Below are 72,089 nucleotides of genomic sequence, written 5' to 3' on the forward strand. Positions count from 1 at the left end.
GGAGAGCTTTCCAAAGAAGCCATAGGCCCTGGCAAAGTAGACTCCTAAGCTAAAGGAGATGCTGTTTACCCTCCCCGCTTCATCTCCTTTAAATACAAGTTTTTTTTCTCATCCCTCGTGATCTTTACTTTCCTCTGATACCACGGCGTGGGGGGGGGGGGCGGTCAAGAAGCACAGTAAATGAAGCCTGGACGCCTTTTGTCTTGGTACCTAGAAGTCACTCAGGAAAACTGGGTGGGGTTAGGGAATGGAAGGGAGAGGTACGTTTGTCAGTTCTTCGGTGATGTCCAGAAGGGTTCAGATGGCCGGGACAAATGGAGGTCATTCTGTGGATGTACTCAGCTCCAGGCCAGAGCTCATTACCGGGAGTACCAGAAGTGCGGGGGCCGCGTGTGGACCTTCGCCCCAACAGGGCCAAACGCAGAGGCCAAATGCGCTGGGACAGCAGTCAGAGCAGGCGGCCAAGACGTCCTGAGCCTCCTGGTCGTTCCCGAGGGAGAGGGTTTTGCGTCTGCTGCCTGGACCTAAGCCGGGCAAAGAAGGTCCCTTCGCCTTCAATGAAGATGTATCTGACAGTAGGGGAGTTGAGGGAGGGGTTTGCGGCTTGTCTGAGAAGGGGCCGTCCTTTCCCATTTGAGCTGGAATGTACTGGGAAACCAACAAGAGCCACCAGGAAGAGCGCGTCTGGCCATTCTCTAGATAACCTGCGGGCCCTGCACATTCTTCTGGGGGGAGGTTTGTACCTCCGCAGGGGCGGGCGTTCCTGGGGTAAGGTGTTGGGGGCAGGCCCCGGCTGCCACGGACGCGGATTTTGTCTGTGGGTGGAATATAGAGGCCTCTCTCCGTCCTGGCAAACAAAAGATTCCACTGCAAGCATTTTGGGAGTCAGCCTCTCAGTGGCAACGGCCTTTATCTCACCCCTCCTACTTAAAGATCAAGTTGGTCATCCTTCCTTTTCATCTTTGTTGAGCTGACTTCATTAGACCAAAATATGGAATTTCGAGAAGTTGGGAGGGGGGCACTTGCGCACCCTGAAAAGGGGAGCAAGTGCTGGCAGCTGATCCCTGCGCAGGACTGAAGCACCGCGGATCTCCATCTCAGACAGTGCATTTCAATTCTTGTCGTGTGGCTTTGTCCATTTATATAAAGCAAAGAGTGCTGAGTGACAGCCCCAGTTAGCCTGCATGAGCAGATCCTAATAAACCCTCCCAAACCCCGACCTAAAAAAAAAGGAAAAGAAAAAAAAAAGCCACATGCCTGCCTGTTTGCCTGCGGCTTGTTATTAAGACACCTTCTCAGCTTAAACACTCAAAAGCCAACCAAATGCAATGGCAATTAAGACGAAATTACCCCTTCTATCTCTGAGATGAGTCTGGGGCCAGCCGGTTCTTAGGAGGCAGGCAGGGCTGGTGAGCGGACTCAGCAGAGCCTCAGTATTGCGGGCCTGTAGCCACTGCTACCCGCTCTAGGCGCTAGACCACTTGATGCGGGAAGATGAATTTTGAATGAAGTGAAACTCAAATACTGTTTGGAAGTCGAGAAATCCACCGAGGAGACAGAGATAAGTGTGCACTGCCTCCTTCATGCCCTTTCTTTGTAAAATATTACTTTCAAACATTTAAGGGTCTGGGGGGGGTAATGGTATTCAAATACCTGGTGCCCCTGCTAAATGGTCCATACAACATTCAGCAGTCTTTTCGAAAAAGAAGTAGTAAAACACAAAAAGAGGGGGAAAATAGGTTGGGTTGAGGAGTGGAAGACAACGTTTCACCTAAATGTAGAATCTTGTCACAAGTCTTTATTCTCTTATATTTTTCTTAAATATATGGCCAGTTACACTCTTTCTTTATGATGGAAACTTGGGACTGTCCATCATGGTTATTTGTTTTAAAGCTGCTGAAAGTGTAAGCTACTGCCAGGTGTTGCCTTTCAAAAAAGGGAAAAGAACCCAAATTCATGTAAATATGGAAAGAGGAGTATTGTTCCCACTTGGTCAAAGGCAGATACCCCCAAGTCTGGGTGAAATTGATTTGGGTACTCGTTGGAAAAAGCAGCTTTCAGCATCCAGGGAGTGGAACCAATAGGCATGAACACTTACTTGTGTAAAAGGAAGCTTTAATTAATATATATTTCTATCTCTAATATACACACATCGGGGCTAGATCTTTATCTTCACAATAAAATGTGTGCAAATGCTCTCTGCAGAGATGAGTCCCCACCTCAGTCGGTATAGAAAAGCATGATAAAGGTTGGAAAAAATGGATAAAAATGTTGAAAGAACCTCCAGTTCCTTATTAGGCGAAGATACAATATTTATTCCTTGTCTCCTGGGATAAATCTCTTCTGCCTATTGTCCGCCCAGTTCTCAGTGCTGATGCTTAATTTTCAAAACTTCTATATTACCAAGGGACCTACGACATCAGCCAAAGAAATACTCAGCAAGTACAAAATCTGTTCCAGGGAGCTGCTTTTGTGCAGAGGGAAAATTTTGTTCCTACAGGTTTTTAAGTGGGTACGAGGCAAGGAGCTATCTGATCTGGGCAAAGCCATTACAATTTAGATCTCTATCTATAGAACATTTTTTTTCCTTAAAAAAAATTGGAAAATACAAGAAGTTTGGATTTTTTTCCCGATTCTTTTTTTGGAGGGGGAAATTGCATCGTAAGCTTTCGGAGAAACCCAACATGTCAACTACCTTTCCGGGACTAGTCCACGATGCCGAGGTATTATTACTTTTTTTTTTTTTTGAGCGCGCGTGTGTGTGGCGGCGGCGGCGTGGCGGCGGCGGTGGCAGCTTCCCCTGTCTCTAATTTATATCGGACCGTTACGTTTAATTATAATCTGGCTTTCGGGGGAAGTTAAGGAAGGAAAAGGGAGAAAGTTCGTTATGACATCTGTCGCCAGGAAGGGCAACTCTCTGCCACGTTAAGAAACATTTGGCATAATGAGGGGAAAAACATAATCCTAATAATAAAGAAAGGGAGGAGGGGGTGAGAAGGGAGATAGAGATGGGAAAAAGATACTCAGAAAGGCAAAGAGATTGATGGGGTGGGGGGCGGTAGGTGGACAAGGGGGTGGGGAACACGCACCCCTTTTGGAATGGGCTTATTCTAGGAGACTAAAGCAGAAAGGGGGGAGTCGGATTCCCTGCCCCAAATGGTTAAGAAAATGAGCAAGTTGGGCGATTTGCACAGACTGGATTTTTTTTTAATATATAGATAAAAGATTTTGAGCAGCTCTGGCAGAACATCCCAGCGTGCACAGCCGCGGCATCTCGTCGTTGGCAGCGGGTTGGAGTGGCGAGGCGCTGCGCCTGTGGACGCTCTTGTTCTGCTGCCCGCAGCCCCGGAGTCAGTGGCAAATCTAGCTCCCGGGTCCGGCTCCCTGTGCAAGTTGGGCAGGGGCTGTGCGTGTGTGTGTGTGTGTGTGTGTGTGTGTGCGCGCGCGCGTGTGTGTGTCACCCGCACCTATATAGGGTGGGGGATATTTTTCCGAGCTCTCGACTGTGAGGACGAGGCCGCCCACCCCCAGTCCGCCTGCTCGCACAGGCTCCCCGGCGAAGGCGCGCAGCCCGGCTGCGGCTCGGCACGAGCCCTGCGCGCTCGCGCCCCTCGGAGAGCCGGAGAAAAGCTCCCGGCTCCGGGACAGCCGCGCCTCGGTTGCAAAATGACAAACCTCAAGTTTTTCTGCTCTCCCTTTTCCCCCTCTTCCTTCCAGATACGTCACGACGGATCAAACAGCTACCGTTTGATGCAGCTTGGCTGTCTGGAGTCCGTAGCCAATTCCACTGTCGCCTATTCCTCCTCTTCCCCTCTAACTTACTCCACCACCGGCACCGAGTTTGCGTCCCCCTACTTCTCCACTAACCACCAGTACACCCCGCTCCACCACCAGTCCTTCCATTACGAGTTTCAGCACAGCCACCCGGCCGTCACTCCCGACGCCTACTCTCTGAACTCGCTCCACCACTCGCAACAGTACTACCAGCAGATCCACCACGGGGAGCCCACCGACTTTATTAACCTGCACAATGCGCGGGCGCTCAAGTCGTCCTGCCTGGACGAGCAGAGGCGGGAGCTGGGCTGCCTCGATGCCTACCGCCGCCACGACCTGTCCCTCATGAGCCATGGCTCTCAGTATGGAATGCACCCAGATCAAAGACTCCTGCCAGGGCCCAGCCTGGGGCTGGCCGCCGCGGGAGCCGACGACTTGCAGGTAAATAAGCATGCGGCGAATTTGCGCCCTCCCCTCCTCTCCCTCCCCCTCCCGCGCCGTTAATAATCCGACTGTAAGCCGTCTCCCCGCGCCACCTCTCTCTCTCTCTCTCTCACACACACACACACACACACACACACACTCACTCACACACACGCACACATACACACCACTTAGGGAAAGTTATCAAAACAATTAAAGGAGGCGTGTGCCACTCTGTCCCTCTCATTGGAGCAGGCATTTCACCTGGACGCTCGGGAGTCCAGCTAGCTGCGGGCCCCCCCCACTTTCCGGCGTTCTGCACTGAGGTCTTTTGTGAATCCACATTTCTGTCCCTGAGGCATGGGGTGGGGGAGATCACGTAGGCTGGGGTTGAGCCAACTGGACTCAGCGTAAGACCCGATGAGTTGATGACCAATCGTACCCTCAGTCTCGGAGCTTTGCTGCGTCTACCCGCGTGTTCCAGGCATTTGTCCCAGACTGAGATTGTGGGGCGCGTACTATGAATTGGGGGGGCTGGTTTGTTCTCAGAACATTTGGGGGACCCTGAGCGCCAGCTAAAATTTCACCAAATATCCTAGATCGTTGTGGACAGTAAAGAATCGCAAATGTAAGCCTTAAAAATGTACCCCAATGAAAGGCTCTGCACAATGCAATTGGCCGGGGTATGGGCTTGAGCCTGATTCTCGCTGCCCGAGGAGCACCCAATCCCGTCACCTGGCTGAACGAGTCACAACTTTGTTTTCACTCTCCAAGCCATTAATTTTTACAAAAGATGCAACTCCTTAGAAAGAAGGAAAGGAAACAAGGGAAGAGAGAGGGGGAGAGAAAATGAATAGGAAGGGAGGAAGAAAGGAGAAAAGGTAGGGAGGGAGCGAGGGAGAAAGTAATAAAGGGAGAAAGAGAGGAAGGAAGGAAGGAAGGAAGGAAGGAATTCAGATATGGTGAAGGCCATGACTCAATCAAATGATCTCTCCTACTTTCTCTCTTAATGTATTTTTGCACATTGTTTGCCAACAATAGAGTATATGATTATGCAGACATACTGTCACAGCCACATTTCAAACAAATAAGTCCACACATGTCCCAAACAGAACCCAGAAGACACGAGTTTGTGCATTCTTTTGGCTGAAAGTACAGCTCTGCCTGCGAGTCCACACGAAGGTGGACACTTTCTCCAAGGTCCCCACAATGAAAGGAGAGATACTGGAAGAGCACGAGTCGGAGACATAAGAGATCCCTCGTTGCGCACAGAAAATCTTTCCCCCTCACTTACCTCTGAGCAAGGGATTATTTAAAAATTAAAGCGAAAGCCCTTACAGTCCCAACAAAGAGCCCAAGCCACAAAATCCGCGCACGAGAAAAAAGGTTTGGCTCCATAAACCTTGCTTTCTACATTTACATTCACGAAATAATTTTATACGCTCAGGGCATTTTTACATTTTTCACAAGGATCTCCTTATGTCTCAAGAGGAAAAAAATCTGCCATTCAATGCTTAGCTCAACTAAAACCTATTTACTCCTTTTAATAGCCACGTCTGCCGCTGATTTTTTTGTATCTGTACAAATTTTTTTCCTGTGCTAGGCACAAAGCCGGGCATTTTTCAAAAGAGGGGATTAGAACATTTGCAAGCACGAGACAAAGAGCGAATCCCGTGCAAAAGAACACCGTAGTTTATCCAATTTTCGACTTAGTGCCATTCAACTGGTCATTTATGCAATGTCATCCGACCAAACAACATGTTTTACTTATGAGGGGGAAAAGTTTGTTAAGTGAAGAGACAAAGATTCATTTCCTCTAAGAAAATAAACATCTTAACGGTGCGCCAGAGGCAGGGAGGGAAAGTGATTCACTTCCTTGGAGAACTTCTGGCCTCTACCTTTTCCATTTCAGACATTTTGAAAACTTTACTTTCATCCTATGTCTTTTAACATTCTTAACCTCCTTTTTGCCATTTTTTGCTCATAGTGAGGGAAAATTCATCATGAGAGAAACACTCCAAGACACTAGAAGAATAGAGGAGAATGGTATATATTTATGCATCTATGTCTACAGAAGGGTGTATATATATTTTTGATACAGATATAGAAGCAAGTTGTAAGTTTGGCAAGTTATTTTCTTCCACTCCTCCTGGACTTAGTTGTCAGAATGAAAAAGAAAAAGAAAAAAAGTCATAGCTACTTTTAAAAAGAGAAATGGGGAGGGGATGTGTGGGAGAAACCCGTCTCTCTCCTTTTATTTCTTCCTTTTTAAAACATTCATCAGCATATGCCTCATTTCAAATGCAACAAATGTAAATATACTTTTCCCTGCACAGAATTTTAAGTGAAAGTCCAATGGTTTGGAGGGCGGTCTAAGTCTGCCTAACAGATGCAAACAGTCTTGTGGCTTCAGTTCCATCTTTGAGTCCCCTAAAAAGATTTGCTATGGCCAACAAAGGAAACTGTCACACCTTTTCCCATCACCGCTTTAATTTATGCTCAGTCTCCAACTTTTTTTTTTTCATATTGATTTGATAATCACTTTAAGGCAGAACAGTTAAAATAAGAAAGAACTCGTGAGTAGGTTGAAAAGGGGGGTCTTACAGGCCTGCCTCAATATGGTGAAAATGGGGAAGCGAAAGGGAGCCAGGGCTGTAAAGGTTGTTTTGTAAAGTGGGTTTTTATTATGCACCGACTCTCTCCGCATTTACTTAACTCTTCACGGGCTGTTGGGTAGGTTAACACCCTTCAAGGCCTCTTTCAAGTCCAATACCTCGTTTGTTTGTAAAGGAAAATGAGCCTTTAACACATTTCGACTCAGAAAAAAGAAAGAAGACAGAGAGAGAGAAATTTTTATTTTTCTTAATCAAAAATCAGCAGACCTTTTCCTCCTTCCCAGCTCAAATGATCCCTCAATCCATTAGGAGGCTGAAGATCTACAGTGAGTGACACTGAAGGTGTTTCCTCCATAAGACACACTTTGGGTAGCATGATAGGATGCTCCTACATCTGGGGTAAAACAGAACCCTCCTAAGAGATCTTGAATCCTGCACTTGAAATAGCTCCTATGAGCTCCCAAGAAACCCACAGTGCCAGACTTGACGCTTCTGGTGTAATTTGCTCCACGCAGAAAGTGCCGTGGAACCTGTCTATATATGTGCTGTGTGCCTTGATGGAGACTCAAAGGGTTTCTCATTCTCTTATGCCAAGATAAAAGGCGCTCCTGTGCTTTGAAGTGTAATACTGTATGGTGCTGTAAAATGCATACCTTAACATTTATACAACTTTTAGATTGTGGTTTTTCTGGCACTTTTTCCCCTTAAAATTGTGTGTGCTTCCAAACTTGCTTCAGCTCAGTGGTTGCATTTAAATGTCTACTTTGGGGTTATGGGGAGATGGGGTTCGGGGTGGGACAGGTTGAAAGACTTAACTAATGTATCTATTAGTATCTATATGAGTGATTTTCTTTCTTTTTCTTTTATTAAGGGCTCTGTGGAAGCCCAGTGTGGGCTCGTTCTCAATGGCCAAGGTGGAGTGATAAGAAGAGGTAAGTAACAACATATTAAAACTAAACATTCTTCTCTCATCTGTTACTTTGCCTTGAAAGTCCAGTGATGCTTTTAAACATCAGATCCCCATCTGATGATAGAGGAAACAATGACTCTTGGTCAATTACTCTTGTCCCACACAGGCATACCCACATGAAAAAGTTTCCCTTCCTCTACTGAGGCTTGAACCAGCCTGTGTCCAAAAGGCTGTGATAGAAGAGATTTGCTCTTCCTCAATGGAGCAGTGACAGAACCAAAGTTAGAGGCAAAAAAAAAAAAAGGGGGGGGGGAAATCCTTCTCACACTCCCTTTTCCCATCACCACATCCTCGAGCAGAATTTCTGGTCTCTTTTAGCCCTAAATGTGCCAGCCACAGCCTGGGTGTTTGAGGTAAGGATGTTAGCTTGAGGCTTTGAGAGGTTAAATTCATTGGGCTTCAGGGAAGGCTAATGAAACACCAATATTGTAGCTGCCCTCATTTTTCTAAGTGTCCAGAACATTTCTTTCTTTAAGGGAGGGTGAGAGGAGGAGGTGGTGTTAACTGTACCAGATAAAGCTTTCTTGTTCCCATCTGTTGAGGGAAACATCTGAATCCAGAGTTACCCATGGAATTGGAAGGTGGGGGGTAGGCAAGAGTGGAGAGCTGTTGATTTTGGCTCAGACGCTGATGGGAGCTGCATCTCAAATATTCCATTTTGACAAAAGGTTTTGAACTATGACATTTTAAGGGCCTCAAGGCAGTGCCAATTTTGCTGGCTTCCCCACTTCACTGTACCCAGAGCCTCTGAAGCTTATTTTCCTAGCAAGCTGAGTAACCCGAGGAGCACACGGGGCAAGGCGGACCAGCTGTTACCCCAACTTCATACGAATTAATAAGATGTGGCCTATTCACTAGGACTAATTCCAGCTCCAGGGCCGCAGTTGTCTCTAGTAACCAAACCACTAAAAACTGAGTCATTTCTGATGGCACCAAATAAATGTCCTTCAGTCCCTCTCCACCCCTTTCAAAGCTTGTTAAAAGACTCCAGTGTTTTTCCAAAGAAAAAAATGCATCTATAGGAAGCAACGGATTATTCCATGTTTAAACTGCAGGTTTTACAACCCAATGTCCAATGTGAAACTCCGTTTAAATTGAGGTGGGAAGAAAACAGAGTTTTCCTTTGGGAAACTGACTATTGTCAGAGTGGATATTTGGAACTTCCATTAAATGGCTATTTAAATCTTTTGTTTCACCCCATAGCGATTTGAAAATTATTATTTTTTAAACTACTACTGTTGCTCCACAGAGATTTTTAAAAATGAGCCGTATTAAGCTTGTCAGACAGGCCAATACTCAGCCATTTTGAAATGACATGAAATAGGCCCAGACTAGTGAAAATTGAAATAAAATATACATATTATTGGAGAGAGGGATTAAAATACACAGTGAAAGAGGGACCAGGTGACGTGCTGATCCGGGTCCGTTGGGGTGCTCACACTAAAGGTGAGGCCAAGTACTCAGGGCTCCCGGAGATGTCGGTGGTGCTGAAGGACAGCGCCACTAATTAGAGCCCGGAGCTGTCTCCTCCCAGAGCCCGGCTCGCGCTACTGCGTTTTTGCGTTCAGTTCCGCAGTGGCTCCAACATCACCTTCTCAAATGCTTGGCAATTACATCCGATCGTACAATAGCTGGCAGGGGATGAGAATTATGAGGCCGAGGCGGAGAGCTGGAAGGGAGGCGGCTGTGCAATCCGTTGAATTTTCGTTAAGAGATTTAGGGGATAGCCCTCACCACCCGCCCAGGAAAGGCCAAAGCTCTCCAGTCACTACAAGATGGAAACTGCGTGCCTGTCCTCTCAGGGCCATGGAAATGGGCTTCCTTAGGTAACGTTTGATTGCTCTTGTAGAATTCGGTGTCATTCACCTAAAAATAGGAGCCGAATTTATTTTAAACCAAACATTGATCTTTTAGAAGAACGGCGTGGCTCCAAGGAGAGAGGGGAGGTAACTTGGGGTTTACGACTGTATTGTTTGACTAAAGCCTAATCCTTCCCCCCTCCATGCAAAGGCATTCAGAATTTAGCTGCTGAGTTTATTCCATTTCCACGTGTCTTAGAGAAAGGCCAATTAATTTAGTTGAGCCTCGGAGACCAGAGTGTGTGTCTCTGTGTGTCTGTTTACTCTGAAAGGATCAATGTTCAGGACAATTTGCAAATGGATAGCAAGGAAGTCTTGCATTAAAAGGTGATGTTTGTCCTGCCGCCTGCCCAGCTCTTTCATCTCAGGACTCCCCGTTTTTGAAGAAACGCTAAGGAAGTCCCTTCTCTCTATTGTCACTGGTAGCACACAGGATTCTAACATCAATAGCTCGAGTCACCTTTGTTCATCAAAAATCGGGAGGGCTTTAACTCAAGCGCTCTGCTATGTCGCCATATTGTGCAATAGCTCAGATGGAAAAGTCTGTTTCTCTTCTAATCCATGCTTTACAGGTGACTCACCATATGAAACATGATTTCTTGAAAAGCAAAACTTTTTGCCATTTTTCCTCTCCTGCTGAGCTCTCGGATGAACTTACATTTCTAATGATTTCCAGAATTTACTGTGGGAGGAAAAAAATAGATTTCACTTCTCAAGACCCCTGGATGCTCTTTTAGAAAAAAGGACAGTGCCCTAAATGCCCTACACGAATTCATCAGGGAGAGGCTGTCCTGTTTGCAGTGTGGTACGTGTGCTTGTCGGGGGGAGGTGTGTGTCTCAGTTCTTTAAATTTGGCCACTTCTGTTTGCAAAGAACAAAATACCATTTCCCTGACTCACTCTGGTAAGTGGCAGTTACACTGTCTTTGCCTATAATGAAGCCCTATAGCCAAAGAACGCGGAAGAGGGTCAGCGGCGAGGTAATTACCACCTAGATAAAATATTTGCCACCGCGTCGGAGGTGCAGCTCCCCGAGCGCTCACTCTCGGTTAATGGTGTGCGCGATTTTGCCCGCAGCTCCGCCACTCCAACCATCAGAACCAATAATCTTTACTTTACCCTGTGCTCGCGTATCGATAGCTTCTCTCGCCTCCGGCACTGGCTTTGATATGTTAATATTTCTGAGTAGCAAATTCTGCAGAGATCATATTAATGTTGTACGTACAGAGTGGAGCTTTGCCTTCGTTGAATATTCAGATACTGGGTTTCAAAAGGCATCTCTTGAAGAAATGAGGCTTCTATTTACAGGAGTCGTCTGTGTTTTTAATCATTAAAAAAAAAAAAAGGAGAAGAAAAAGAAAGGAAAACCCACTCTTCTTTTCCCCTTGAATCTTCCGAGGCTCCCTTATGGCCCCTTCCCCTTTGTCAGATGCTCATCCCTTTCATTTCTCGCTCTGAGAATTTAATAGTAGGACAACAATGTTGATGACGACGATGATGATGATGATGAAACTAATAGTGAGAGGATCCAGATTGGAAATGCAGGAGTAGGGGTTCAGTTGGCCCATGGCTTTCAGAAGAGGATGGAGATGAGATGAGAAGACCCAGCTTTTTCATATTTGGGTGGAAAGGAACATTTTGGCCCTGGTCTTTTTTTTGTGAAATCGGGATGGCAAACTCAAAAAAAAAAAAAGGAAGAAAAAAAAAAGAAAAAAGTGAAGAGGGGAAGCGCCCTTGTTTCGCTTTGTGATCACTCTGCCTTGCAGCCCCAGGCTAATTTCAGAAGCTTAAATACCGCCATAGCCTCTGGGCCACGCGGAGAGGGAGCGGACCCGTCCACGGGAAGGAAGGAGCGCTTACTGGATTGCCCGTGGCTACACAAAATACAAACTACTTTGAATCAAAACATTTTGGGGGAATTAATATGATCTGAACTCTGCACGTTTTAAGAGAGCTGGAGTGCGTCAGATCGCTTAGAGGTGACTGGCACACCAGCGGAGGCATTTACGCTGCGGTGCAAACACTGTCAGATCTGATTTAATTTAAAAAAAAAAATGCTTCCGTGAAAGGGGGGCTTACCATCAGTCGCCCAGTCTGCCATTAACCGGGTGGATGGACCCGACCACTCTTCCCGTCTGCAGCCTTCACGGCTGCCCACAGGCGGCTTGAGCAGAAGGATGAGATTTCCTTTGTTTTTTCGGGTTTCGCGAGGGCCCTGGGCTTTGGAACTGGAGTTAGAGAGAGACTTTGACTCTTTCAGCAGCTCCTGAAAGGAGTAAGATTAAAGGGGGGGGGGAGTGAGAAGCCCTATTCCTTTTCTTTTGTCAGAGCCCCTGGAATCTGTTTACTTAAATCACCAAAACTCATCACTGTGGCTCATTCACTGTGAAAATACTGTCAGAAATACACCTGGGGCTTCGCCTGCCGTCTTAGTGCCCAAACACAGATGCTGCAGATGCAGAATTCAGTCTCCTTTATATGAAGTATAAAATTCACGTACCAAAGGATCTAGAGGCATGGTTTGTTGGAAACCTATTTTAGGGGCAGGGGAGCTACTTTTCCATAGCCTACTGATGTCTCTCTAATTTCTTTATTGCTTTGGACATCACCAAAAGCCAAAGCACTCTCTGCACACACGTTACACACCGACCACTACCTTAAACCAGAAGGTCTCTCCGTGCAGACCTCCCTTTCTTTTGTTCTGCGTGGAATCTCGACCTGGATAAGCGCATTCAGACTTGGTAACCCAGTAATACCTGTAACGACCTATCCTTCCCCCAAACAGTGCAACTAGCTGCGGATGCGGCATCCGAGGCCTATTTGATTGCAGTTAGGCCCCTTATCCCTTTACTGTTTGATTACAATTAACATCTGCTTTGCGTGGAGGGAGGGGATTACGTGGGGCGAGGGGTGGGTAATTGGGACTGAGAAGGGCGAGAGGCTAGAGAGAAAGCAGCCGAGAATGCTCCTACCCTACCCCGTTTACACGCGCACCTCACAGAAATGCAGCCGCAGAACAAACAGGGACAGGAAACTCCTGTAATCACTTACACATTTTTTAATGTGTCAGAAAAAAACGAGCGATCACTGGAGATGAAGAAGGGGAGAAAAAAAATCCCTGCCATTTGTATTTCTTTCATTTGAATTGTAAACATCTGTTTGGCTGTAAGGCGAACAGAGCATTTATTTTGCTCTCCAGATTTGGTCTAATGATGTCAACACCGAGGCGGCGGCGAGTGGGGCGGCGCTGCGGCTTTGGAGAGGCTGCGCGCACGGGCCCGCGCCCGGAAGCCCGCGGGAAGTATTGATCGCACCTGCGTAGCGTGCGGGGCCTCGTGCGGGGCCTCTAGCCGTCCTCAGCTCTGCTCCGAGGCGGGAAGGCACCCGGAGGGGAAGAGTAGCTTAGAGGCAGCTTTAGGGGTTCCAGGGGAGCCGCAGTTCCTGGGAGAGGGCCCGGATTCTTACCTCTGCCCTAATTGCCTGGAAGGAGAAGAGGAAAAGTGGACCCAGGCAGAGGCGCCTGGCTTTCCGATTCCGTAGCTGCGTAAAAAGTGGGCGGGTCTTGTCGCGCTCTGCAGCTTGCGCCCAGCGCCGCGGCGGTTGTTCAACACAATGGTAAGGTTGAGTGGCCTTAACTCGGGTTAACGAGCACGCGTGCGTCCGTTTTCCGTTGTACCTCCTCACAATAAATAAGGGAAATAAATGGAGCAGGTGTGAGCATCCCCATTTTTGAGATGGGCAGACGGAGGCCCAGAATTACCCGCCTAAGGTCGCATGGGTCACTAGTTGGCCAACCTTTTACCTCTTTCCCTCCCCCACACCGTCCCCAGCACGCCAAGGCGGGTGCAGCCCCATCCCCGTGCTTTTTTGGCCTCACGGGATCTGACAAAGTCTGGCCGCTGGAGGATCTGCATCTCTGTATTTTGTGCTGGTTTTGTTCCCCACACAGGCTTTGGTTGACTTTTCACTGTAGTTGTGGCAAAGTTATCCCTTTTATGATAGCCACGTCCTAACAAGTGACCTTGAGTAGATGATTTCTTATGCTGTTACTATAGCTACCCATCTGAGTTTGCAGCATCACTGGAAGTAGGAAGCTCTATCTCCAAATGTCGATTTTTAAAATAGTAAATCCCATGGAAGTATTGCGTCTGTGCACTATGAATGGAAAAGGGGTGTACTCTAGAGAAGTTTGGCATGAGGACCCTAGCTATGGCACCAGAGACACCCCTAACTGGAGTGCTGGGTCTAGAATGAATATTGCATAATTTCAATAAGAGCTGACATGCAACACAGGCACCAAGAGGAACTTCAGCTAGTGACACTGGGGAGGAACACTCTAAATGGCTTGACGTAGTTGACCCTTTCATGACTTTCCTTTTCTGAAATCTCATCATTGCCATCTGTAGTCTGGAGCCCCTTAGAGACGTCCCACCTTCATTCCAAATGCAAAACGCTGGTTATGTTGACCTATTACTCTTTTCTTTCTCCTTAAAAAATAAACCACTGGGAAGAAAGACATCAGGTTCCCCACATGCTGCTGTAAATTCTACAAGTTGCCAAATCTTTAACCAGGACAAGAGAGTTCCCCAAGGCTGCAGCAATGCCAAGTATCAAAGTAACAGAAATTCCCTTTAAAGATGCTGTGACATAAAAAATAAAAGACTCTAGAGTTGATGGCTAATCCTGAATACAAAATAAATCCTCCAGGCGATTTGTGTGTGCATAAAGCATATTCTTAATATGCAGCCTGTGTGACTTACCTAATAAATGCTTATTTGAGCATAAGCCAGAAGGCTAACCTGGATGCAGGAGAGAAGACCCAGGGCCCAGAGAGTTCTCTCTTGGCTAGCTGGCAGACTCAGTGACTTCCCTGAGAACAGCTGACTTTCAGCACAGGGGGTTCACTTTGCCCAAAGGGGGCAGTTTTCCAGTTGGAGAAAGCCCAATATAACTCCTTCTTTTACAAAAATTATAATCTTCTGCAACTCCCTAAATTTGATTTTTAACCTACCGCAGATTAACAAAGATAGGAAAGTTCTAAAATTGTGCCCTTTCCTTTCCTGGAAAACAACACGTACATGGATAATGAACTTGAGACCGGTTGGGTGAGATTCTTGTGTTCTCCACTGTGTGTGTACTGGCTAGCATGCAAGAGAGGAAGATTTATGTAAGAATATAAATTTGCTGATGATTTATAGTGACCATAGTTGAAAGCCCATTTTCAGGAGAAAATGTGTGAATTTTGAGTAAAAACATTATTATTTATTTCCTTTCTTTTTCTTTTCTTTCTTTCTTTTTTTTTTTTTTCGGCTGTGCGTGCGGCTTGTAGGAACTTAGTTCCCTGACCAGGAGTTGAAGCCAGGCCCCCAGCAGTGGAAACTCAGAGTCCTAACCACTGGACCACCAGGGAACTCCCTTATTTTCTTAATATTTTTGCTTCAGATGACCTCACTATTGCCTAAGTCCTAAAGCTAACAGGGTCATGATTCTTACAACACAACAATAAAACCCAGATTCACTGATATCTAGCTTACTTTCCTGTTCATCTCAACTTTTGACAGGTCACTTGAGTTTACTTTTAAAATACATTTTGCATCTAGAGGTAAAAAGTGAGAGTATCAGTGAAAGTATAGTGGTAGTTTCTAGACCAGAAATCTGCAGAAATTATTATTATTATTATTTGTTTAAAAATTCTCTCTGAGATTGTGAGATGGGGAAGCACAGTTGAATTTGTTTTTCCAGCTCCTGAGGCAGGCATTTGTATACTTTTTCACTATGTTGGCCACAAGTTTAACTGCCAAGAAGAATTTCAATTCGATCATTGAGACTATGACCTTTCAGGCTTCAAACTGAGGGCAGGTTTCCAGACACCAGCATTGGGAATTTAGCCAAGTGTACAGGACTCGTCTTCCAGCCTGTAGAGAGCTGGCTGCTTGGATGTTCTCAATATCCGGTCCTGTGTTTTGGAGTAGGGGGCATTCAGGGTGATCTCCAGCCTCGGAATGCTTAGGGAGAAAGACCCGGGTCCTAGCACTTTCAGGGGAATCTTGGATAACTGTAGGACAGCAGGAGGAATTCCAGAAAGCACAGGGGTAGAAACACTTTAAGAGTGGGGCAAAGTTAGCCTGTTCTCTGCACCCAGGTCCAGGGCCCCTTTGTCCTTTTAAACATCCTCCCAGATTCCTTAGCCCTGGTGCCTAGAAAACACACCTGAATCTGAATGCCACAGACCTGATGGACATAACATTCCATCTGAGCTGCTCACTCAAGGAAGGGAAGGCAGGTGGTGACTCCTACACCAGTGCTTCTCAAAGTGTAATGAGCAAAACTACAAATAGAACTACCATACGACCCAGCAATCCCACTACTGGGCATATACCCTGAGAAAACCATAATTCAAAAAGAGCCATGTACCAAAATGTTCATTGCTGCTCTATTTACAGTAGCCCGGAGATGGAAACAACCTAAGTGTCCATCCTCGGATGAATGGATAAAGAAGATGTGGCACATATATACAATGGAATATTACTCAGCCATAAAAAGAAACGAAATTGAGCTATTTGTAATGAGGTGGATAGACCTAGAGTCTGTCATACAGAGTGAAGTAAGTCAGAAAGAGAGAGACAAATACTGTATGCTAACACATATATATGGAATTTAAGAAAAAAAATGTCATGAAGAACCTAGGGGTAAGACAGGAATAAAGACACAGACCTGCTAGAGAATGAACTTGAGGATATGGGGAGGGGGAAGGGTAAGCTGTGACAAAGCGAGAGAGAGGCATGGACATATATACACTACCAAACGTAAGGCAGATAGCTAGTGGGAAGCAGCCGCATAGCACAGGGAGATCAGCTCGGTGCTTTGTGACCACCTGGAGGGGTGGGATAGGGAGGGTGGGAGGGAGGGAGACGCAAGAGGGAAGAGATATGGGAACATATATATATATATAACTGATTCATTTTGTTGTAAAGCAGAAACTAACACACCATTGTAAAGCAATTATACTCCAATAAAGATGTTAAAAAAAAGTAATGAGCATATGAATCACCTGAGGGACTCGTTCAAATGCAGACTCTGACTCAGAAGGTCTGTGGTTGGGCCTGAGATTCTGCATTTCTAACACGCTGCCAAGGAGATGCCAGTGCTGCCAGTTGAGAACTACCCTTTGAGTAAAAATATTGGACAACACTCTCTTGCCCATTTTTCTTCCTCCACCTACTTTTTTCTCATTTCCCTCATAGAACTTGACCGTTTTCTGGAGATGGGTCTTAAGATTACCCATAACTGAAGAAATACAATGTATGCTCAGAAAAGCAACCTTTGAATTTGAACTTGCCACTGAACCTCCAAAGCTCTGCCCTCAGATTATTCAGGGCACAGGGAGGAGCCTTGGATCCTGAGGCTGTACAGACACTGCATTAGCAGCGTGGACACTGGCTCAGGATTTTTGCGTTAAGGGAGGATCCGGCAGTAGGAAACCCTCCCCACTGATGATCACTTTGGGTCCTCAAGTCTACTTCAGCTGCCTGAGGTTAGGGGATGTTCTCTGTTATTCCTGGAGGAGAGAAAAGCTCCAGGGGGCTTTCTGGACCTTGGAGACAGAAGGCTTCTGCTCCAGGAGCCCCAGCAGGGCGAAATTGCTTTAGTGATTTTGCTAACAGCAGTTAACTTTGCTTTGTTCTCTACTAGTAATAACGATAATAACAAATACAGTAACATTATTGGCCATTAACATTTAATGTGTTACTGTTACTATGTTCTAAGTCTGGTGCTGTGTTTGATTGTGTGTGCTGATCCTGACGGCTGACATATGTAGAGAAATTTGACCAATTATCCACTCACATGGGTTGGGAGTTTCTGGCAATGGGCACATGAGTTTTAGTGGTACCTGGGGATTGAATGACTCTGGTGCCTATAGTTGTTAGATGATCGAGGGGAGAGAGATGGCGCTTCTCAAACATTTTAGAAAAGAGCTTCAAAACTTTTGTCTATACAGTAAGTCATGGATTAAAAAAAAAAAACCTATCCATTGTGTATATGCGTGCACATACGAAAACACACACACACAGAGCCATGGATATATAATATCTACCCTTTGTGGGTATTTACCTAATTGAAGTGTTTCTTGTTGTGGATGATGTCAAAATTAAATTTGGTGGGCCAGCCAACACTCCGTAGGATGCTAATTTTGGCTAAAATATTTTAATTTTTATACCCTCACAAATATTTTCTGTGTGATATTTGAAAGACAAACCTTGAGTGTTATTTGAAAGGACATCTTCAGAGCAGCTTTCTGAGATGATCCAGGTGATATATGTATAAGGAAAATTGTGCCAGGTGTTTCCAAATCCTGTGTAGTGTTGTGATAGTAAGTTTATCACATGTGTTTTATGTTGTTATCTGCTCACACAGTCACTAATATATAATATACATTTCCCTCCAAAGGTGGCACCTGCGTGGTCAACCCCACAGACTTGTTTTGCTCTGTCCCTGGTCGTTTGTCCCTTCTCAGTTCTACTTCCAAATACAAGGTGACCATTGCTGAGGTGAAGAGACGCCTCTCACCACCTGAATGCCTCAATGCTTCACTCTTGGGAGGCATTTTGAGAAGGTAAGAAAAAGGTGTTTTCTGGCACTGCGGTCTTCTAACTGTACTGGTGCCACGCTCCCCAACCCTCAGCCCTTACATTTTCTGTCCCATGTTGAATACCCCATGTGGTCAAGTCTTCTCATCATTTTACTCCGAATGTCAACCTTCAAAACCTAGCTTTTGTTTGTTTTCGGACAGAGCAAAATCCAAGAATGGGGGTCGCTGCCTGAGGGAGAAACTGGATAGGCTTGGCCTGAACTTGCCAGCCGGAAGACGGAAAGCAGCCAACGTTACCCTCCTCACTTCCTTAGTTGAAGGTATGACTTTTTAGCTCCGCAAGGTAATGATGGAAGGTTAGCAATTCTTTGAAATTCACGTTTGTTTGATTATGCCGTTTCATTTTTGTCTATACTGTTACGATAGTTACAGGTGAATTTCCCAACTAATCATGATAATGAAGATTAAATTAGACTTAATATAAGGCTTAGATATTGATTCATAAACTATCATCTGATTTACTAATCTTGGCAGTAATAGGAAAGAAGATAACAATAGAAGATTTAGGTACTTAGACAAGTATTCCCCACATAACAGCAACAAAAAAACTCTGCAATTGTCATTTTTATTATTGTTTATTTTAGCGTTCAGATAAATCTGGTTTAACTCATTGTTATTCAGTGCAACATGATCTACAGGATAAATAATAATCCTTTATAGAGAGATCACAGGACTCAAGGCATGGCACCAAGCCTGAGAGCACATTGTATTAATCCGATAGACATCTCTTAAAGTACAGTGAAGTTCCACGGCTTTATGTGTGGGTAAGCTGACTCACAGAAAGGTTAAGGTTCGCCAGTGGGGTAGACGCAGACGTGGAAACATACTCCCAGAAGTTTTTGTTTTTGTTTTCCAATTTACCTTTTCCCTTGTGTTTCTTCTGTAAGAACTAAACTTTACATATTCTCATTCAGTCTTCTAAGAAGAGGTATTATTGGAGACCTTTTAAACTTTGTGGAGGAGCTTTTGAATTCAAAGGAGAGTTCTTCCATAACCTAGAATGCTATTGCTTTAAATATGAACGAAGAAGCCTTTTTGCCAAACCTTATCTGAACACACCTATGACACTTTTCTTGCATTGGTTTCTCACTTGACCATAAGACACTGTAGGAAGTAAAAGGTAAGTGAAACATACAAACAAACATCTTGCCTTTTTCCAGATTATCAACACACACTACTTACTGAACAACTCTGTGAAGTAGTGTGTTCTTGACCTTGGTCTTGGCAAAATTGCTTTGGTGATTTTGGTATTTTTTTTAAAAATATTTATTTATTTATTTAGGCTGCACCAGGTCTTAGTTGTGACACATGGGATCTTTAGTTGCGGCATGTATGTGGGACCTAGTTCCCTGACCAGGGATCAAACCCGGGCCCTCTGCATTGGGAGTGCAGAGTCTTACCCACTGGGCCACCAGGGAAGTCCCTGATTTTGCTATTAACAGGTATCTTTGCTTTACTCCCTAATTGTAATAATGATAACAACCACAATAGTATTATTGGTCATGAACATTTAATAAGTGTTAACTGTTACTATGTTATATATCTTGTGCTGTTTGCTGTGTGTACTAATACTAAGAGCTGGCATATGGTAAAGGGAGTTGACCCATAATCCATCCGTGGGGGCTGGGCGTACTAAAGGAAGAGCAAAGTAGAAAAAAATGACTCATGGATTGATTCTAAAGAGAGACAGATTCCTGCTTAATTTAAGTGAAAACATCATGAAAATTATAGCTATCTAACAAAAGAACAAAATCTGTTCAAAATATAAGAGTGGATTCAAGAATCATATGAATCGTAGAACACGATTGGTTCTCAAACCCAATTCCACAGTAAAATCATGGGCCTGGGCCCCATTCCCAAACCACTTGAAATGCAATCTCCGGGGGTACGGCATAGGTATCTACATTTTCAAAAACACCCCCTGATGTATAATGAGGTTTAAGGATCATTGACTTAAATGTTCCTTGAGATACTTTTCATGTAACTGGTGTGAAAAGTAAAGGCCCTAAGAGAGACCTTTATCCAAGGTGTCTGTGAATGTCTATCCAGTAAAACCTGAAGAACCCTAAAAGGGTATATTCAGAATTCTTCTTATTGATTTTTATGTTAGCCCAAAACACCAGAGCACCCTGTGTGGGAATCATTGATGGACGCTCACAGAAAGGATACAGGTTAAAACGTGAAATCCTAGGACAATCTCATGGTCTTGCCATCTACTCTTCCAGCAAAACTCTCCTATCACAAAAGTGCTTCGCTTGTGTTCATCTCTGCTCACAAAGGTGTCACATCAGCCTTGGCTGATGGAACTTAAGACTGTATCCTTCTCAGATACATCTCACTTTAACTGGATGCTTTTGAAATCCCCCAAATATTCATGGTGTAGAGAAATAAATATTTTATTGTTGAATTCCAGGCATTCTGATGGAACTGAGGAAATGAGATTTAGGGGCAAAGGGACCTTTTACATTCCTCAACTCCCCACATGTTACATTATGACCCTCAAATGTGTGCATTCTCTCTCTCTCACACACACACATGCGTCTTAAGTTTCACTACTATGTACTATGTTCTATGGTATTTTTATTCCATTTCATATTTTTGTATTCTTTTAAAATGCTGATTGTAAACCCACTACTTTTAAATGCTGAGTGTAAGCCCACTAAATTTATTTCAAGACTCATTGTTGAGTCATGGGTCATGACCCATGGTTTAAAAAACTACAAGTGGTCTTAGGACAAGAGGAGAACCTAATATGTGTGACCTTTGTCCTCTTTGTGCTAACATGGATTTAATTCAGTTATTTCAAGCTTGTTTTGCTTATACCATTTTAGCTGGTAAATTAAAACTTTACCATGGTTACTGGTTGGTATTCATAGACCTTGAATCGACCATGTCTTTGGTAATAATTTTGCCCCTCAATCAAACATTTTTGCGGGAGCCAGTGACATTTTAGATTAGTTTTTTCCAGAAATTCTAAAATGAGATTTCCAACTGTCAAAAATGGTCCATCAGCTTTCTTATAAACCTAAGGTTCTGTAGGAAAGAATACTAATTGTTTTCATCATTTAGAAACTTTTTATCTTCCTGATGGCCCAAGACATTGCTGGGGTTCAGTCCAGCAATGGTTCAGTCCTTCCCCATTTTGGTACAGCACTTGAGAACAAGATAATTCTGACTGGCTTTATTCCTCCTCGACCACACTTGGAAATAAATCTCCTTAAGGTCGACCTTCTGCGACTTTTTAGTACTTGTCTCGGACCCTTTGTGGGGATGCTTTGAATACAGCCTTGCCATTGATGCTGTTTTGATAAAAATCCCAAAGAAAGAGTAGTGTATGGGGACCCTGCTAGACTCTCCATGCAGACATGATTTACCCTTTGTCAAGATTCAATCAGTGAACAGTAAGGTACCTTATAACAGGGAATGAAATTAGCAAATGAAGGTAGGGTTTTCAAAAACTACCCTTGTCACTAACCTCACAGTGGTTTCATCGTGATATTCCTAGGTTTCCACATTTGCCTTGGGTTTTCAATCATTTTGTTTTAAATCATTTTATAATCATTCCCCCCTGTATTTCTTTTAAATGGAGTCACTCTACTAATAGTGCCATTCTAGCATCGTTGTCAAATCAACATCTTAGAGTCATTATTTTAGGGACTCTTTTAGGAATTTATGAGAGGGCTATTTCATGCAAATTTATAATATTTAAATTATTCACAACATTTCTGTTACAAATAGCATTGCGCCTAATAATCAGTGGGATGAAGAACTCAAGACTGACTAACCTTTTTCACCAGATAAAGTTGTTTGAAACGTGAACATTTTAGTAAGGCACATATTTAGAGTGGGGATTTTTTTTTGGTCCACGTAGCACAGATATATTTGACCTACAATGAGATATGAGTATTTGAATTCAGAGTCCACTGAATGTAATACTGGATCATATTCCTTTTTTACCCATATGTCTTCATTTAATGGGGTTTAGATATATAACTAATGGTTGGTACAACTTCTTGTACCCACTTTATCATAAGCCTGGAGTTCTTTTTATTTTCCCTTGTTAATCACATTGCTATGACTTCTCCTTTGTCCACTCTGGTATCTATATAACATTAGAGAGTTGTCATTTTCTGGAAAATTCAGGGGATTAGAATTGCTTAACCCGATTCGCTGATCTTCCTGAGATCTTGGGATAATCCCAGACTCTTCCAGAGTGGGAGAAATTCTATGTCTGGAAAACATTCAAAGAGTTTGGCCAATATTATTGTTCTAGTTCTAACACTCTTGCTATATATTTATTATTTATGAATCACCAATTAGCTGCTTCCTCTATATTTTATTCCAGAACAATCTTTGCAACGTTGGTGGTTGTTAAAACAAGTATAAGGGGTCAATTATGGCAGGAATGAGGAGTCATTCCTGTCTATCTCTCCCACCTCACTTGAGGTTTTCCAAGATGGCCAAAGTTATGGAGTGCTGCTGGAGGGAAGTTTTGTTCACTTGAGTGGGGTGCTTTCCTGGGACTTGCAAAGGCTCATAGAGCATGCTCAGGCAGCACCAGGAGTTCCAAAAGCATAGTTAAGTCCTTAAACATAAATGCCTTGGCTTTCAGTTTGTCGTGACCAGATATCAAGTTCTGTTTATATATATATTTAAAAAACAGTATGGGGCAGTGAAGGGTATAAATATGCATCAGCAAAAGAAAGGGGACCATTTACACATATTGTGTGTGGTATCTGTTCACTCTTTTCAAATCTAAACCTTTTGTCCCTTTTGCCTCCTTCTTTAGTTTTCCCTCCCTCCTTCCTTCCTTCCTTCCTTCATTCCTTCCTTCCTTCTTTCTTTCCTTTCTTTTTAAAGTAAGCTCCCAGCCCCTGTCCTGCACACCTCACCTCATCCCTTGGCCTAGTGCCTCCACCTCTGCCCCCAGTAATAACACTTTTGACATTTGGCTGACTTTGGGCAGGTTGCTTAACCTGACTGAGCTTCATTTTCCTAACTTACAGATAAGGATCACACTATCTGTGATGTTTAGGGTAATGCTAGCTGTTATAACAGTTAATTTCCAAATTTTCAGTGGCTTAACACAATAGAAGCTTATTTCTCACTCTTCACAGATGACGTGGGTGTTTCTCCTCCGGGCCCTTCCTTCCTCTTAGTCTCATTCAGGGACCAGAGTACTTCCACCTCTAACTATGCCCTCCTCTAGGTCCTGGGAGCCCTAGGCATTCAGCTCACAATAAGGAAAGACACGATGGTGAAAGGACACAGCTTCCAATCCACTTGGCCAGGAATTGGCCCACATTGCTACCGTATACATTCCATGACAACTAGTCCCATGGCTATGCTTAATTCCAGAGGCATGAGATATACCAGAAAATGTAGTGTCTAGCTGGGCAGAATCTTCTCAGCAACAGCTCTATAGTATAAAAGAAAGGACAAATCTTGGACGGTCCAGCTCCCATTTCTGCCACATCTGCCTTGTGTGTCTTTTGTAGAATTAAATACATTTGCTACATTAAACACTTGACATAGTGGGGCAAAGAGACACTTAATAAAAATTAGTACCTGTTCTCTTGTCTCTTTCTCCCTAAACAATAGTGTTACTTAAGAGCAGAATTTACTCAGGATCATAAAACTTTAACCCTGGAGGGAAATGGAAGATTGAGTAGTCGAAGGCAGTGGGACATAGCACACATGGTTAAAGAGTATGCTTCTGGAGCCAAATAACCTTGTTTGAACCCACTTCTACCACTTACTAGCTGTGTGCTCTAGGGAAAGACTCACAACCTCTCTGAGCATCAGTGTCCTTACCTATAAAGGGGTGTTAATAATAGTACCCTCCTCATAAGGTTGTTGCCGGAGTGAAATCAGAATGTTTATAAAGCAGTTCACAGGGTGCCCAGCAAAAAGTTGGTGTCGATAAATTTTAGTTATCTTTATTCTCAAATGAGAAAACTAAGGTACAGTGAGATTAACCATTTTGCACAGGATCACGGGAGCAGCAAGGAGGAGAACCCAGGTCTTCTGGTTTGCAGCATCACCATGTGTTTTCCACTCGGATTTATGTTAGTGGCATGGATTCTGAACAGTTGCATTGCTGAACTACTTCTGAATTTAACTATATATTTATAGTTAGAGTTACAACAGTTATAACAATATAACTAAGGAATAGAAAGAAGTTATCAATTCCTGAGCCTGTTTTTCACCATGGATTGGACATCCGTGCTGCTAGGAATTCTGGGCAAGCTTGTGGGGCTTTTTTGCATCCAATAGTACAAGCTGTTTTTAACATCCTGATGCACCATCTGCTGCCACTTAATCCCCCAAAGTTAGGATGACATTAAATCTTGGTTCTTTCTGTTTTTCTGGAATAATTATCAATAGTGTCTCTTGTACTTTCAAAAGGGTGCCAATCTAGTTAGTTAGTTAGGAGACTATCCTACCAAACCTTTTCCTTCCACTTCAGCCAAATCAACCTAAGGTAGGAGACAGGAATGTTATCACTTGGTGCTATTTCCCCTTTGTCTTTAATCCTGAGCCTATATGATTGCATTTCCAGGAAACCAGGGAAAAGAACGATCAACTTGACAATGAATGCTTTCCTATAAACGAGATATTAGGGAGCAAGTTTTCTTCGTACGATTAGTCCATGGCTTTTTAATTTAGGAAGAGGTATTGTTCACTACTTGAGGCTTGTAGGATTCAAACGCCAAAATCCTTTTGCCAAGTATCAGTGATAATACACGCACAGGGCACACTCAGCATTATTTGCTCTTCTCACGGAATTTAGGACAAAGGTGCTATTCCCCTTGTCTTCACACAGGTACCAGAGTGGGTTTCTCTGGGTGTGTGGAGCTTAGGGCTAATCTCTGCATGGCTGTAGGTCTGAAAGGACCATCGTCCCAACATAACTCCTTCACCAGCCATTCCAGACATCACATTTCCACCTAAGTCCCTCCTCTGGGATAAAGGTTTCCAGCTTTCTTCTAAAACTGTATGTGATATTAAAAGGGTAATACATTGACCCCTTGTTATATTGTTATAATAGTTCTAACTGGTGCTCACTTTAGTCACACGATGACCTGGAAGAGCCTAATCACTAGGGGACCCTGGTGTCCCCTTTTGCACACGAACACTCTAGCATTGACAATGTCTTCTCGGGCACAGCTTTGCGTTTCAGAGCTGCCAGTGGAATTGGACTCAATAAGTAAATGCGAGCGCAGTCTATGTTAGTCATTTTAAGGTCTTTCTTGGAAAAATGCCTTTTTTTTTTCAGACTTATAGGTATTATCTGTAAATTTCTTATTCTAAGTCATGGAATGGTTTCTATCGAGAGACCCTGCTTTGATAATTGATCATTAGGTAACCATTCGATATTGTTGTCTAATATCTGAGAACTCATGTCTATCAGAATTTTCAATAATTGATCTCAGTATCTTACAATATTATGGATAAATAGACATCATCTCAGAGGAATCTTCTTAAATCATTCGCTTACTTCCTAATAGTGCTCCCCTGACCTGTATCTTATGGTTTCATTCATTTTCAGGGAGAAACGTGTTTACATGTAGAGGGTAGAGGAAATAGGCTATTGCACATATGCCCTTGTGTCTGACTGTGTGCTTGTGGTGTGCTTGGATTCCTACTCCTATTCTGGCACAAAAAAACAAATGTATCCAAGCCTGTTCGGCTCAGTCCTGCCTTTGCCCCTTTGGTCCAGCATGCTACTCACTCCTGCAAATCACGAAGCTTCCTCAGAAGCACGTCTCTGCATTACTTTCCTAGGTTTTTTTCTTTTTTCTACTATGCTCTCTTTCAAAGTTCATGCCAACTAATGTGCTTCTCAAAACTCAGTTTCTGCTTTTCTCCATTGTTTACATTTGTCAAAATGCATAGGTGTTCTAATAAAATGGTAGATTGTAATTATTCCTAATGATGTCTAACTCCTACTGAATAGTAATGAAAGTTTTGGAATTGCTTAGGTTTTAATTTACAACAAGTATTTGAGTTTAGATGAAATCTTTCTAAGAACTGAGTCAGAGAGCAGTTTTGCTTTTTAATTAATAGAATTTTAAGTAGGTAATTCGTTAGATGGTAAAAATTCAAAAGTTACAAAGGATATATAGTGAGTTGTCTCCTTTTCACTCTATTCCCCATTTAGATCCCCTCCTGGAAGAAACAAATGTTACTGGTTTCTCTATTTCCTTCCAAGGATATATATGTGTATGCATAGCTTTGGTTTTTATTTTAAAAATTATAGCACTCTATACACACTGTTCTACACATTTTTTCACACATTATCTTAGTTTTATTTTCAGTTTTTACAAGTTGTTCATTCTTTTTTTTTGTTGTTGTTCATTCTTTTAAACATGCACAGTATTCCGTTGTTTGAGTGCATCATAATTTATTTAACCAGTGACCTACTAAATATCATATAGGTGCTTTTAATCTTTGGCTATTACTAATAATCCTACAATAAGCAACCTCACACTTACATAAATAATTCTTCAGATATGCAAGTATATCTGTTCAATAAATTCCTAAGAATGTGTTGCAGGGTCAAAAGATATTTGCATTTGTAATTTTAAAAGATTATTGGAAGATTGCTCTTTACAGTGGTTGTAAATTTATAATTCTATCAGTGATGGGGGTAAGAAGCATCGATATACTAGTACTTCCCTATACTCTAGCCCAAGCAGGGTGCTATCAATTTTTTGATATTTGCTAATTTGAGTGGGAAAAAAAAAAACTACCTCTATTATGAAGGAGGTTGAGTATATTCTTAGGAGAATTTTATGAGCTTTTTTGTCTGTTCACTTACTTTGTACCAATAGGGTAATGTTTTACATTTTTCTCATTCATTTGTAAGTGCTCATTGTATATAAGGAAAATGGGCCGTGTGCCTCTGATATGAGTTGCAAAGCGTCTCCACCCCTGGCTCTGGTTTGTCTGTTTACTATTATGAGTTTTTGTTTGGTTGCTTATTCAGATCTATGTCATGCAGAACTTTTTTATATTGATATAATCATATTTCTCATATATTTTATTCCATGGCCTTTCATTTTTATTGTAATATTTTGAAAGTCCTTTTTTATCCCAAGATTATAAAATATTTCTCACATGTTACCTTCTAATTACTTTGTGGATCTATATTTTATGTTTAAATCTTTGATCCATCTGGACTTCTTGTTGTTGGATGTATGATATAGATCTAATTTTACTTGTTTTTTATCCCCGGATGGCCAGCCAGTTGTCCCAACATCTTTTATTGATAATCCATTTTCCCCTACTGTTATGAAAAGCAAGTTTCATCTTACACTAAATCTCCTTAAACAAATATACTTTTTTAATCGACTGATGACTTTGGTCCCCTAACAGTGTCTCTCCTTTACCCCACCACATAGCCATTTTTGTTTCTAGAGTGTGTATTATATCAGCCAAATAAGGCAGAACTCAGTATGCAAGAACCCAGATAGACAGAGGTCTTTACAGTTTAATATTAACTCCATGGTAACTGGTTTTTTTTTGCGGTACGCGGGCCTCTCACTGTTGTGGCCTCTCCCGTTGCGGAGCACAGGCTCCGGACGCGCAGGCTCAGCGGCCATGGCTCACGGGCCCAGCCGCTCCGCAGCATGTGGGATCTTCTCGGACCGGGGCACGAACCTGTGTCCCCTGCATCGGCAGGCGGACTCTCAACCACTGCGCCACCAGGGAAGCCCTGTTTTCTTTTTTATTGATATAAGCCACAGAATCCTTGTTTTGGAGGAAGGTGTATATTTCATTCCCACGTAATGCTTTCCCTTCACCTTAGGACAACCCTGGTTTGAGATGAGGTCAGGAGCTTCCAAAAAATGCAGATGCCCTGGCTCCAGAGATTGAATGACAGGGGGTGAAACCCTGGTGTGTGTGTGTGTGTGTGTGTGTGGAGTGTGTGTGTGTGTGTATGTACACATGCTTGTATACACACATATTAAACAAGCTCCCAGGTTATGGGAATAGCAAGGATTGAAAAACACTGTCTTCAAGCATAATCTATTTTACTAAATGGCTCCACTGATACAATGATATACTCAACGGGTTTTTTATATATTTCATTCTTTCTAGCAATTCTCTTTTGCTCTAGTTTTTCACTTACATTCTTTGGAAGGGGTGCCTCGCAAGATTATTGTTATAATTAACCAATAAAATATTTGAAAGCTTTTCCATTTAACAAATGTTTACTAAGTACCTATTACGAATTGGGCACTGTACTAAGCACAGAGTATGGAATGGGGAACAAAACTATCACTTTGAGGAACCAAGTGTTGGTATTTAAACAAAATCCTCGTTAAATAGGGAAACTACCACATTATAAGGCACTTACCTATAGTGTAGATTATATGATATATAGTGTTACAGAGCGCACTCCTTTTAGAATCTTTCTGGAAGCCTGTAACGGGTACATTAAACCTGTCCTTCAGCTCTAGGGTTTACTGAAGCTTGATATTTTTTTTATAACTTTTTAAATATCTCATCCAGATTTGAAAATACTCTCAAATTTGCTATCTAATAGGTGCTTCTCAGAATAATCCCAGAGAGAGATTTGAATGTGCTATTTTCCATACATGTAATTAAAATTGAAATCACAGATATGGGACTGGAATTTAACACATACGAATTGTTGCTTTCATTTAATAATATTGGGTATTACAATAAGAAGTTAAACCTGAATTCTTTCTAAGGCAATGAATTTAGTGACAGTTGGTGAGAACTGTCTAGCGAATAACAATGGAAAAGTATCCTTTAGTACAAATTAGTTTTAGATATTGATTTACAGTTGTCTAAAGTACATTTTCTTCTAAAATACAATAATTCTGAAAGGAGAAAAAGTCCTTAATGACCGGATAAAATGTTGAAATTAGGTGTGTTCATTTCTATTTTAAAAATGCATTTAGACCTGTTTCAGGTAAAATAATGTGGGAACTCGGGATCTCAGTAAAATGATCAATCCACTTTCCTCAGAAAACATGTTTTCCACTAACTTTCCATTTCTGGGCTTCACCAATAATTGCCATGTAAGTGTTTCCTAATATTTACCTTTAGTTTCTTACCTTTTGCTTTTGAGTGTGAAAAATGGATGCCCTGAAAAAGAGCAAAGTCTCTTTTTATGCTCTTCCCGTATTCTGTAACTTTGCTTGTGTTGGTTTTTTGAGAGAGAGGTCCTCAACATGAGTCATTAACTGCTGCTGTTACTATTGAAAAATGCTTAGTGTTTTCCCCTTTTTTGGAAGGGGGGTGTCACTACTTGGCATAGAGAGCCTAAAGCCTTGCACTTAGAATATTCTGTCCAAGCTCTCAAACTATCCCGCATGTATCCTACTTCTAAAACAGTAATTTTTGGAATGACATGAAGTACAATGGACGTATTTGCCAAAGTTACTGTGTTGCTTCAGTGGTGTAAAGAAGCAGAGGTGGGGTGGTCCTGGTTTGTCAGGTGGCACAGTGCATTGAAATAAAGGAAGAGTTTAAATCCTCTCTGGAAAACAACCACCACGGGGCATCCCACCTCATCGTGCACAGAAATGAGACAGCAGCTACCATGTTTGCTATATGGGATCTAGCCCTCCAGGGATCACTCTGTCACCCCAGATTACTGCACCTACTTGTTCACGTGGGTACTTCGTCTCCCCACAGAGACAGAGAAGCTCGTAGTTCTTTATTTTCACAAATCAGTCAAATCCCCTAGAGTCTTATTCACATGCTTTTCTGCTCCAAAGTTTTCTATTTTTCTTAAACCCGTTGACTCTAAGATATCTGTGGTACAGGATTGAACTGTAGATTTGTCATTGTTCCTGAATGTCATGTGTCTTTTAATCCATGGATCCATTAATTAATTCATTCTTGGGTCCTCACACACAAAGCTTTTGTGGCATGGTCTACACATTTTAACCACACATCAGAGTGTCTTCACTTGCCACTTCTTTTGATGTAGCATCGCTATACATCCAGTAACAATGTTACGTCGCAAGCAGGAGAAAGCAGTAAACAGAGCTAAGGGAAGGAAGGATCTGGCTGTCAGTGTAAATGTAAATAGCAGCTGTTCCATTCAAACTGTTTTTAAAACTACCACACGGTGAGAGGTTTGCCTAAAATGGGCCAGATCCTCAAGAATCAGGTTTTAACACAAAATTTAAGAGGCATGCTGCCATCCTCCTGTTTGCACTGTTTCACTTCTCCTACTATTGCACAAACAGTAGAGGGGAAAAAGTATATATATACACACATATATGTGTTGATATTATATATCAACACATATATTGATATATAATATCAATATAATGTCAGTGAACATGTACAGACTATAGATAATGCTTATGTAGTTGCAGTATAACTTATAAAGTGCTACTGAGGTGTTTCTGGATTTGTTGTTGTTGTGACTACTATCATTGATATGACTGTCACCTTCCTAGAAACAGGGACAATCTTTGGTGCCCTTTTATATCTGCCTTTACTCCTCCCTAGCACTTTGCCTTGAATGAAGTAGGTGCTCAATATATAGGTAGTGAGAGCTTGCTTTTTTAAAGTTTTAATGGTCAAGTAAGTATTGGCTTGATTGAGCTTTAAAAATACTGTTGTTTTCCAAACTGGAGTCCATGGCCAAATCTTGCCTTGCCAATAAGTCATTTTTACCCCATGTCTTTCAGATTTTGTGAAAGAACAAAAGTTATTTATCATTATACTGTACTTAGGAAGCACTGTATTTTTTATAAGGTACTGAAGAAGTACTATACATAGTACTAAAAGGTACTGAGGCTCACCATGAAGCCTGATAACGCTAGTACTGTAATTAGGCAGTATAATCTCTTTAGCAACATAATGTTGTGAAATTGATATAATTCAATTATTTCCCTTTCCAAAGTGTTCCCACTTCTTTGAAAATTTATGTGGACCTTTTGCCAGTGTTTTGATAGGCCTCCTGGAAAAGATATCTGAATATTTAGGATACATTGAGAATAGGTTGTAGGTTGGGCAGCAACAAAATGACATGCCCATAGAGCTTTTCCCCCAGGGCATTCATGTGTAAGATCTCAGATGTCCATTTGGTCTAATGGTCAGAGCCTCCAGGGGAATCCAAACTCCTGGATTGTGCTTCTGATTTTCCCCCTCAATTTCCCACATACCCCTGCCGGGTAAGTAGCTTCTGTTTCTCCATGTTTCTTAACCCCACCCCACCCCCAAAGCTCCTTTCCCTTGGATTATTTAGAATGAATAGGAAAAATGATTCACATGACCACAACCAGGAATGAGGCTTGAGGAAAGAGAAGGTGTTCCTCTTGTTGAATTTGGACATTAGTGAGAAACTGACTTTTATTGTCTGCCAAGGAAATTAGTGAGAAACTGACTTTTATTGTCTGCCAACAGGGGAGGCGTTACACTTGGCTAGAGATTTTGGCTACACTTGTGAAACAGAGTTTCCAGCCAAAGCAGTAGGAGAACATCTTGCCAGACAACATATGGAACAGAAAGAACAGACAGCAAGAAAAAAGATGATCCTAGCGACCAAGTAAGCAGAATGGGGAAGACTCTGTGTGCGTTCATCCTGTTTTGTTTTGTTTTTTTTTTTTTCATTTTCTTTGAATGAGGGAAACAGTTTAGAAAGCACCTGGTCTCTAAGGGGGGTCTCACACACCAGCAGCTAGATGTATTAAACAAGGACTTCCCCAACATTGCACCCATAGCAAGATTTGCACCGACACTGACAAAAGTTCTTAGAAAACCTCTTCGGAATAGTAGGAATGCCTAACATGTTTAGCAGATGTAGATTCCAGGCAAATATGCTGGTTGGTTGCTATGCAATTCGGTCTAAGCCACTCACTGTGCCTTAATAAATGAGGAGAAAGATCTTAAAACACTATAACTTCTCAGAGAATGTGAAACATTGAGGACCCAGATGCATGAGAGGTAACAGAGAGACCTCTGGGATCAAGGATTGGCATCAGTGCCCCCATTTTTTCTTGTATATAATTAAGCAAATAATCCCAGAACTGCCCCAGCCCCTGTAGTGATATTGTCGAAAAGAAAAGATAGAATGTGTGAGAAAGCTCCTGAAAATTGTAAAAAGTTCAATTAAAATGTGAATTAAAATAATGAGGGAAATGATGTGGAAAAGGGGAAGCTTTCATAAGATAACTTCAAACTCCCTCAAACTTGAAAGTTCTTTGATAATTAATGAAAGAACTACCATTTACTGTGTGAAAACCCAGCAGAACCTTAAGTACTACTCAAATCACGTTCAAATTTTTAGAAGAGGACTTCTAAAAACAGTACATGTTGGGACTCCATGCTTCCACTGCAGGGGTTGGGGGTTCGATCCCTGGTCGGGGAGCTAAGATCCCGCATGCTGCGCTGCATGGACAAAAAAAAATTTAGATGAAAATCTTTCAAGTGGTAGCTAATTCTTGCTCTCTTCTCTTTACTGAAACAAGTTATTGCTACAGATAAACCATTAATAATCTTATTTAATTTCCTAACTCTGTATTCAGATTTTAGAACTAAGAGTCCCAGGTGGTTAAATTATCATTTATACATTAGTTTCTTATTTGGGGAAAACTTGTAAAGAGAAAGTATGTGGTAGATCGTGTTAGAAACATTGCTTCTTAGAAACTGATTTTTTAAAATGACTTTACGATATGTTGGCTAAAATGTAAATGTCTCAAAATGCACAAAATCAAAAATAAATATTCCTCCTTCTACTACATCTAAAGTAACATGGATCTTCTTACAAATTTAAGGTTTTGTGTGGCATACCTACCACCCACCAGGCTTTTGCCCAGGAAACGTTAAGTCCATTATTTGGGGTTTGTGCTGCTTGTGGCTGTCACTGTTTGGGTTTCAGATATATTTATTCATTGCTCTTATGAGAGTACTAGATAATTCTCTCACCTTGCCCCAAAGAAAAGGGAAATGAAAGGTGGTGGCAAAAGAAGAGAAAAGACAAAACAAGGAGATAAAGGGGAAAGGAATAGCAGAAAGACAGAAGTAAGACTAAGAGTTAGAGAAAGAACATTATAAGGGATGTAACACTTGGATTTAAAATTTTGAGAGGAGCTTTGTGCTAGGGAAACTGCTGAACACTTGCTAGTAGAAAGACCTAAACCTAGATTTTTTGTGCAGTTTATCTCCCTGGTTGGGGGGGGCGGGGGGTGGTCTTCACTTCTACTTTGCTTCTACTTTTTCCCTCTTCCAAACAGTTTTTGACCCAGAGGGGTCTTCATATTTCAGTTTTACCAGAAGGAACTGAAAGTACATGTAGTTCGTTCGTTTGTATCCTTAATGTAATCTCAGGAGACTATAACAAATTATTACAGATCAGGAGAAATAGACAGTGCTTGCAGTTAGGTAGTATCTCCTAGGTGTTCCCAAAGCATATCATTCTAGCTGGTAGGATTTTACAAATTTCCCAACATGCATACCCATGTGATACCTCTGAATGATACTATTATCCCCAAATACTAATTATCCAAGAGAAAACACCTTCATGTTTCCTACCTCAAAATTACTCGGTTGTGGTTTTATCATGCATTTTCTAAGACTTTCACCCCCTGATCCAGAGAAATCCTTCTTGTCTTCCTTCCTCCAGATTCTAGAACTGTTCACTCCCACCATCCACAGCAAGGCCACCATTATATTTCCAAACACAAGCTCCCATTTTCTTGGGAATTCCCATCACTCTGTCTAAGTGTTTGGGAGTCAGTGCATTCAAACTGATGTTGAGATTTTGTTTTCACAGAAGTAAATGTTAGAAGAACTTGGGAGAAGTACTTTCATATTTGTCAAAGTTGTATGGAAACATCTATTTTATAGTAGTGGATTCAACTAGGGAGTAGTATTTCCCTTTTACATGGGATCTAAGTAATGTATATTATTTTAGGTGATATTTTGAACTTTGATTTCATGAAATATTTCAAGAACATGTAATTCTCTTTGATCCCTCTTCCCGTAGCTGGACATTTGCAGACCATTAAATGTCAAGCAAGAATTGAATTCACTAATTCCAATTACCTTACTTTAAGTAAGAGTGAATAGGCTATAAACATCTAGAAATTAGGAGACAGACTAAATGTTTTATTTTTGTGGTTATTTATATCCATTCCATCTTCTTATTAGATCATGTGAAACAAGAATTGAAGAATCGGAGACTATGCAGTCATAGCAAACATACTCAATACAAGTAGTCATCAATATAAGTAGACAAATTAAGGGGTGTGTGGGAATAAATGCCTTTCTGCAACATATTAATGGATCCAACATGTGTTCTGAGTAGTTTCTAAATTTTCCAATGGTAAAGCATTGGCTGTTTTCGATTAAAATGCTCAGTGTTGAAATTAATCTACCTGGATATTCATTACATTCTAATCAGTTCACCTTTCTTTGTTCACAGGACTGTGACAATTGTATCAAAAATATATACAAAATTCAAAATTCTTTAGATGAGAGATCCAATTGCTGATCCACATGGGCACAATGGCTTACATATTTCTTTTTTACCTCTATGAATAACAGATTCTGTTGTATTTAATTATATTGCCGAGTATACAATTGTAAGAAAGCCTCATTGATTAAGTGCTGTTACCCTCCTAATTCCTGTTTATTCCCAGTGCTTTGTTGATTAACCAAACATTTTCGTGTAATTAGATAATTATTTAAGGGGGGTAATAGAAACTGAGTTAGACAGTTTTTGAAATCTAAAAATGTACTGGACAAAACATTTATTTGATTTATGAAAAACACATTTAAACCTCTTCATTGAATTTAGAACTAAATATGATTAACACTTGATCTGCATTAGGGTAAAGCGGAATAGTTAGCGAGTTTTAATTTTTACCATAACATTAATAGTCAAAAGGAGAAACAGAACTTTAAATTCAGACATCAGCTAAAAAATTATATCCTTAAGGACATGACGTAAGTGATAAAGTTAGAATTTATGATTCATCGAAGATCATCTTGTGTTACGTAATTCATAATGTGACATTTTGTTTGGAGAAATAAGAGTATTTCTTACTGTAGCTTCATAAATAAAAATTTAAATAAGAATAAAACTAAGCATAAAAATAATAACTCTGTAACTGTCATAATGCGATGATGATAATTGCCTAAAGGAAATCTACAAAATTGTCATCTGTTTTTAAGTCTGGAGGCTGTCCAAAGTCAGTGAATTAAGCAGAAGAATCAAATGTCAGGGTTGAAAATTCTGAAACTTCTCCTGATACAGCTTCATGTGTGGAGTAGTTGAATTGCTTAGCATAAGTTAAATTTTTCCACACTTGCCTTTTCCTCATTTCTTCCTCAACTTTAAGTTTATTGTAACTTGCTCTGTTGTTTAAACAGTAAAGAAGTTGATTTGCCAACTTTAAATTAGTTTATTCAATTATCCGAGAAATTCCCATATCATAACACACGAACTAAAGCAATGTTTTAACCTCCATTTAAATTTTTAATACATTTTAATCTGATAGAAAATTAAGAGACCAGTCGTTAAACAACTCCAATATTCCTTTGTAATAATGCATCGTACTGATGACCTACCACGTAGTAATTCACATTGCTAGTCTGAAAAGTGATAGCAAGAGTCTGTATTTTAAAATTTAGTAAGACATTTTCTAAAAACAAAGATAACAATATATCTGACTATTAAATAACATAAAGCGCAACAGATAACGATGCCCCACCAAATGTCATCGTCTGATGCCAACAAATAATATCAACATTTAATTTAAGTTGCTACTCGTTAATTAAAAATAGGCAATACACCTGAAAGTCAGCCAACTGAGTCTAACTCAGAACAGAAAAAGTGAGAAGTTCAGATAAAATATTTTCAGTGGAAGTACACACATGCACTGTTAAAACATGCGTTTAGATGCTACATCTGAGACTCAACCAAACATTAACAGGTGGTGTGGAGGATCCTGTTTGATTTAGAGCAGGTAAAGACTTACCTGTTTGTTGTTTGGCTTTTCCTTTCCCTATGACCCTCTTTTACTTTCACTTCTGTTCAAAATGAGTAAGGCAAATTCTGTGAAATGATGATATTTGAACACTGGCATTAAAACTGAGACTCATTGCTTGTAAAAAAAAAAAAGTCTCACATGATCTCCAGAAGAATTTGATAAATATGGGGTACCTTATAATAAACAAGCCTCCTCTGATTTTAACTCAATGGTACGTTATTTGGGCTTCAAGACATTTTGTCACTTTGTAGTAGTTTTTTGCTTAATGACACAAATGCTTTGGAGAGGACTTTGTGGCTGGGCCCATGCAGTGGCTTTCACTTGGAATAATTTGACCCTTCTGTACTTGATTTTGGCTCCATAGGTAATTATAGTCAGGGCTACATTATTACATTTTGTGACCGCCCATTGCAAATCCAGACAGAAAACCTCATCACTATCATAGTATGCCTTGAATGTGGAGTGGTTTCACTTAGTCAATGGATTCTTTTGAGCAATTCCTCGGCAGTCTTTTACTTCACTCTTCAGCTTCTGCCTTAATCTAGTGTTTTGTTGTTAAAAAACACACACACACATGGTTCCTTCATATGTTTGCTTCTTCAGAATTATATCTTTTGGACTATGTATCACAAGGGCTTTACTGTTATCGAACAATCATGGTAATATGAAACCAATGAAACCAATGATCAGAAATCATAATCATTTAAATTAAGAAAAGCAGCAGAAAAATGCCCTTGCTGATACTTTTTTGCAAGAAACTGTCTTACGTGGAGCACAATGTAATCATTTTTCTGAGACAAAATGAGGCTAGTAGACTAAATTTGGGTGATTGTCTACTTCAAATATTAAAAACACAAATTTAGTCCAGAAGAGTCTGAATTATAATGAAATATTGGGGAAAGGGATTTCCCAAAGTCTACTTGAATCATGGCTCTGAAATAAGCCTACAGCTCGATTTAAACTTGTTTACAGACATGATACCCCACCTCCAGAATCACATTTTAATTTTTTTAAAGGAATTATTAATTGTGATCCTGTTTTATAGATTTTTCCCTTATACTGAGGTTAATCTATGAATATTCACCTTAAAAATGAACATTGGTTTTGTCAATGTTCCTGGACTGTTACTCACTTGAAAGTTTTCATGATCATCTTGAGAGCATGATCAACTTGAGAGCATAGTTGCTATTGTAACTCATTGTAACCTCATCTGTATGTTGTAGATGGAACTTCAGAGGTTGCTTTATGATATTTATCTAGTCCTCTTTTAAAAGAGAAAACAAGCCTTTGGAAAAATATCATGGGATGAAATTAAAGCCCCGTCTCAAGAGTTCAACTTTAATTTTGAATCTTTTATTTTAGACAAATTTGTAAAGAATTTCAAGACCTCTTGAGCCAAGATAGATCACCGCTGGGATCCTCCAGACCCACTCCAATTCTAGACCTTGACATCCAGAGACACTTAACACATTTCAGGTAAGAATCGTTTTTCAATTTGTTCAGACTCTCTTCTAAATTGTTAAAACCATCTTTATTAACCCAGACATGTGTGTAGTCCTATCACAGTTCCATTTAGAGATAAAACATATATAATATATATATATATATATATATATATGGTGACTGCCTGAAATTTTTGAAATTCCAAGCACCTAAGATCAAATTGTGAAAGTAGCTAAAGCATGAAGCACTTTGGATCAGAAAATTTGTAACTTTGTGTGATTTCAAAGAACCTGTGACTGTGAGCTCTATTATTTCAAACAATAGCACTTTTAGATCAGGATCCTGAAATCCTTTAAACAGTTCTTTACCTTGATTAGGTGAATCGTTGAATAGGCAGACGATGTGATAGAAACTAATGGGACATCCTAGACTGATTTTCCAGGAGTACGCTAATGATTTCTCTGCAGTTAGAAACTGCGCATGGTTCTTAAGTTAGACCACACAAGCATATTTTAAAGAACCCAGGATGTATTATTGAAAGTATATCTTAAATTTCATTTTCTGAAATTCTTTGGAAGAGAATAGACTATTTTTCTTGGTTAATTTATGCCCTGGTTGCAATGTGGAAACGAACATGATAATTTTTCAGGTGCCTTCCAAATGTTAAACTCTAGAATTCTAATGCCTACATGACATTTCTCATCAATAAAAATTTTTATTTATCCTCTTTTTATTATTATCATTTAGTTTAAAAAATCAATGCTAAGGAAAGACCAACACAATTAAATTTCAAAATGCTTTCAATACCTCTCAATGATTATAATGCTGTTATACAAAATAATGGATATTTAAGTAAGTTGGAATTTTATCTGCAACATCAGAGACTTTTAAATAAAATACTTAATTTTTCATCATGTCACAATACTCCTCAAGGTGTAATAGACACCTCTCTGAAGATTAAAGGGTTTGTCTTCTAAAAATGCACCAAATGTAGGATAAGTTCCCAGGACTTTTCTTCTACCATTCAGTTGGGTTAGTGAAGGTGAGTGTACTAAAACTGGGAGAAAGCGTAGTGCTCAAAAGTTAAGAGCAAAAGGCTTTGGAGTCAAGAGAACGGTCTTCAAATCCAGACCCTTAATACATCTGAGCTGGGTTATTTGGGGTAATGTATGTACTCTTCTCAAGCTTTTCTTTCCCTAGCTTTTAATGGAATAAGAACCGCTCCATTACATGGTGGTAGTGAGCTAAAATGAGAAAATGAATACAGAGTAAGCATTCAATAAATGATATACTGTTTACTGCACCACTGATCCAAGTTTTAAAAGTACAAACTGCTCTACTATATCTGTACAAATTTTTTCCACATTTTTATTTGTATACATACTTAAGAGATTAATAGTTTTTACAGAAGTTCAATTCACAGCTTAATAATTTTTATCCAAGTTCAATTCTGGATTTAAGGAGGTTTGTTGAGTTACAGATTTACTCCAAGAAGGAACTTACTGTTGGAATACAGAGAACTGGGGCTCTCTGTCATGTCTGCTAGGTCATTTCCAATCACAGAGGTCATAGCCTTTATTGGACAGTGAGCTGTCCTTTTTCAAGGCTCAAAACAGACTACGGCATCAATGGGTAAATTGGATATCAGCTACAGTGTAAAATAAATAGGCAAACGATTTGTCTGTTTAGCGTACGCACAATCTGCTAATTTGTTGATACCTGAGTCATCTGCCAACTTAATGCCACAGAACTCTTTAGGGAAAACTTTCATTTCTAAACTTGAGCTGAATGTTTCCTACATGTGCTTTATATGCTCTTTGGTTCCTCCCCATGCAAAATATAGTAACAAGCTAGTCTAGAATTACCCAGAGAGGCTAGTCTGATGTTTCCTAGAGAAAAGCTAAATATATGGTAAATTGTTCCTCCTCATTCTCCGTAAAAAAGAGAGATTACATTTTGGGTATAAAGCTCTCGAGAAGATATATGCCTGCAGATTCTCAGTCACAACAATTTGAAATGTACAGCCATATCTTAACACATTTAACATTACATGGTATATCTACTTATAAATGTATCACCTATAAAACTTTGGTATTATTATTGATGTGTTGAGTAGTTAGCTATCAGAAAGTTACGACTCCCATTTATTATGCTTTTGTAATGTTTGTCAGATTTTTTCATATATTTTGCTTTAACTACATTCTGATTATTTATTTAGATGAAATCTTCTGGATTTCACAATGGCGGGTAGTATGACGTTAAAAATCACTTAACCAAAATTCACTTTACGGCAAATTTCCTTAATTATATCTTTTTTAAAAATTGTGGTTAAAAAAACACAACAGCATTTACCATCTTAATCACTTCTAAGCGTACAGTTCAGTAATGTTAAGTATATTCACATTGTTGGGCAACCAGTCTCCAGGATTTTTTTCGTTTTGCAAATCTGAAACTCTATAGCCATTAAACAACAAATTTCCCCTTCCCCCCAGCCCTTGGCAACCACCATTCTACTTTCTGTCCCTATGAATTTGACTAAATACTTCAAATAAGTAAACTCATACAGTATTTGTCTTTTTGTGATTGACTTAGTTCACTTAGCATAATGTTTTCAAGGTTCATCTATGTTGTAGCACATGCTAAATTTCCTTTCCTCTAAGACTGAATAATACTCTATTGTACATGTATACCACATTTCGCTTATCCAGTCATCCATTAGTGGAGACTTGGGTTGCTTCTGCCTCTTGGCTGTTGTGAATAGTGCTGCTCTGAACATGGGTGTGCAAATATCTTTTGAAGATCCTGCTTTCAATTTTTTTGGATATATGTCCATAAGTAGCATCACTATGTCTATGGTCATTCTATTTTTAATTTTTGAGAAAATGTCATATTGTTTTCCAATGTGCCTGCACCATTTTACATTCCCACCAACAGGGCACAGGGTTCTAATACCTCTACCTCTTGTTATTTACTGTTGTGATTTTATTTGCGGGGCAGATAGTAGCTATCCTAATGAGTGTGAGGTGATATCTCATTGAAGTTTTGATTTGCATTTCCGTAATGATTATGATGTTAAGCATCTTTTAATATGCTTGTTGGCCATTTCTATGGCATCTTAGAAGAGCTCTTTATTCACATCCTTTGCCCATTTGTAAATCTGGTTATTTGCTTTTTGTTGTTGAGTTGTAGGAGTTCTTTATATATTCTGGATATTAACCCCATATTAGATATACAATTTGTAAATATCTTCTCCCACTCTGTAGGTTGACTTTTTATTCTGTTGTGTTCTTTGATGCACAGAGGTTTTTGATATAGTTCAATTTGCCTATTTTTATTTTTGTTGCCTGTGTTTTTGATGTTATATCCAGGAAATCCTTGCCATATCTAGTGTCATGAAGCTTTCCCCCAACTGTGTTTTCTTCTAAGAGTTTTAGAGTTTTAGGTCTTATGTTTAGATCTTTGATCCATTTTGAGTTAATTTTTGTATATGGTGTAAGATGTGTCCAACTTTATTTTTTTTGCATGTCTTAAACAATATTCTTTTAAACAAAAGTTTTAAACATGGTTGACATTTCCAATTAAAATCCAAGTTTAAGTCTCCTGATGTAAACCGAATTTAAGTGTGTGTTTCTTTTGGTTTTTACTGTGTATTTATTAAAAGTAGCCTCAATAAAATATCTCAGTAGGACTGTAAAATCAGCTTGCTGCCTGACCTTGGAAAAATACCTCACACTTTAGAAGTGTAGCTTTTAAACCTGGGTTCATAGTGGGATTTCCCTTAGAGCTTTTTAAAAGTCTTGAGGCCAAAAAAAAAGCCAAAAAAAGAAGACAAAAGGGAATTCCCTGGCTGTCCAGTGGCTAGGATTCTGTGATTTCACTGCCGAGGACACGGGTTCGATCCCTGGTTGGGGGACTAAGATCCTGCAAGCTGCATGGCGTTGCCAAAAAAAAAAAATCTTGAGGCCTGAAGTACACTTTTAAAGATCTAATTCAATAGGTCAAGTCTAGGATTGGACTCAGGCATCTGTATAATTTGCAAAATCTGAAGTTGATTCTGATAATTAGACAGCTTTAAGTCTAGACAGCTCACAGTCCTAGGATATTCCAAGACTATTAGCTTCTTTTCCCTTGGAAGGAAAACATTTCTAATTCTTTTTTTTTTTTTGCGGTACGCGGGGCTCTCAGTGTTGTGGCCTCTCCCGTTGCGGAGCACAGGCTCCGGACGCGCACGCTCAGCGGCCATGGCTCACGGGCCCAGCCGCTCCGCGGCATGTGGGATCTTCCCGGACCACGGCACGAACCTGTGTCCCCTGCATCGGCAGGCGGACTCTCAACCACTGCGCCACCAGGGAAACCTCTAATTCATTTTCAAAGTGACATTGAGAATTATGTAAAGTTCTGTCTTATACTCTAATGAATTAAAGAGATTCTACATCTATTATCCTGCTAATAATCTGGGTAACAATGTGTTAGCATGGAAGGTGTCTCTTTCATAATTTCCTACTGACGGTGGTAACTTTAACTTGATAGAAGCATCAGCTCAAGAGAAAAATGTGTTAGAAAGGAAACATATCACATCTGATGTTGCAAACAGTCCATTAGCAGAGTCTGATTTTCCACTGTTTTTGCTGAGTGCTGTCTGGGAAAGAAGTAAGGAGAGAGAGTGACTGGATAAGCATAGAGACGACTGTGATTAGTAGCATCAACTTGTGCTACTATTTTATTTCGTCAGAATCTCCTTCCCAGTGCAGACCACTTGAATTACATCTTCCAGGGTGGCTGATTTGGTACCTGGAGAACCATGGCTTACTTTCAGCAGATTGAATATGTCTAGGTAGAGCTAGGGAATGATCTGGCCTTGTAAAGCCCAGATAACTACTTCCAGTTTTCTGTGGTAACTGACATATCAGGGTGCTCTGGGAAACGGTGGGGAGAGTAGTGACCCTTCTCGTGACTGACTCACAGCCTGGAAAGCTGCTCGTTTCTATCAAAATGACAGGAGGCAGGTTTATCCATTATTTATAATTTACTGAGTACCATCCAAAGTGTATATTGCTTTAGAGACCAGAGCAGACACCACAGCATCTACTGGAAAGGGGAAGACGATTGACTGAAATCTGCGGAAGTCCCCACAGACATAGTTCCCCGGAATGGTGATGACAATTAGACCAAGGTGGCGTGGGACTTCACGGACAGAACAGACTCAGCTCAGATGAAACCAGAGCCCTAATTTTCTGAAATGTTAGGAATTCCCTTCTTTGAGATCTCAAGAAATCTTAATAACTTTGCCCTTCTTTGTGTCTTATGTTCTCATAATATCCTTGAATCTAAAGTCAAGCAAAAGCACGTTGAACAACGTAAGTAAGGGGAGGAAGCTAGACTATTTTTAACGCTCAGTTCAGAGAAGACAACCTGTTGGGAAAATGAGGTTGTTTTCTTTCTCAACACCCACCTTGGGAGCGTGATATTTTACTGTTTCTTGTATTTTACTGTGCGAAGGGCAGGTGGTGCAAAGATGGCCACAGGATTGTCCCATCTTTAAGTACTTCTGAAGTGGAAGACAGTTACATACAAAGACTTAAAATATAACATAGAGAGATTATAAGAGTGTTAAGTAGAGTGCAGGTAATTACCTGGGATAATTGGGAAAGGATTCCCCCCCCCCTTTTTTTTACTGTAAATATTTTTTTATTGAAATATAGTTGATTTACAATACCGTGTCAGTTTCAGGTGTACAGCACAGTGATTCAGTTTTACATACATATGTATCTTTTTTTTTTTCAGATTCTTTTCCCTTATAGGTTACTGCAAAATATTGAGTAGAGTTCCCTGTGTTATACAGTAGGTCCTTGTAGGATTTCCTCTGTCTATCCACAGTACTTAGCACACAGTATGTGCCCAATACCTATATGTTACTAAGTGTAGAATACGATACTAACTCTGTTTTGTCTTGGATATATTCTCCTCTGGTTCATTCCCAGGGCCTTGGTGTTTTCTTTGGACCATGGGCTGGGGATTCAATGTGCTTAAATTCTTCTATTTGAGTCACAAAGTATACTGACATCACATCGTCTTAGAAATAGACCCTCCTACAACTCCCATAACTCTTTGGAAATAAGCAATGCATAGGCTGTCCCCGATGTCTGTGTTTGCTGGTGATTACATTCTCCTCATTGATTCTCAGTGTTGGAAGGCCCCTTAAGTTCCCCACTCTCCTCCAACATTTGAATCTTCCCTCCAACATCCCTGTCAAGTTGTCACCCATCCCAGGCTCGATAACTTCCAGTGATAGGCTGCTCTTTTCATGCCTCGGCATCCCTTCTATCTCTGACAACTCTATTAGCAATGCCTTCCCTCCGTTGGGCCAAGATCTGTCTCCCTAACATTCCCACTCCTTGGGGGCCCTATAGAGTCAGTTTAATCCTGTTTCCCTCCCGGTTTCTAGAGGCAGCGCTCATGTCTCTCTGAATTTTCTCTTCCTGGGCTGTTCATCCCCCTTCTCTTTGTGTTCTACGTATGACATGCATTCCAGTCAACTCAACTAGAATCTTCTGAGTGCTATGTGCTTGACAACACACTGAAGATAGGATGTGTGTCTCTATTTAAATGTGGACACGTCTTCTCCAAGGAGCCTAAGATGTGTATAGTTTTTGGTTTTTGTTTTTATTTTTTCATTTTCTTGGGATGGGAAAATGGTGGGGAAGGTAACCAGGAGTGGAGGATTTTATTAATCTTGTGAAAGCATTTTTAGTGTCAGAAGAGAAATAAAGAAATTTCAATTAAATCTCTAATCCCAGAAGAAAACATCGTAAAATAAATTACATGCCTAGGCTTAGATTTAAGAAACAGAATTATTGACCCCTTCAGGATGTTCTGCCAGTTCAAGGGGACTTCGAAGACCATTTTATTTAAGAATGTTGGAAATAATAGGCCTGAATTGTGAAGGAAAAAAAATCCTGTGTTTTCCACACTGAAGCTCCTTTATGTAAGGCTGAAATTAAACTTTAAAACTTTAACCTAGACTCCAAAAGTGCACTTACATTCTCAACTTCAAAGAAAAACATACCTGTAAGTGGTCCTATTCACTGCTTAAATAAAAAAGGACAGCCTGTATTTACATAAGAGAAAAAAACCTCTTTCCCTTGAAGTAAAACTTTCAATAGAAAAAAAAGTAGACTATAAAATAAAACAGGCAACAGTTTTCACTTCCTTAGCAGCTAAGTGGGACCATGATGCCTTTCTTGCATGAATCTACATTAAATTACTTACCTTTACTTAACGTTAAGCAAGAAATTAAAGTGTAAATCAGTTGCCAGTATTTATTGTCCTTCACAAAGTGCGTGGCCCCAAACCAAATGCTGCAGGAGATACGAACATAAAAACATCTATTGCAGGTGATTTGATGACATTTTAATGGATTTTTAGGTTCAGCACATAGGAGACTGGTAATTCAAACAAGAGAAACCAGAAGCTACTGTTTCTAATAAAAATTTGCAAACATTGTCCCCTAACCATTACATGTGAATAATTTGGTAAATTTGTATTTAAATAATTTCTATCTTTGTTGATCTGTGGGTTGGGGGAGAGACAGCACGAAATCATGGGAAATACTCAGAATGGATGTCAGGGCGTCTAGCTCAGTCTCCTCTCGGTTTCCGGCTGGAAGTGTGGATTTAGAGCAGACATTTACCAGTCTGGCCTCTGCAGGTTCATCTGTAACTTGACAACAGTTAAGCTGGATGATCTTGAAGGCTCCTTCTAAGCTTCTTTATTACATTCTCCATTTACTGCTCAATCAGTCATTTATGCTGTGTTTCCATGTGATCTCACTTCCTCTCTTTATGTTTTAGCAACTTGTTCATTTAAAAAAGTCAACAGCTGATGGAAACTATATATTTGGTGGTGAGCACACTGTTGTATATACAGAAGTAGAAATATAATGTGCACGTGAAACTTACATAATGTTATAAACCAAGGTTACTTCAATAAAAAAATTTCCCCAGAAGTCAACAGTTGACTAAATTCATCTAAGAGAGCACAAGTCCTCAGCTTAGCATTTTCCTTCCCCTATTCTACAAAGAAAATATGAATTGTCTGATAGGGAGAAATATAAGGACATGGTTAATTTATCCCCAAAAGCTCTATTTCCATATGTAAAAAATAGGGTGGAGATATCAAAAAAAATGTCTTTACCTTCAAAAAATTGACTTGGATGTGATTGACTTTGGTCTCTCCTAATGTGTGTGCAATGATTATACCCTTAGCTTCCTTTGCTAATGAGATGGAGTGAAGTAAAATGGAATCACAAGGACTCAATCCCTTTGGGACCTCAGAGTAAGTGGCTGAGAAAAACAGGAGAAACGTGACCTTAGAGTGATGGATAGGCAATCACGTCTCCCAACCTGGCAGAGGTTCAGGACAGTCATAAATGCACTTCTCCAAAGTGAGTTTCACAGTCCCATGAGCTGCTCCTTGAAAGTGTGTCATGGTCAAGTGTTTTTTTGGGCTCAAGAAACCCTGACTACCATACTCCTCTAGAGGTACGCCAACGCAATTGGCATGTTATAAGCTCCCCAAACTGTTTTTGAATGGAAGGAATGCTTAGCTTCCTGTCTCCAAAACTTGATCACAGAAACTGTTTTTTTCTCAGAATACCTATTAACATTCCATGGAACTAAGGCTCTGCAGAAGTTCTTGGGGCAAATGCTGGAAAAGTTCATCTTCCTCTTTTACCCAGGGAGGTTAGCCAACCCGGTATTTAGGTGTCATTTCTTGGCTCTAAGGGAACATGCCTAACTCCCTAGCTACATTTAAACTATTCAGTACTGTTTCTAAAATACTGATGTTTTGGACCCATCCCAAACCAATTAAATCAGGATCTCTGGGGTGGGACCCGCACGTTGGCATTTTTTTAAATAAACTCCCTGGGAGATTCTTGCATGTATCTAGGGTTGAGAACCACCAGCTAAAGAAACCATAGAACATTTGTGGGTGCTGACAAGGCCTTGCTAACAAGTGGGTTGCTACTCACTACCAGAGAACCATATACCTTAATTATGCACCTCAATTAAACTCCATTTTAAAAGCCCTGGGGGCTAGGGGATAATATAATTTATGTAGAAAATAAGCACAATCAGTCAGTTTCCTTTTTCTCTGCTTCCTCAACCAGTTTGGCTAGAAAGGATAGATGCCATCAAGTTCTGGGTGCTTAAGACCCAGCTGCTTTCCTCAGGCTGAGGTCTCTTCCCATGACCTATATTCAGGAGTTGTGCCACTTCGGAGAGATGAAGCATCTTCCCTTCATGGTTGTGAAAAGAACTAAGGTTTTGCAGAGAAGCCCCACAATCCTTTGCTGGTGTTCTCCAGGGTCTGTCTCCCAGCCTCCTGCCCTCGTGGCTGTTCTCATGAGTGGAAGAAGGCATTTTTCCATCTGCCACCTAAAAGAGTAGTGAGGAGTACAGACTGAGCCTCAGGCTACAGTTGGACCTAAACCTGCAGTCTCTGAGTAATCCAGGAGAGAAGGAAAAGGAGGCTTGTCTTCCCTTTAAATCTTGCTGCCTGCATGCCTCCCAGAGGCTGGAAAGCAGAACTGAGGTTGATAACAGTGGCATCTCTATGCTATTCGGAAAATCAAAGGTACATGAGACCAAACACCCACTGGAATGATGCAACATAACAAAATAATAGGAACAATAGCCCAAACTATTTCAGCCTTTACACATACCAAAAACTTCTCCAGGTAGAAAGTTGAAATTTGACAAAGAAAAATCAGCTTTTGCTTTAATTATCTAAATGATGATGGTAGAGTATTTTCTCTTGATTTTCAGTCTTCTAGCTTGTAGTATAATAGTATCTACTACTTCCAGCTTTTTGTATCCCAAAAGAAAGCTAGAAGAATCCGTCCTTAGTTGTCAGACACAACTGAGTGAGGCAGTCCTCAGTGGCAAATAGGAATGAGACTTTTATTTTCCTTTTAATCCTGTTAAATCAGTGTTCCCTTAGTAGGTGGAAAGGATGTGTTTGAGCCCAGGCCCAACTCTTTTTTTTAAATTCAAGTACAGTTGACTTACAATATTATATTAGTTTCACGTGTACAGCATAGTGATTCAGTATTTTTACAGATTATACTTTATTAAATGTTATTATAAGATAATGACTGTAATTCCCTGTGCTCTACCGTATATCCTTGTTGCTTATCTATTTTATACAAAGTAGTTTTATCTCTTAATCCTATAACCCTAACTTGCCCCTCCTCCCTTCCCTGTACCCTCTGGTAACCACTAGTTTGTTTTTTGTATCTGTGAGTCTGTTTCTGTTTTGCTATAGTCATCTGTTTGTATTATTTTTTAGATTCCACATATAAGTGATTTCATACAGTATTTGTCTTTCTCTGTCTGTTTCACTAAGCATGATATTCTCTAGGTTCATCCACATTGCTGCAAATGGGAGGTTTTAATTTTGTGTGTGTGGCTAATACATACCACATCTTCTTGGTCCATTTGTCTGTTGATGGACAGTTGGGTTGCTTCCATATGTTGGCAATTATAAATAATGATGCTATGAACATTGGGGTGCATGTATCTTTTTGCACCAGTGCTCTCGTTTTCTTTTTCTGGATATATACCCAGGAGTGGAATTGCTGGATCATACTGATAGCTCTATTTTTAGTTTTTTGAGAAACCTCCATATGGTTTTCCACCAATTTACATTCCCATCAATAGTGTATAAGGGTTTCCTTTTCTCCACATCATCACCAGCATTTGTTATTTGCAGACTTCTTGATGATAGCCATTCTGACAGGTGTGGGGTGATGTCTCATTGTTGTTTTGATTTGAATTGCTCTAATAATTAGCAATGTTGAGCATCTTTTCATGTGCCAGGCCCAACTCTTGCCAAGATAGGAAGAATTCAGGGGAAGATTCCATAGGAATTTGCTTTAGGCTATGTTTTAGAAAATTGCCTGAGTGGTTTAATTTGAATTCGTTTAGACAAATCAATTAAAGTAATGATAAAACATTTCCAAAGGACAATTAGAGCAATATGGAAACAGCTTTGTACCATGTCTCTAGCGGACAAGAGAGCTGGTGAAATGTAAACCATATTTACTTAGATTAAGGAAAGTTAAGCAGCTCTTGTTCCTCTGGTATATGTTCATTCAGAATCCTATATTAACCTATATTCCAAGTAAGCACTGAAGCTTTGGAGAGTCTAAAGATAAATACGTAAGGCCTTGTCCACAAGCAAAAGAAATTCATTTAGCCAGAGGTCACAGGGAGTTTGTGAAATTTCTATTATAATTCCTCATCATTAATGTCAAATAGTTTGTAAGTATAAATACTGTTGGAGTTAAAGATGGGTTGTTAATAACACCTTATTAGCAAAATTACACAGGGAAAAAGGAGAAAGGATTATAATTTATTCTTTTTCAAATAGCAGTCTCTTTTCTACCATCCTCTATTTCCTGTTTCATTTCTGTCTCAATTTCTTCATTTTTAATCCCACTGATAGAGAATACATTTTGAACTGTTGCAGTATATTTTCCTTTAAAAAGTTAAACTCTATATCTATAGGACGTATTCAGGTTAATAAAAACAGTGTTAAGTCAACAACATGTACATGTGCACGCACACTCAAACAAACACCGTCTCCCTAGAAAGGGTGGTTCTACCCTGTGGTATCTCTCCAGCTGCTGAGATGTGAACACACTTTAACACTTAGGAGGAAAGTCAAAAGTAGAGCTTCACCTCTGGATCCAGCAAACAGCCAATTTGAAGAGATGGTTTATGTGGAAGAAAGATGCTCTAAAGAATGTTAATTAGGAAGTCTAGCAAAATAGGAGTTTTTAAAACCACGAATAAAATTAAGAAGATGACTGTTAAATATAAGTTACATTTTCTAGAACATTGGGTGCGTAAACTTCAACAGTCTGGATTTTCTCAGCAGGTGTCTGTCAGAACCCTGCTCCTCAGGGTGAAATAGGAAAATTAAATCAATGAGCTGGAATCTGCTTAGACAGAGAGAGAATAGTTCAAGGTAAATGGAGTTCTAAGCCTGACTAGCTATGATCTGAAGCTCACATTTTGATCCTCCCTTTATGGTTTAGACTTACTGATTTGGTGTGCCTTTTCCCTAAGAATTGCTTGAGTCAACTCTCTCCTTCTCTCAACATACTGCAAACAGATATGTTTTCCTTAATCTTTCCTAAATTTCACATCATTGATTTAGCCCACCAACTAAGCTTTTTACCACGTGAAGGTATTTCAGCACTTTGGTTCTGCTAACCAGTGCAGGAATTTTTCTCTCTGTTTTAATACCAGCCATTAAGTTACAAATCCATGACGCTGTCAATCACATTGTCAATTAAGATGGGGAGGAGAGTGGGATTAATGGGAAAGTCTTGCAGCACTCCACTGGAAACTGAGGACCCTTTAGCCCTTGTTAACTCAATTATTACTGAAGCCATGCAGCATTTCAGCGATCACTTCTATTTCTTAAATATTAGCCCTTAAATTAGTAATAACCCATTACATGAACAAATTGCAATAATCCCATTCAATGGAATACCTACCAGCAATAAAAAGAAATAATCTATTGATAAACACCAAAACATGGATGAATCTCAAAATTATTAGGCAAAGTGAAAACAGACCGTCATAAAAGTCTATAGACTTCATGATTCAATTTATACGACATTCGGGGGAAAAAGTAAAAACTATAGAGATAGAAATTAGAACACTGATTCCCAAGATCTGGGGGTGGGGAAAGTGCATTGACCGAAAGGGATCACGAGAAAATGTTTTGGGTAATGGTGGTCATTACACAACTGTATGGGTTTGTCAAAATTCAACGAACTGTATACCTAAAAGGGCTAATATTATCGTATGTAAATTTAAAGTCGGTATACCTGATTTTTTAATATATCCCATTTTAAGAAATTCGTTAAGGACTAATTAAATGTAATTTAATAACCTAGAATTTCTAAAATCTGTCTCTTTTCTCCTGCTTTAATTCTTAAGGCACGTTACTCTGTTCCATTTCACTACTTCCTCCCCATTTTCCATGAGTTTTCAAAGGTTACCTAACCACTCAAGTGTCTCAGAAACACATGCCTCTGTTTTCTTGATCCTGAAATAGGAGTTTCCTATACTTGAAAAAAAAAGTTGCAGTTCCATTAATACCATTGCCAGTTTTAAAGATTAAACTCTTTGAAAAGAAAACGAAGTTTCTTAATTACCATTGAATCTTTGACTTGCTAACGTAGCACTCTCTCCCCCAGGCCTCTCTCTGCATTGTTCCTCTTCCTCATTCTTGGAACAGAACTTCAAACTAAATCCTGTAGGCCTGGGCAACAGAGTCTCCTGAATGAAATCCAGGAAACTTTAGTCTTTGCTAAGTCAATTATTCCATACACGGGAGTCCCACCTCTTCATCCTCAAGGCTGCTGCCTCCCGGAAATGATAAATGCCCAGATGCTGGCAGCAGACGATGTCAGGTAGAGTGTAGGTTGACAGTAGGAGCGCTCTACCTCAGTCCTGTTTGTTTTAGTTGTTGCTGTTGCCTGGTGGTTTGGTTTTATTTTGTAACAACCCTTCGTATTTTTCTTTTCTTAAGATTAGACTCTAACTTTCTTTTAAAATTTAATTTCCTTTATTTATATTTTATTTTTGCCTGTGTTGGATCTTCATTGCTGCACGTGGGCTTTTCTCTAGTTGTGGCGAGTGGGGGCTGCTCTTTGATGCGGTGTGCTGGCTTCTCACTGCGGTGGCTTCTCTTGTTGTGGATCATGGGCTCCAGACACACGGGCTTCAGTAGTTGTAGCACACAGGCTCAGTAGTTGTGGCACTTGGGCTCTAGGGTGCGCGGGCTCAGTAGTTGTGGTGCACTGGCTTAGTTGCTCCATGGCATGTGGGATCTTCCCAGACCAGGGATCAAACCCGTGTCCCCTGCATTGGCAGGCGGATTCTTAACCTTTGCACCACCAGGGAAGTCCAAGACTCTTACATTTGATTACCAGTTTATGGTAAGAACTCAAGCCACAGATTGTTGGAGATACATATAACATCTTATTTGCCACTTATGTTAAAATCTAGGATACTTCGATGATCACTTATGCTCTAAGTGATATGGCTGCATATAGCTCCCACTTTGATGATAAGATCTTGCCCTCACTTATTTTCTTCCCATTGTCTTCTCTGGGCTCTAGTTTTACCCTTTTGGCGGGGAATGTTACTCCTTTCTCCTCAGAATTGTATTTAAGTTTTCTCATCACTTTGGCAAGTTTCTATCCTTTGGCAGGAGCACATCTTTTTCAATGTCTTAATCAAGGGAACAGGAAACTAACTCCTTTTTTTCCAGTATCATCCAAGATACTTTGAAGGTTGAGTGATTTTTAGATTGGCTGAAAAAAAAAAATAGGGAGGACAAACAAAGGTACACAAGCAGGAATGACCATCGTAGGGTTGAGGATAGAGAAGAGATAAGCCTTTCAAAAATAAAATAATAGAACATATGATTATAAAGGGTGAAGGAAGGAGAGCTGGAAAATGCAAATACACTAAGAAATCTGATACAACATTTGTATTGTCTGCCACTGTTCAGCAAAATGTTTTAAACGTGGCATGAAGATGATACACCTAGAACAATGCTGATTGTCTCTCTAGCTTGTCTACTTGAGGACAAACTTTTAGATGAAGTTAAATTTAGAAGGACTTCTATATTTTGACAACCTACTTCAAACCATCATGGCTGCTGTTTAGCCCAGGTAATATTTACTTGTGAAATGCTCTCTGATATTAATCTGATGAAAATAGATGCAAATGCCAAATATAACTTAAAGATTAAATCTGTGGCTAAAAGATATTTTCTAAGGGCAAAAAAATGACCTTATCAAAGATTTTAGAGATTTGACTATAGTGTGTTACCTTACAGATAGATGACCTTAGTTTATTTTCTGTCTAGGACTGAAAATCTTCTTTCTGTTTTTCTCTTATTTTCCTGTAGACTCTGCATTATCCCTTTTCTCCTTTTTGTATGTCACTGTGAATGAGATATAGACCTATTTTTCTGGAATGGCTGGGGCTAAAAGAAAAACATGACGTTCCCAGAAATTCTTTTAATCATTCTGTGATTTCACATTTTGTTCTGTGCTGTTCTCATATAATATTAGATTAATTATTTAGATTCATAAACCTTACCGAAAACTGCTAGAACAGAGGCTATACCTTGCTTTTAGCATCATCCTATGTAGTGTTCCATGCATAATTTTGATGTGCAGGTCATGTGAAATCAAGGACATTAACAACATTTACATAATGTTTTTTATGCAGAATGATAACACTTCGAGTCCTTACTTTTTTTTTTTTTTTTTTTTGCGGTACGCGGGCCTCTCACTGTCGTGGCCTCTCCCGTTGCGGAGCAACAGGCTCCGGACGCGCAGGCTCAGCGGCCATGGCTCACGGGCCCAGCCGCTCCGCGGCATGTGGGATCTTCCCGGACCGGGGCACGAACCCGTGTCCCCTGCATCGGCAGGCGGACTCTCAACCACTGCGCCACCAGGGAAGCCCAAGTCCTTACTTTTCTTATGTTGACTGTTTCACAGTTTGAGACTTATCTGTTGAGATAAGTGCTTTTTCAACATCTGTAACCTTCTGTCATGTCCTTGGTTTTAAGAAGTGTGCCCTAAGCATTATACCAGTGAATTGAAGCTTAGTGCTGGAAAGAAACTTGCAGATGTTTTCGTCAGACTGTTGTCGTCTTACAAGGCTACATAACTTCCCACAAATCACACAGTGCCCAAGGTTGAAGGCAGTGTGAAGAACTCTGTGCAAGGAGGTCTCAGTCCAGGGCAAAGGTGACAGTGCAGTTTACTAAAGACCAGGTACATATTTTAGAAGTAAGGAAGGCCATCAGTCAAGAAGGGATGCCAGCCTGAGAATTTTTCATTATGGCAACCACTCTTCTCAACATGGAAAAGTAAAACATTTATACAGACACATCTACTTTGTATCTGGCCTTTTAGAACCCTGGTCTTAGACAGGAAAGTGAGGAGGAATGATCTTCCAGGTCTACAAGTCTGCCCATAGAACAAAGTTAAGTTAGAGAAGCTGAGCTAAAACTGCCAACAGAATGCGATTTCTCACAGAGAAGGTGTAAAACGCACCCACAGCCTGAGAGGAACATAGATAAGCACAGAGGCAGTACGGAATTTCTCAGGCAGATTATTTAACATTTCTGGATATCAGTTTCTTCACCTGTAAAATGTACTTCTTACAGTTGTTGACAGGATTTTGTGAGGGAGTACAGAATAAAGCAGTTAGAACAGGGCCTGGCATGTGGTCAGGACTCAAATATTGGCTATTAACCTTAATGTTTACCCAAGTGGAACTAAATTCTCTATATTCAGCCTAGATGAAAAGGGGAGTCACAACTGAGAGAACACGGCAATAGAGAGGAAAAACAAATTATCTAACGGTACGAGGAGCCCTGAGCAGGAGTAAAACAAGAGAAAAGAGGCAGTTTTTGCCCAGGGCCAAGCATCTAGACACTAATAGATGGCTTCATTTGGTTCTTTTTTGCAGGTGCCGCCATGATTAGTTCTTCTAGCACTTCAGTTAATTCCATTTATGTCCTTCCTCCCTGATTAAGTCCTAAAGCATTTGGATTCCCCTCTACTTGTATCATTGGAGAAATAGAGCTGAAGTCAGTTTTCCTGCTCAGCAATGCAACGTATGCGTATGCTTGAACTATGATGATGCCTTATATTACAAACTTTGGTATACCTAGTTGGCAAAACATTGACCAGTCTTGTTTTCTAAATAATTGGAGACTGAAATCTTTTTTTCTTTTTAACATATGTTACTTATGACTTAGGCATAGGGCAGGCTTTGTAAAATGTCTGGATGAAAGATGGTGGCAACCTATAAAATATAAAGGACATGCAGAAAAGTTTCCTCTCAGCGTGAACGTTCCACAGCCAACAATAGCTACCATTTATTGGAGCACTTCCTAAAAGTCTGGCATCGTCTTGAGTCTTCTGTGTGTATTAACAGAGCAACAACTCCATGTGCTAATCTTATTATTATCACCACTGAGGCATATCAATAGGCTGCCTGAGATCCTAAATCCCTCATCTGCAATATTTTAAGATCTTGTAATTTTTGCCCCTAAAGATTACATACCCTGGGCTTCCCTGGTGGCGCAATGGTTGAGAGTCTGCCTGCCAATGCAGGGGACGCAGGTTCGTGCCCCGGTCCGGGAAGATCCCACATGCCGCGGAGCGGCTGGGCCCGTGAGCCATGGCCGCTGAGCCTGCGTGTCCGGAGCCTGTGTTCCGCAACGGGATAGGCCACAACAGTGAGAGGCCTGCGTACCGCAAAAAAAAAAAAAAGATTACATACCCTAAGAAGGATAATTAGCTAGTTAACAGATTGTGAAGGATGGTACTATTTGATTTTAAAACTGCTAATGGGACTTTCCTGGTGGCGCAGTGGTCAAGAATCTGCCTGCCAATGCAGGGGACACGGGTTTGATCCCTGGTCCGGGAAGATCCCACATGCTGCGGAGCAACTAAGCCTGTGCGCCACAACTACTGAGCCCACTCCCCCTAGAACCCAAGTGCCACAACTACTGAAGCCTGCTTGCCTAGAGCCCGTGATCCACAGCAAGAGAAGCCACCACAATGAGAAGCCCATGCACCGCAACAAAGAGTAGCCCCTGCTTGCCACAGCAAGAGAAAGCCCGCACACAGCAACAAAGACTCAACGCAGCCAAAATAAATAAATAAAAATTAATTAATTTTAAAAACTGCTAATATCACAATAACTGAACAACCTAGGGCTTGTAAGCAATTAATGGCTTCATATATTGAATATACAGTATATATGCCATGCTATTTATAGATAGATATAATATATGCATGATATATGTCAGTCATATTTTTCTATATTTTACAAGATACGAGTTATGGGGAGAACCTGGCAGTGTCACTTCAGAAACAATGGTCGCAAATGAACCATCTGGGTGGGTTTTGTTCACAGAAAGAATGAATCTACACTTATGTATTTGTTCAGCTAGAGATGATATTTGTTGTGGTTGGAAGGGCTACCGACGCTGAAGTTGCTCCAGCCCTCCCTATGCTGGCTCACTAGTTATGATTATTAATGAATTAGTCAGCTGCGGAAACCCCCAAAAAGAGTGGCTTGCATTAGATAGAATTTTATTTTTCTCTCATTTAGGAGACTGGAGGTGAGTAGGTTCCTGCCATCTTGTTTTGTCCTCAGCTGCACAGCTCCATAGCTATTTTGAGAGGAAATAGAAGGCACACCCTTTCCTTTTAAGCAGGTGGGAATTGCAAACATCACTTCCTCTGTGGTCTATAGTGGAAGGATTAGCTCTGTGTCTAAACGTAGCGGCAAGGAAAGCTTGGGAATGTTGTCTCCAGCGGGATGGCCTTGTGCCCAGATAGAACTCCATAACCTTGAAGCAGAGAAGAATGAAGTTAGAGGAGCAGCTAAACCCCAGGCACACTCAGCCAATTTTGATCTCTTCTCGTGTGATATATGCTTATATAAGCTTACGTGCCATTCTTAAAAACGAGATGATTCCCACACAATAGAAAGTTGTATTTTCTGGCTTTCTTAATGAGATCGAGACTCAGAGTCAAGTCGTGCGTTAAACACTCAGAGCTGCTAATAATTAGTGCCTATCAAGTCTATCAGTGACGTTTTCTTCCAGATAGTCCCGGAATTTCTTATTGTTCAGAGCAATACATTGACTTGCGTCTACCTTCCCCAATGCTTGGCGCCGTTTCGGATCACAATAAATGCCTGTTTAATGGACTGTTCTGGATTAAATGGGGGGATCTGTTGCCCCGTATCATACTGCCAATTGCTCATCTCTTTTTCCTACCGCTTCTCATTTCCAGTTTGATCACTCATGGCTTTGGGACCCCAGCAATATGCGCAGCCCTAAGCACTTTCCAAACAGTCCTCAGTGAAATGCTAAACTACTTGGAAAAACACACTACTCACAAAAATGGCGGAGCGGCGGATTCTGGCCAAGGACATGGCACCTCGGAGAAAGCCCCCCTGCGGAAAACTTCAGAGGCTGCTGTGAAAGAGGGCAAAACAGAAAAGACAGACTAGCTACATCAAACAGAATCTATTTCCAGAGAGTCTTGCTGCTGATATTTTTTCTAATATATATATCATTGAGGGTGATTAATCTTCAGTGGACCAAATCTCTGCCCTCCCCCAACCCTCCATAAAAAACAAAAATGGAAATGAAACAAAAAAGGACAAAACCAAAAAAAAAAAAAGACAAAAAAAAAGGAAAAGAGCAGTGTAACTGTGTGATGAAATTGTCACTTTTTAATTTTATGTTATGATAAACTCCTTTTGTGCACGTAATTTATTGTTCCGAATTATATACATCACAGTTTTTAAGCACTTCTGGACTTTGGAGAGGCAGCACATGCTTTTTCACATCTAACTGTTGCACTTTCTTATCCAACTCTGTAGTTAGGGATCAGAAAGCATGACCAAACTGGACTCCACCACCAGCGCATACAGCGCCAGTCTTTCTTGACTTAATCCCCTATAACAAAACAGTGCCTCTTTCCATTAAATAGACCAATCTGGCAATCAATCCATCAATAAATGCTCTGGGAACTGAAAAGGGCAGTCATGAATCTTTGTCCTGTGAACTGACAGCAATTTAAAAATTTCGGTCACTGCTAACCCACTTAACTACCAGTGCCTTGGTGGTATTTAAAAATTCCAGAAAACTCTGTCCCCTCTTTGTGTGACTATTCCACCCCACCCTAGGTCCATTTTTTAAAGAAGAGACTCAGCAGAATATTGAAGAGAAAAAAGATGACCTCTCCTATCCATTCTCCTCACTTCCCCAACCTAACTGTTCAAGGAAACAGACTGCATATACTGGGTCAGGGCAGGCTGGATATAGGAAAGGGTAGCTTTGCCACTTGGGGTCCTGACGGAAAGCTGTGGTATTGTCTTGCCTGGAAAAGCAAGGGAATAGGAACAGCGATCTTTCCAGGAAGCCCTGCCCCTCAGAGACAGAAGAAGAGCCCAGGGAACTAGTGGAGGCCCCTCAAAGTGTTAGCGGCCAATGATTGTATGGTTAAAATGACAGCCGTTATTCTTTTTCTACTTTTGTGATTCTGCTACCTGCCCGATAGCAGCGTTCTAAACCGTTAGAGGCACAGAAGCATTCAGGTCTGTGTTCAATAAAGAAAACAAAAACAGAATGATCAGAGAAGGCTTTTGCTTTTAAGATGCTTCCTTTTTTCACAGCTTGTTCTTAAGCTTTATTGTCCTGTAGTTATAATACTGAAAACAAGAGGTTCCTGGCTGCAAAGGCCAAGGGCTAATTGAATGAAAGTTCAGACCATTAAAACTTGAATGTGTCAAGAAACCTGACTGGTACCACATAGTACTAACCTTTCTACTGTTAACAGTTTTCAAAGTTCTAAGCAAATAAAGATGTAGGTCATCGTCTATGAAAAAAATCATTTAAAAAATATGTGGACTCCAGACATCGTTTAGCATGAAAATATTCTCCTCTCGTTAACATATATCAATTACTTTCAGAATGTCTCTGCCACACTATAACCCGATGAGGAATGTTATTATTTTTTTAATTGAGAGAAAATTGCTTAAGAATTTTCATCAAGAGATCACAGAAAATATTTTTACCTAACAATAATTCTTAAAATCATTCGACTTTTATCTTCAATCTTACACAGAAAAGAGGAACATAATCAATGAATATCTAAATTTTCTAGACTAAATTCAGTTAACAAAACACACTAGTAAGGAATTCTATAATAAAGGGGTTTTATAGTTACACAGTAGAAGAATTTAAAATAAAGAAAATGTAAAAGTAATGAATTGTGACTTCATGAGTTTATCTAGTTCCATTTTTTAAATTTTACCGTTATTCATGGCTTTAAATTTTTTTGAAATAAAATAGAATAAAGCTGAGATTCTGCTGCAGTTCCAAATTTCATCACAAAATAAATTGTTTCCATTTACATGAAAATTCTCATACTGTAAAATATACATGTGAAACAAAAATGAATATTTCAGTTTAATAAGTAGTAGGAAAGCTATATACACATAATGTGGGCTACTAATATTTCCTTAATGAAATTTCCACATTGACTTTTATTCCTTTTATTATTAACAATACATATGTATTTAATATGGCATTTTCATATGCATATCTGCTAAGTACTTAATGTAGTTATATACCATGTCAAATGTTTACCCATAATCAGATAAAAAATTAGATCTGGCTAATAGAACCAGCTTACTTCTCAACCCATAGTTGTGACTAGTTGGGGTTCTTAACACCTCAATGGGGTGTTATTATTTATTAGCCTTGGAAACAGAAGTATAACTATAACTACAGTGCATATTATTTACCAGGATTTTGGGTGTCTTCAGAGCCTTAAATGGACAGCACCCATCATTTAACTTAACCAGCCATTAGGACATAAGTGAATTAATGGACTGGTCATGTTTAGAGTAATTATTTATTATCATATTTAATAGACATTGTTAACATACCTACTTTTGCCTTGTATATAAGGTACTCAACACTTTTTAAATAAATGAGTAAATGAGTGTGTGTGTGTTCTTTGTCCAAAGTGGGCCAAAGGACCTTTTACTTTTGATTTTTTTTTTTTTTTGATACCCATTGCTTCAATCTGGCTGGCTTCTTCCATGGTAATTTATGGATAACACATTTTAATGAACAGGGAAATATTTCCACTCTATCACATTAGTTGCAACTAGATGCATTTAATATAAAACAATAAAAACAAGTAGGTAAGTATCATAATTTCAACAAAAGTAAAGTTATAATTGTTATCAGTATCATAGTTTATAGTTAAGGAAGGTAGGTCACCAAAATCTGATTTTCAGTGTTACAGTCAATAATAAAGCAATGAAAAAGCTTTCCAGATTAACTACCACTGGCCAAGACAATTTGTCCAAACCTCTCATACTTACTCAAAATTAATAAACTTAGGAAAAATTGAGTCAAACTCCTATAAAAAGAAATGTTCATTTTAAGGCTGTTTCAATAACCAATTTAAATGCCACTTCTATGGCTATTTCACTAGAGTTACCATTTGACTTAAGTTTGGTGTTTCTCGAAAAATAAAGGAAAACTGAATTATTCTATATCTTCTTCTCTGGAAAGATCAGATTCCTGGGAAGATGCCTAGTCTATTCTCCTGCACCCTTCTTTTCAGATGCTTTAAAAATGGGTAATTCTTTCTGGCTTTGCAGTTCCTTTTTCCTTTCCCTTCTTTGAGGGTGTGTTTTCTTCACTGTCTAAGACAGAACATGACCCTCTAGCACCTATGAGCATCCTGACCCTAGTGTGACAGTGATTAGAATTTGACTTCTGTCACCTGGCGCTTTTAAAGTAAATGTGTCAATGAATTATCCTTGTTAAAATGAGTAAAACAATATAATTTCATTACCCTATATTTTCTTCCTTTGGGGCTTCTTTGGAGGCATTTTTGACCAGTGCAATTTTTAAAATGTATCAGCATCCTTTACACAATGAATATGCCATCTCCCTACATAGGCCAAGTCAATATATGAGAGGTGGCCTGACATAGTGACTAAGAGCGTAGACTCGAAAGCCAAATGACCTGGGTTCAAATCATGGATCTTTCGTTTGCTTCTGTGTGGCCTTGGGCAAATTGCTGAACCTCTCTGGGTCTCCATTTCCCCATCTGTAAAATAAGGATAATAATAGATACCTACTCACAGAACTACTGTCAGAATCAGAGTTAATATATATAAATTGCTAAGAGCAGAATAGGGGCATGGTTAGTGCTATGTGAGTGTTAGCTATTGTCATTAATACTTAGAGTTGGGACAAACCATATTTTTTATCTAGATATCAGTTTCTCCTCAGTTTGTTGAATCCTTCCTATATGTCAGGCTCTGTCTTAGAGACTGAAGATAAAGCGAGGAAGAAAGCATTTTTCTTATGAGTTTCTCGCAGTCTCCTATGAAGATCCCAGCCATTATAATATGGTAAGTGCCCTGATGTAAATTTGCACGAGTTATCCCAACACAAACCAGACCCAGGTCCTGGGAACTGAGGGGAGGAGAGGGGAGAGGGAGAAATCAAAGGAGGGGTTGTAAAGGTGGAAGGGAAGGGAAAGGTGGAAACCAGGAAGAGGAGACTTTACGGTTCTGGGCGAATTAAAAATATTTGGGGCAGGATGTGATTTTGAAAACTAACCAATGCCATTTATATTTCTGGTTATTCCTATACCTCTGCTGCATTTTCGAGGGCACCTAACATTTTGTCCAGACTGCCTCAGGGAAGGAACTTGACCCAAGGGAATGCAGGCAACAAAGGAATTGAACTTTTATACAAGTTTTCAGTTTCAAAATCCTAGGCCTTAAGGAGGACTTGAGGTTTAAAAGTATATCAGTCCGGACCTTTTTCCTTCCTCCGCACAGACACACACACACACACACACACACGGAGACACAGACACAGACACAGACACATTGGAGCCCATAAAACACTTCCCAGTTTGGTGAAAGAAGGAGAGGATTAAAGAAGAATTGAAGAAAGGGTAGCTATCGTTGCATCTCTCTGAGAAGGGGCCACATCCTGGGGGTGCGTCTGGTGATAGAGGGAACCACGTCTTCACCCCAGAGGAAGGTCCAGGGAGGAAGACCACCCAGCATCATGCAGAAGCAGAGGTGCTGTCTATGTGGGGTGTGTCTAGGCAGATGGTTCTCAGACAACCTCACAGGGTTTCTCCAAAGGAGATTCTCTCATCATGGCCTGGAGAGACCAGGATGATGTGTGTGGGAGCAGAAAACAAAGAAGCAGCTATTCCTGCAATCCATAGAGATACAGCAAAAAAAAGAGGATATTTCAGGCCCACCCAGAAGCAACCCAGGTAGCGGGCAAGCAATGCAGGTTGGACCCACGTACACACAGGAGGAACATGACACACATGTCAATCAAAGACCAGATGGGATATTCAGATGTACCACTTGGAGTCCAGTCAGGAGGACAAAAACCTTTTTAGGGATTTCAAAGAGAGAGGATTTAATAAAGATAACAGGTGAAACAGGTGTTAGAAAGTTGAAAGAGGAGAAAATGAGACACTGAATCACCCAAATACTAGTAATTTGAAAAAGTAGTGACCACCCTATAGATGAGAGAACAAAAGGAAAGAGGTGAGGTTACCTGAATCTGGGAGCTTGGAAGAGGACATCCCCCTCCCCACAGTTGTTGCTTGAATGTCTGAGATTAATGCTGGTGGTACCTCTGAGGGGGTAGAGTTTGGCTAATGCTGGGATTGCGAAGAAGCTGGAGGCTAGAGCCATAACCTTCCTATTCTGCTGGAGGTTGGGGACAGGAATCGGAAATACCTGGAGCATCTTTCTGTCTCCTCTTCCTTCGAATTCTGACCAGTATCTCCCATTGTCAGAACCTAATTAGAAGCTTGCTGGCAAAGGGTTATGAGAAAGATAGTTTCAGAAAGGCAATACAGAAAGGTGGGCATCTCTGCAGCTGCCAGCGTCCACAGATGGCGATCCAGGCCACATGGTCCCCCACACAGCTTGGTGGTACATAAACCTTCTCCACCCAGTTCTGGGACACAGATGCAAACCAAGAGGACCCTGGATGGACTGAGATAAAATTTCTGCCACGTTTAAAATGAAGGCTCAAATATACATAAAATAAAGTGACATTTCTCATATATCCAAATTGACACAAAGGCATTCATACCTACTACTTTTAAAAACTGTATTTCAGCTACTTCCCATGTGCATTGCAGAGGATTCAAAAGGACCAAGACACTTAAGAAAATTTGAAATAACCCCCCATAAAAGGCAGAAAAAAATAAAAATAAGTAGGGCTTCCCTGGTGGCGCAGTGGTTGAGAGTCCGCCTGCCGATGCAGGGGACACGGGTTCGTGCCCCGGTCCGGGAAGATCCCACATGCTGCGGAGTGGCTGGGCCCGTGAGCCATGACCGTTGGGCCTGTGTGTCCGGAGCCTGTGCTCCGCAACGGGAGAGGCCACAACAGTGAGAGGCCCGCATACCGAAAAAAAAAAAAAGCTAACTGTATGCGTAAATATTAATATCATTTATCTTCCTACCACACCCATTCTCCCTGGGCAATATCTTCTTGTATAATTTCAACTATCATGTCTTTTCTTGTGGCAAAGACCAATAGCCATCTGATGAAAGTCCATTGGGCATTTGTCCTGGGTGTTTACCTATGCCGAGGGTTGGCAAACTTTCTCTGTAAAGGGCCAGATAGTAAATATTCTAGGCTACACAGGCCATATGATCTCTGTTGCAACTACTCTGCCATTGTAGCATGAAAGTAGCCATAGACAATATGTAAGCAAATGGCCATGACTGTTCCAATAAATCTTTATTTACAAAAATAAGCATTGGGATGGATTGGAGCACGCATTCCTGTAGTTTGCTAACCTCTAACCTAGATTAACTTTCTCAGCATTTCCTGCTGTTTGTAGCTATATGATTAAGTTCTCTCCATTGGAGGAATAGAAGTGATATTTGCCATGTCCAGATTTTACCAATAAAAACCAGCCCTGTCCTTACTTTCCTTCATGTTATGTCCTCTTCTTCCTGCTGCATGAGATGACAATGAGGCCCTAGGGCAAGAATTCTCAACCTTGGCTCCACTGGACCTTCATTGTGAGGGGCTGTCCTGTGTGTTGTAGGATGTTTAACAGATCCTTGGCTTCTATGTACTAGATGCCAGTAACATCTCTCCTAATTGTGACAATCAAAATTGTCTCCAGACATTGTTACATGTCTCCAGGGGGAGAAAATCACTCCTAGATAAGAATCACTGTCTTAGAGTTGCCAGAAACACAAGATGGAAAGTACCTGGATCCCTGAATGACCATATGGAAGAGAAGTACACATTTCTCCAAGCTAAACTTCTACTACATTAAACCACTGAAATTGGCGGTGGGCGTGGAGGGTAGGAGGGTCTATTTGTTAGCCTACCCTAACACAGTACTGATGAATGCCAAATCCATATCTCCACTGTTTTTCCAGCCTCTGGCCTTGCTCTTTTTTATTCCATTCTCCACACCACAGAAAACCATTCTGAAAAGCAAATCTGATTTGCACATCGCAAATAAAACACTTCATGGCTTACTGTTGCCCTTACAATAAAGTCAAACTCTTCTAGAAGATTTACAACATCCTTCTGACCTGGTGTTTGCACTCTTCTCCAGCCTCCTCCAGCTTTATCTAGTATCTCTGTTTCCCCCATCACATTCCCTCCTCCTCCCAACCACATACACACTCCATGGTCCAGCCACATAAGCCTTTTATAAATTCATGAAACGCTCCATGATCTAAGGTTCAGCTTATTAGTTCTCTTAGCTTGAAACATTATGTAATACCTAAGCTCCTTCCCAAGCCAGCTCCTGTTTATCTTTGGGATATCAACTTTGAATTCACTAATTTGGTGCAACTTTTATGAGTTTTCTATTGCTACATAACATTTTGCCACAAACGTAGTGGCTTAAAACAGCATCCATTTATTTGTGCACATTTCTATAGATCACAAGCCAGCCAGGCTTACCTGGATTCTCCGCTTAGACTCTCAGAAGGCTGAATTCAAGAAAGCAGCCAGGATGGGAAGAATCCACTCCCAAGCTCATTCAGATGGTTGGCCAAATTCATTTCCTTGTGGTTGTAGTATACTAAGGTCCCCATCTCTTTGCTGGCTGTCATCCAGGGGTCACTCAGAGCTCCCAGGGTCTGTTCTCAAGTCTTTATCACATGCCTCCCTCCATGTTCAAAGCCAGTGACAGCCCATCAAATCACAAGTATCTCTCTGACGTTTCCTTCAGCTACCAGCTGGAGAAAACTGCTTTCAAAGGGCTCACAGGATTAGATGGTGCCCACCCAGGTGATCTTCCTTTTGATTAACTCAGCATCAACTGATTAGTGGCATTAATTACTTCTGAAAAATTCCTTGATCACCCAAGTTAATATGCTTATGAATGTGATGTCACATTATATTCAGAGTCCCCGGGGATTAGGGTGGGAAATCATGGGAGTTCACCTTTAGAATTGGTCCTACCACAGAGGCCTTTTCTGATTCCCTAAACCACGTTGCTTTTCTCTCCTTTGTGCCCTCATACCATCATTTATCCCTATCATGTCACTTATTAAAGACTTTTTAACAATAATTTGCTCAATTATCCTTCCTATCAGACAGATAATCCCCAGTTTCCATAACTGTAACATGAGGATAATTAAAGTATTCACGTCATTAGGTTGTTATAAGGGTTAAATGAAAATGTCCATGTAAAACAATAACTGAGCCTGAGACATACTAAGGGCCCAAATGATGTTATTGCAAATATTGGAGTTGTTAGTATTAAACATCATTAGGTTTTGAAGTGGGAATCCATATATCTTGCCTATTATTGTACTCTCAGCAACTAGCCCAGCGCCTACCTGGCATATGACTGGTAAGACACGAATGATGGGCAAATGAGGCAAATTCAAGGACTTGTCCAAGGTCTATAGAGAAAATATGTAAAGTTCTTTCTAAGAAAAGAGACCATCATAAATTACTGGGAGCCCCAGAAGTATTTTCAGATTCACAGTGCCAGAAAGAAAAGGGATAGGTGCAAAATATCTCCTGCATTAACACAGAAAGTCATTGTCATATTCAGTCTCCAATGTATAAACCCTGTAAGCATGTTGCTAAAACCAAGATTTTGAATAAAAGAGCAATGCAAAATAAAACTGACAACTTATTGTCTCATGGACAGCAAAGCCTTCTTGGTACAAAGTATCATATCCTCAAACAGCACTGAAATGGGTATAAATACTTATTGTTCCTCATTATCCTAATCATCTATTTAAAGCCTATTTACTAGCAGTTAAGATGTTTTCTTTTTTCTGGGGTAATGGAGAGGGTATGGAGAAGATGCATTTCCTTTCTGGCTTCCTAAATGTTTTCTCTAATTAGTTAACTTCCATTTACAGTGGAAGATAAGTTCTGTTTTCTTAATGAATGACAGAATTCCATTGAAAATTATAGTCTTTTATCCTAGAGGTTATAAAGCCATTATAAAGGCTTTGAGACAGAAGACTGTTATAATGGTTTTATTGAAAGCGTTTTGGAGCAGATTGCCTGTGACTGCCTTAGAACAGTATTATGCTCAGAGCATGCTGTATATAAGCTTTCCCTCTAATGCCTGCTACCCTGTATGAAAGCATGTATTTAATTGTTACATGGACATATAACTCCTAGAACAAATAACAGTAACTTTGGGAATTCCACATTTCTTTACAAATTGGTCAAGCTAAAATTCTAATTATCAGCAACAGATCATAGTGAATAACAAAGACTTTCTTGAACCGAGAAATTTTTCTTATAAAATCCTCTCACAGTCATTATCAGAATGGCAACTAATCAAATTTATTCATCTATTTATTCATTCAACAAATATTTATTGAGAACTTAGCATATGCAGGTCATATGCTAAACATTTAATAGAAGATTCTGAATAATTTCAGCCCTAGAACTTTAAATCTTATTCAACTTTTTGTTTTCATTGGTCTTGTTTCTTTAAGATTCATATTAATTTCTAGTCCTAGACCTGAGAGATTAATGCTCATTTCCTGGCTATACAGCAATTCTTTTTATGTACTTATTTTTTAGTGAGTCCTTGACTAGAAATATGGTATTTTATTTTATGCATTAATTCATGTATACCCCTAGATCTTCAAAAATAAGATTTAATACAGCTTTCAGAAACTTAGACAAATAATAACGTACTACATGTTAGGAACAGCAAGAAATACAAAGGCAAATTAATGATAAAGGTATAAAATAGAGCCAGAAATAAGGCTAAAACAAAATAGAGTTATGAATATTTACAGTACTACAGGTAAGTAACAAATTTAACTCTGAGCTTTCTCTAATAGCAAAATGGAAATTGAGCATTTATTCAATTCACTGTGTTTGTGCCTAAAACTAAGCCAAAACAGTTGGTCAGCAGAAACACAACTATTTCTGAAACTTAGATTAAGGGAGGAAAAACGTTTTTCAAAAGAATCCTTGGAAAAAGAACTACGCATGACATTCTTTCAGCAGATTAGAGTTTCTCAGCCTCGGCACCTTTGAAATGAATTAACAAATAGACCAATTGTGTTAAGTGTGATGATGAAGACAAAATGACAAAGATTTAATTTAGACAAGAAGAGATAAGGCAAACCCCAGGAATGGAAAAGAATATGACCTGAAGGATGATGGTATTTACCCAGTCCAAAGCGGGAGGGGAGAGCATTCCTGGTGGAGGAACTGCGTGTGCTGAGCCCCCAAGGAGGGACAGAGCTTGGCGTCTGTAGGAGCTGTCAGAGGTCAGTGTGGCTGCCATGGGGTGAGTTAGGAGCAGGTGAGTCAGGGGTGGGAGTGGGGATGAGACTGCAGGAATGTTCCAGACCTGTGGTCCAACTGAAGATCCTGTGTTTCATTATTAAATGCAATAGAGAGCCAGTGAGGGGTTTTTTGTTGTTGTTTTTTTTTTGCGGTATGCAGGCCTCTCACTGTTGTGGCCTCTCCCGTTGCGGAGCACAGGCTCCGGACGCGCAGGCTCAGTGGCCATGGCTCACGGGCCCAGCCGCTCCGCGGCACGTGGGATCTTCCCGGACCGGGGCACGAACCCGTGTCGCCTGCATCGGCAGGCGGACTCTCAACCACTGCGCCACCAGGGAAGCCCCAGCCAGTGAGGGTTTTTAATCCAGAAAGTGATGAAACCAACTGGGGTTTTCAGTCCTCAAAACCTCTTCCTATCTGCCCTTTAGAACTCTTTATCTCCTTTCTTTTTAGGGCTCATTTCCCGTTGGAAACAGGTGAGTGATTTTGGGAGCGTGGAAATAAGTGTTTTAAAATCTTATTATTGATTAAAAAAAAGCAGGTGCATGTCCGTAGGATCAGGTGGACAAAGAATGTTGGCAAGATCCCAGGGGGCGACGCTAGTATCTGCCCGGCCCCCTGACCCTCAGAAACAGGTGTGAGCATGATAATCTTCATTTTCAAAAACCAGGGGTGCTGAAGCCCTCATTGAAGACACCCACATAAAGATCACGTCAGAGCCACTTTCTTCGAAGTCGAGGTTTCGAATTTCCGGGAAGGAGCTGCTGATAGTGGATCTGGCAGTCAACTGATGTTTGGGTATTTGTCACGTCATGTTTTATCTTTAGTATATGGCTTCCTTGGGAAGTGAACTTGACATTTTATATGTATTCCAACCATTTTTGTAAAGTATAGTCAAGCATGTTTCTGTTTTGTTTTTCATTGAGATATAATTGACAAATAGCATTATATTGCTCTTTTCCGGTTATCGCAGCGCGAGGCACCATGAACAGCAAAGTCTCCGGCGACTCCCTCTACGAGGTGGTGCGGGAAGTGCTGCAGGGGAACCAGCTCGAGCGCTGGAAGTTTTTGCAGACGGTGTAGCTTCAGATCTGCCTGAAGAACTATGACCCTCAGAAGGACGAATGCCTCTCAGGCACCGTCTGGCTTAAATCCACTCCCGTCCCAAGTTCTCCGTATGTGTTCTGGGGGACCAGCAACGTAGTGATGTGACGAAGGCTGTGAATATTCCGCGTATAGACATCGAGGCACTGAAGAAACTCAACAAGAATAAGCAACTGGTCAAGAAGCTGGCCAAGAAGGATGATGCCTTCTTCTCTTCAGAGTCTCTGATCAAGCAGATCCCACGAATCCTGGGCCCAGGCCTGAATAAGGCCGGCAAGTTCCCTTCCTTGCTGATCCACAATGAGAACATGGTGGCCAAAGTTGATGAAGTGAAGTCCACAATCAAGTTCCATGTGAAGAAGGCGCTGTGTCTGGCAGTGGCTGTTGGCCACCTGAAGATGACACACGATGAGCTTGTGTTCAACATCCACTTAGTTGTCAACTTCCTGGTGTCATTGCTCAAGACAAACTGGCAGAATGTCCGGGCTTTGTACATTAAGAGGACCATGGGCAAGCCCCAGTGCCCGTACTAAGGCACAGCTTAGTAAACCATACTCCCACCATTAAAAACAAAAACCATAAAACATTATCTTGGTTTCAGGTGTACAATATAATGATTGAATAGTCGTATGTATTGTGAAATGAGCACCACGATAAACCTAGTTAACGTCCATCACCATCTACAGTCAAGTGTTTTGAACATGTCTGTGAACTGAACTTAATTTTCCATATAAACGAGGTTAACAATTTCCTTTCAGAGAGGTGAAAAGAACAGTATTGGAGACTAAACATGTGTTAAACAAAAACTAATCTGGGTTGGGCTTCCCTGGTGGCATAGTGGTTGAGAGTCCGCCTGCCGATGCAGGGGACACGGGTTCGTGCCCCGGTCCGGGAAGATCCCACGTGCCGCGGAGCGGCTGGGCCCGTGAGCCATGGCCACTGAGCCTGCGCGTCCGGAGCCTGTGCTCCGCAACGGGAGAGGCCACAACAGTGAGAGGCCCGCGTACCACAAAAAAAAAAAAAAAAAAAAAAAAACTAATCTGGGCTTAGTTAAGGAGAAGCTTCGTTCAAAGGGGTCATTCAAAGGGGTCAGGAAGGGAAGGGGGCCTATTGCGGTAGGGAGAACCCCCCAGCTGGAAGATCTGCGGGATCTCAACGGTCCAGCAGGAAAGGATTTTTCTTTAATACAGGATGGGGAGTAAACAAGGCTAGAAGGAATCTGGTGTGGGGAAATAAGTGGAGTGGCAGGACAGTTAATCCAGGAATGTCTTTCCTTTGGGTCAGCTGATTCTCAGAAGGGTGGTTAAGGAAGGCTTGTACACTGGCTCAGAATGAGTGTAACTCAGAGTTCAAGGGCTTGGGGGAAGGAGACCAGCTTCACTCTAGTTTGATCAAGTCAGGTATTTTGTTCAGATTAGTCAGTGGGTACAAACAGTTCAACCCATCGTTTATGAGACAAGGAATGAGAATGTGGAGGGTGTGTGTCTGGCATTGCCAAAGGTCAGCAAGGGGACATCTGGCTCTTATCTAAGTCATATGGGGAAAAATGTTTCTTGTCAGTAAGGCATTTCCCTGCACATAGAAGAGTGGGAGGATTTCTTAACCATTGCTGTTTCCCAAGAACACAGGTCTCCCGTAAAGTTTAACACTGTCACATGAATGAGATTGTTCCCACAACTGATGCACAAAATAAGCAAAAAATACTGAGACTAGCCTAAAGAACTCCAGTTCATGCTGTGTTAATTTTTAAAACTATGAATGTTCCTGTGATATCAAGGAATATAAATATTGATGACATTAGTATAAAAATGCCCACCTTACCTTCTTTAGAGATAAAATGGGAAAAAGCCACTCCTATTTAAATAGGTAAGAGCCATCTAGATTTAGCATACAATTGTTTATTTAAAAAAAAGAGGACAGAGATGGGGTAAAATCAATATGTGAAGTTGAATGTTGCTTTGGATTGATCAGTGGTTTTAAACAAAATGAATCTTTCAAGTGTGAGGATTTAAAAAAAAAAAAATCCTATGCCTACCTAATTAAGCCATTGGTCCTGTCTTCTTTGGTATTTTAAAGTACTTTTATCCATGCAACCCCCCGAAATGGCTGTTTTGTATGTTTGACAAGTGTATCATTTCTCATTTTTTAAATTCATAATAATTATTGCATAAGAAATGAAATATATGTTGTATGAAAATATTGTAACATTAAATTTCAAATTAAATAGAGTTCTAGAATTAAAAGTAATAATTAAAATATTATTTATATGATTAAAAACCACTTAGAGGCACTGGCAGAGTAAAGTAGTCATCAAAAAGGATGCCCAATTTAATATCTAATTAAAAGTTCAGCCAGAAAATTCTCTGTGGCAATTCCTTAATAGCTACCACCTTGACAATTTTTAAAAATTGAAGTATAGTTGATTTACAGTGTTGTGTTAATTACTGCTGTACAGCAAAGTGATTCAGTTATACATATATACATTCTTTTCATATTCTTTTCCATTATGGTTTATCATAGGATATTGAATACAGTTTCCTGTGCTATACAATAGGACCTTGCTGTTTACCCATTCTATATATACCAGTTTGCATCTGCTAACCGTAAACTCTGAATACATCCCTCTCCTACCCCCCACCCCCTTGGCAACCACCAGTCCGTTCTCTCTGACAATTTTACTAACTAATTTTTGAGGAGAAATTTATTTCTGGATAGGTTTTTTTTTTTTTTTTTTTTGCGGTACGCGGGCCTCTCACTGTTGTGGCCTCTCCCGTTGCGGAGCACAGGCTCCGGACGCGCAGGCTCAGCGGCCATGGCTCACGGGCCCAGCCGCTCCGCGGCACGTGGGATCTTCCCGGACCGGGGCACGAACCCGTGTCCCCTGCATCGGCAGGCGGACTCTCAACCACTGCGCCACCAGGGAAGCCCCTATTTCTGGGTATATTTTATCCTACCTTGTTCTTATCTTTTTATATAAACACATAAATGCCACATAAACAGAAAATGCTGCCTTGAAGTTTTCTAAAATGTGTAACAAACTTCCAGCAATAATAAAAGGGAGTATATAAAACCCCAAACCTCCCAGCCCCTCAGAACATGTCTGTAGGCAGGACTAAACTCTGCAGATCTAATGTACAGAGGCCAGCTAGTCACAAAAGCTCACCTGTACAGACCCACTAAGGATAGGTCTAGGTATACTGTTTCTAATCAAAGGAGCAGATGAACTTCAGTCTTATTTTGGCCATGTAATAATATTGTGGCCCAGGTTTTAAGTTGACTAAAACAAAGACAAATCTGTCGGAAGACTGTTCTCCATGAGTCTCCTGTGTTTCTCTCTTTTGCACTGACTACTCTGGTCTGAACTAGCTCTTGGAGGTTGTTTGTATTGTAAACATTCGTGGGAGATAAAATAGTGTCTACTTCTGGGGCAGGGGATAATCATGCTTCTGTTTACTGCCCTTTATAAAAGACGTGTTCCAGGGGAACGCATGTGATCTAGGGGAACAGTTCCATTTTCTTAACTCCTTGCACTTTGTCTTCCTAATCGAAACTTGGCACCGACAGTGATCACCGCAGTGGAAGAAGGGATGAGGGCGGTGGGGATATTTGTGGATGGTGGAGATGTGTACGTGCAGGTGACAGGGAATGAAAATATGATCAAACAGGCAGTGAGATCAAAAAACTGAGGGAACTTCCTGCATATCTTCACACACTTACAGGAGTGGCATAAATACACAAGGTTTGGGATAAAATCATCTATAGAGGCGGGGCTCTGGAAGACGATCTCTGCCCC

General features: G+C 40.6%; 1 protein-coding gene and 1 pseudogene across 1 annotated transcript; both read left to right on the forward strand.

The window, feature by feature from the left end:
- Positions 1 to 2,157: 2,157 nt before the first annotated feature.
- Positions 2,158 to 57,029, forward strand: TFAP2D (transcription factor AP-2 delta). The gene is made up of 8 exons (XM_004267496.2): positions 2,158 to 2,723; positions 3,718 to 4,215; positions 7,684 to 7,744; positions 18,089 to 18,254; positions 18,432 to 18,550; positions 31,695 to 31,836; positions 37,646 to 37,759; positions 56,649 to 57,029. Exons 1-8 carry the CDS (start codon positions 2,685 to 2,687, stop codon positions 56,866 to 56,868), a joined length of 1,359 nt encoding a protein of 452 aa, XP_004267544.1. The 5' UTR covers positions 2,158 to 2,684; the 3' UTR covers positions 56,869 to 57,029.
- An 11,132-nt stretch (positions 57,030 to 68,161) lies between these two features.
- On the forward strand, positions 68,162 to 68,844 carry LOC101275835 (60S ribosomal protein L10a-like; annotated as a pseudogene).
- The last annotated feature ends 3,245 nt before the right edge of the window (positions 68,845 to 72,089 follow it).

This window comes from Orcinus orca, chromosome 10 (genome assembly GCF_937001465.1).
Source record: "Orcinus orca chromosome 10, mOrcOrc1.1, whole genome shotgun sequence".
Lineage (NCBI taxonomy): Eukaryota > Metazoa > Chordata > Mammalia > Artiodactyla > Delphinidae > Orcinus > Orcinus orca.

Coding starts and splice junctions, on each gene's coding strand:
- TFAP2D (XM_004267496.2), top strand. CDS start 2,685: ATGTCAACTACCTTTCCGGGACTAGTCCACGATGCCGAG. Junction 7,745..18,088: donor AGGTGGAGTGATAAGAAGAG/GTAAGTAACAAC, acceptor TTCCCTCCAAAG/GTGGCACCTGCGTGGTCAAC. Junction 37,760..56,648: donor AGACACTTAACACATTTCAG/GTAAGAATCGTT, acceptor TCTCATTTCCAG/TTTGATCACTCATGGCTTTG.